Below are 70506 nucleotides of genomic sequence, written 5' to 3' on the forward strand. Positions count from 1 at the left end.
GCCAAGTGGACATGCAGAGAGAGGATGGGGGCTTGCTGTGGAGAGCAACAGGAAGCCATGACAGCTTTGAGGGTTGGTTGATGAGATCTCATTTGCACTTTTAAAAATCTCCTGGCTGCTCATGGAGTAATAGAGGCTCCAGGGGTTCTATTCTATTCTATTCTAATCATTGAGGTTCAGGGTGGACTTTGGGTGGGGGTGGGGTCCAGTAAGGAGCTCTTGCAGCAGTATGCAAGAGATCATAGTGACTTGGACTAGGGCAATAACAGTGACTGATTGGAGGGTGTGTCAAAAAGAACTCCCATTTAATTTCTAAATTTAAAAAATTATAAATTACTTATGCATTATGAATAATGAAAAGGTAAGTGTATACTTTTTTTTGAGTCAGGGTCTCACTCTGTTGCCCAGGCTGGGGTGCAGTGGTATGATCATGGGATCATGGCTTACTACAGCCTCTAATTCCTGGGCTTAATCGATCCTCCCTCCTAAACCTCTCGAGTCACCGGGATTACAAGTGTGAGCCACCATGCCTGGCTCAGTGTATACTTTCTCCTTCACTCTTACCTTCCATTCTCACTCACTAATGTCACCAGTGTTGACAACCTGAACAAGTGCAGCCTTTCACATCTTTCCTTCACGTGCATCTTAACAGAAAGAGGTTTTCTTTTGAATGGGATAATATTACTTGATACTCTGCAATCTACTTTTCCCACTAAACAGAACATCACAGATGTCCTTTGCAAGTCAGTTGCTCTAACTCGTTTTTAACAGTTGCATAATATTCTACAGCAGAGTTGTAGGACAATTAATTCAATCATTGATTGGCACTGATATTCATATGGGTTCCAGTTTTCTGCCACCACAAACAATGCCGAAATTAGGATTATCCTTATATATAGGTGATTTCCCCTTATAGTTTGGAGTCCCAGAAGGAGGATTTATAGGTCAAAAGGCATGTACATGTTTAATAAATAGTGCCGGGTTACCTGCCCCAAAAGTAATAGATTGTGCCAGATTGCTTGCTCAGTAGCAAAGGAGAGTACACATTTTCTCAAAATTTTAGCAGACCTGGACATTTTACTTTTTTAAAATTGCTTGCCAATCTTATGAATTTAAATAATGAAAACTTATTTTGCTTTAATTTGCATTTTCCCAATGACTAATGAGGGTAATCATTTTATTGACCATTTAGATTTCCTCTCTGAATGGCCTGTTCGTTCTCTTTTTCCATCTTTCTTTTAGGCTTTTGTCTTTTATTTACAATATAGAAATTATTTGTATATACAGCATATTTTGCAAATATTTTCCTAATAAATCATTTGTATTTTTCTTTTGTTTGTGCTATCTTTTGCCATAGAAGTTCTGAAAATCAAATTTAGTATATTTATCTTTTCCTTTGTTAGTCCCAATAAATTTATTCATGTTATTATCCAAATCTATTAAGTTTTTGTAATAAAATACCATCCAATATTTTCAATGTTTTATTCTTATTTTAAAATATTAAACCATTTGGAACACAATTTTTATATTTAGGGGAGGTAAGGATCCTATTTGTTTCTTCTAGATGAATAACCAGTTATGACAGCACAATTTATTGAAATAACTTTATTGAGATGTAATTCACATACCATACAATTCACCATTTAAAGTGTACAATTCAATGCATTTTAATATATTCACAGATTTGCAAATCTCCACAATTTTAGAACATTTTTATAACCTCAAAAAGAAACTCTGCACGCCTTAGCTATCACACCCCTACTATCCCCAGTCCCTAGTACTCTCCCCAGTCCCTAGCACTATCCCCAGTCCCTAGCAACGACTTATCTACTTTCTCTCTCTACAGACTTGCCCATTCTGACATTAAATATAAATGAAATCATACAATACACAGTATTTTGTGACTGGCTGCTTTCACTTAGCATTATGTTTTCAAGGTTCATCCATCCTGTGGCATGTATCAGTACTTTATTCCTTTTTATAGCTGAATAATATCTATTTGTCAGTTCATGAACATTTGGGTTTTTTCCCACCATTTGGCCATGATGAATAATGCTGATATAAACATCAGTATACAAATTTTTGTGTGGACCTATGTTTTCAATTATCTTGGGTGTATACCTAGGAGAGGAATTTCTGGTTATAGGTGACTCTGTGTTTAACTTTTTGAGGAGCTGCCAGGCTGTTTTCCAAAGTGGCTGCACCATTTTACATTTCCGCCATCAGTGTGAAGGCTCCAATTTCTTCACATTCTTGCCAACATTCATTATCTAAAGTTTTTAATTCCAGCTTCCTAGTGGGTGTGAATTGGTATCTCCCTGTGGTTTTGATGTGCATTTTCCCTATGTTGAGCATCTTTTCAGATTCTATTGGTTTGCTTGTACATCTCCTGTGGAGAAGTGTCTATTCAGATGGCAGTACCACTTACTAATTTTTCTCTGATGAATTAAAATGCAACATTTATCATATATTAAATTCATTTCTGTACTTGAACCTGTTTATTGTCTCTTTGTTCCTGTGATCTATTTCTCACTTCCTGACTTACACCATACTATTTGATTATGGTAGCTTCATAGTATGTTTTATTATCTAGTAATGCCAGTTGTCTCCAATTAGTCTTTCTTTTCATATGTTTTCTTAACTAGCCACATATATTTATTTTTTAATTGCACTTCAAGTTAAATGTTTTTCAGTTCTAAAATTTTTAAATTTGGGATTCTAATAGAAATTGCACTAAATTGATATATTAATTTTGAAAGGATTTGCTTTTATAATGTCTTCTCTTTTAGAAATATGGTTGTCTTTTTATATATCCAGATCTTGTTATATGTCCTTCAATATGCTTTCATGAGTTCCTTTAAAGAAGACCCTTATCTTTGTGATGATTGTTGTTTTTAAATTATTCCTAAATATTTGCTTTGTCACTATTGCAAATGCTCTATTTCATTGCCATTTCTAACACATCATTGCATTTAGAAAAAAACTGCAGCTTTCTATCTATTTATCTTGTATTTAGCTACCTTCTCATTTATCTAATAATTTTAGTAACTTTCAAACTAAATTTTATTGGATTTTTGGTTAATAATTGCATAATTTGTAAATAAACATATTTTTGTCCTTTCAAAAAACAGCTGTTTATTTTGAGCAGTTCATTTTCTTGTCTTATTGAGTTAAAGTCTCAAAAAATGTTGAATAATAATGATAATAATGGACATTCTGTCTTAGTTCCAGTTTACGGAAATAGCTTCAGAATGTCACGTTTGTTTATCTTCTATTGGGTTTTGGTAAACAGTCTTAACAAATTGAACTAGTTTTCTTCTATTTCTATTTTGCTTCATATTTTATTAGTAATATATGCTAAATTTTATCAAATGATTTTGGACATATATTACTATAATCACATTTTGTTCCTTTATTTGTTGATGTAGTGACTCATACTGATAGAGTTCCTGATGCTGAATCATGTTTGTGGTGTTAAAATAAATCCTCCTTTGTCATGGTGTATTATTCTTTTGATACTTTTTTCATGTCAAGATACCTAATATCTTATTTCAGATTTTGCACTCTTATTCAAGCTGTTCTATGAATTTTTTTTCTTTTAAAATTCAATCTTTATAAGGTCTGGGAATCAGAAAATGCTGGCTCATAAAACAAACTAGGAAGATTTCCAAGTTTTTCTCTTGTCTGGAATAGTTTAAATAACATTAAAATCATCTGTTTTTCAGGTTATATAAAACTCATTTTAATGTAATCTGTGCCTTGTGGGGTTTTATTTTAATTGTGATAAAATACACATAACATAAAATTCACCATCCTTACCATTTTTAAGTGTACAGTTTAGCAGTGTTAAGCACATTCACATTTTTGGGTAACCAATCTCCAGAACTCTTTATCTCGCAAATCTGAAAATGCTATCCCCATTAAATTCCCCATTCTCCCCTCTGCTGAACCCCTGCCAACCACCATTCTACTTTTTGTCTCTATGAATTTGACTACTCTAGGTACCTCATATAAATGAAGTCAAACAATATTTGTCTTTTTGTGGACTGGCTTATTTCACTTGGTATAACGTTCTCAAGGTTCATCCATGTTGTAGCATGTGTCAGAAATTCCTTCCTTTGAAAGGATGAACAATATTCTTCTGTGTGTATCTATCACATTTTGTTTATCTGTTCACCCATTGGGGAACACTTGGGTTGCTTCCACCTTTTGATTATTGTGAATAATGCTGCTATGGACATGGATGTACAAATATCTCTTTGAGAATCTGTTTTCAATTCTTTTGGGTATATTTCCAGAAGTAGAATTGTTGGAGCATATGGTGCCTTGTGATATTTTAATAGCATAGTTTTAATATCTTTTTAAATGTATTCTGTTTATTGGCCTATTTGAGATTTCAACACCTTCTATGCTCAGTTTTGATAATTTTCTACTTTGCTTGAAGTCATCCATTTCTTCCAGGTTTTCACATTTATTTTCACAGGCTTACTCATATTATTGTTATAATTCTTTAACCTTCTCTGTACCTGTGATATATCTCTTTTCTTATATCTAATATCATATATTTGTGCTTTATTTTCTTAACTAGGTTTTCATGGAATTTTTTTTTCCATTTTGTTAGTCTTTTCAAATAATCAAGTGTTGGTTCTAATTTTCCCTTTTAATTACCTTTTCTATTACTTGTTTATTTTCTATTTCATTATTTTCTGACTTCATTAATTTTCTACTTTTTTGGTTCAGTTTGTTCTTTTCTAATTTCTTAGATTAAATATCTAGTTCATTTGCTTCCAGTCATTTTTAAAAATATTTCAAGCATATGAGGCTATATTTCTTCCTCTGAGCACAGCCGTGTTCCATAAGTTCTGTCTGATATGCTGTATTCTCTATTTTCATTACTAGATTGGTAATTTCTATTTTGATCTTATTTTGATCCAGTACTAACTTAATAGGATGTTTCTTAATTTTCAAGCAGTTTATGCTTTTAGCTTTGAAGTTGGCTTCGTTTGACATTAATATTGCTGTTTCTACTCCCTCTCTGCTTGCATTTTCTTGGTCTATCTTTGCCCATTGCTTTATTTTCAGTCTCTTTGTCACCTTGTTTTGGGAGTATTTCTTGTAAACAGCATTTGGCTGTATTTTATTTATAACTTACTCAGACAATCTGTTTTTTGATAGGGAAATTCACTCTCTTCATGTTTAGTGTAACATACTGATATACTGACCTCCACTGCCATTGGGAAAAGCTGGCTTTTGCACCAGGGACAGCGCCCCTATTATTGTTCTGATCCATTCTTGCTCACACAGCCTTTCCCTTCATGCCAATCATGCAGCTAAGACAGGTTGGAACATAAAGGCAAAAAAATGCTGAATACCAGATCTCACGATTTTACGATAATTAGCCCCAAATTCTGATGTTCCAATTCTCCTCTCCAGGACCTTCCTCTCCAAATAGTTGTGAGACCTAGGAATGCTTACCCGTGTGACCCAAGTGCCTTCTGGACACCACTAGATTTTGAGTTCTGGATACTCATTTTCTCTCTAGCAATCCCAGGGTTGGGAGATGGGGGATGATGGATTATGAGAAGAGATGCCGTCTGTATAATTAGAGCTGCTGCCTGATACTCTTGCCATCTTGCCCGAACTGCTGTTAATGCCACCAAGTTGCTGATTCCAGCTGCTCTTTTCCTCTTGGCCCAGCAAGGTGACATCTCAGCTTCTAATGACCAGCTGTTTCAGAGGGCCTCCCATAGCCAAGCTGCAGGGCTCCTAGTGACTCAGTTTCTCATTTGCACCACTGCCCTCTTCTTCTCAGAGTGCTGATCAGGGGTGAGTTAGGCCCCACCTTGCACCATACTTGGAACTATTATTCCCTTAAACTCCTGGCCTTGCTTCTCAGTCTAGTCCACCCTTGAGGATCTCCTCTCATTGTCTCTCTGCCAGCATGGCCCCCATTGAGGATCTCAGTCCTCATGATAGATCTGTCCCTGTCTCAATCCCAGCTGTGGACTGAATTCAGTGTCTTTCACCAAAAGCTGGGGCCCCTTATAAATGCAGAGATAGGGCGGGGCATCTGCTTCATTATCCGTGATCACCTCATGATGTTTACACTCTCTGAATTTTCTCTTTCTCTCTATGAAAACCAGGAGGCTGGTCTTTTAAGAGCTCACATAGGCCCTTGCTGCACGTGATGGTGGGAACAGGGAGTCTGGGTGCTTACACCTCAGGCTGACTTCTCTGAGTGTGAACTCTGGCCAAGCAGAGACACCCAATTGCAGGGCCCTGCTAGTCTGTATGGTGCCTTTGTGCAAAGTAGCAAAAGGTGCCTTCTTTGGGTGGGTGCAGTCCGTGCCAGCTACATGGCTTGGAGGGTGAAGGGGTACAGAATTTCAGGCCCTACCAGATGCCTTGGTACGTGGAACAGCCAGCACCCATCTAGGCAGTCACTCCTGGGGAATTGAGAGCAGCTGATTTGGGAGATCATTCTGAAGAGTCTCTCTGAGTGCTCCTCCCTTCTTCACCAAATTAAATAGAATTCGTGCAGTCATTTTACAAACTTTCCCAGACACTATGTCGGTCTGTTTGAGAGGATGGAAGAGAGCTGGAGGAATCAGGATGAGCTCCCTCCCTTCTCTCTACCCCTCAATCAGAATGTGCTTTGATAAGTGGGGGCTTGGGGACAGTATAAGGGTGACTAACTGCGCCTCCCTTACCAATTAAATTTTTAAAAAGCTGCTATGGAAGGAGCGAATATTAGTTTCCTGATTTATAAAGCCAAATGGATTAAGCTCATTCATTGCCCGAGGAAACAAAAAGGAAATCTTCAATACCTCTGTGCACATTGAGAATAGGAACAATGCCGGTCTTTAGAAAGCAGAAACCTAATTTGGGGGAATCAATTACCCTCTGTGTCCCTGCCTCTGTGGGCTCTCTCACTGGCTCTCTCAATAGATTTCCTGGGAGGTAAAATGTGGAGAAGTTCATCAACCATAGGCACACCCTGGGCACAGCCTTGAGACAGGAGGTGAAGAATTAGGTCTAGGGTGGGTGGAGTTGGGGGTTCCTGGGTGCAAGGGTGGGGTGGGGAGGGTTTGGGGATAAAAGTTGAGAGTGGGGGCGGTATTGAGAGGGATAGTGAGAGGGCAAAGTGGGGGGTGGTGGTGGGAAACTGGGGTTTATAACTGAGGGAGAGCAAAGCCCAGCCTGAACAGGTGACAGGGTGGAGAACACTGTGGCCCAGCCTGGGTTCAGAGTCACCACCGCCTCCTGATCCTCTCGAATCTCTCCTCTGTGATCTGCACTTTCCCCTGTGGGGCTGAGCATGCCGCGGGGAATGGCTGGGCAATAATGAAAAAAGAAAGGGGATGGGGCGCCTGCCACGGTAGCCGCGGAGTCACATTCACAAAGTCACACACACAAGCACTCTCGCGATCTCCTACACATTCCTGTGCCGGGTCCCAGTCCGGGCCCACAGTCCCCAGACCCAGAGTCACGCCCAGCCTGGCGCACTCGTTCAGAATCACAGGCACGGAGCCCACACTCCCACCCGCACACACACACCCGCAATCGTCCTACCCCCACCCTCGTCTTGAGCTCACACAGTGGCTCACCACCCCACACAGCCCTCACTCTGGCATGCGAACACACACACACACACACATACAGTTCCTCACACGCACACACTCTGGCTGTGCTTTTGTGTTTTGTCAGAATTAATGAGAAAAGTTCCCGTGCCCTGCGGGTAATTAGTGTCCTTGGAGTTAAATAAGCTAATGGCGGGCACCTCTGGCCCAAGCAATTATGTTTGTGTATTGAATAATTGATTCAAAGGGGGGGGGAAGGGCCGCTAATCAGATCTGAGCATAATGAATTGATTTAATTAACAGGGGAATCTGAGGGGCCCTGGGAAATGCAGCCTTCACTTGGCTGAGGCGAGCGCGGCCCGCACCGAGGAAGGACGCGCGCGCGGCTCAGGCTCCGGCTGCGGCCCGGCCCGGGCAGCGGCTGCTCGCTAGGCTCCCGCGATCCCGGCCTGGCCGTCTCGCCCCCTCGCCGGCCCCCCTGTCCCTCCTCCTGCGCTCCCTGCCCGCGGGGCTGCGCTCCGGACTCCGGTCGGTCTGCCCCCGTTGGCAGCCGCGGCTCTCGCGACTTGGCACCAGCGCTGGGCCGGCGGGAGCAGCGCAGGCGGCCAGCGGCGGGAGTCGGAGCCGCTAGCCCCTCAGGTGTCCTCGGCGCTAGTCCGGCTGGAGCCTCCGGGACCATGGTGTTGGACCAGGAGGACGGTAGGTGCCCGGCGCGCGGGGCTAGGGGCGCGGGGCGGAGACTGCGGCGCTGGCCCTGCGGAGTCCACCCCGCTAGCGGTGGCAGCGCCCTCAGCACCCGGGGCCGCCTCCGGCTAATGGGTGCCTTCCCGGAAGCGCGGCTGCTGGATGTGTGCGCAGGTGCCGGGGTCGGCCGTGACAGGCTCGGCGGTGCCAGGCTCAGCGACCGAGCTTCGTCGGCGGGATTAGGAAGTCTCCCGGTCCCAACGAGGCCGCCAGCCCTGCGCGCTCCGGCCAGGAACTTTCTCACGGACTCTTGCCGCCTTGCGGGCATCCGGAGCGCCTCTGCAACCCGCACCGCGGGCTTCCAGGCAGTGCCCACTGCCAACCAGTCTCCCAGCCTCTCTGGGTGTCTGCACGTTCCCCTTCCGCTCCCTACTGCGGAACGGATCCCCGCGGGAGGGTGGGGGTGCCCACAGATCCTGCAGGTGCAGGGGTGAGGGTGCTGTCAAACCAGCAGTGTCCCTGCGGTCTGGCACTCCATAGCTTCGGCATGGGTGACATTGCCTCTGCCCCTGGCAGGGCTGGGGAGGGAGCTGCCATCAGTTCACCCAGCCTGGCATGTTGGGAAGTGCCACGCTGGCTGGGGTAGGTGGGTGGGCCATCTAGTCCAAAATATCAGGTCCAAATAAAGGCGGTTTTACCTTTAAGTTAGCGAAGTTTAGGGTCCTTCAGGTTCCTTCAGCTGCCAGGTCCTTGGTGGTAATTTGGTATTAGTAGGCTTGTAGTCCTTTTCTTAAAGAGCCCCACGCCCAAACTGCAGTAAGCTTCGGACCTCACAAAATTTCCATCCATCCCTGGGTCCAACTCCTACACTTTCCACTGCCAGTCTCTTGGAAGAACTCACAGCTCTGGCTGACCCAGAGACCATCCGCCACCGAGGCTGGGACAATCCCTTAGTGCCTGAAGGATGAAGTGCTGGGGCAGGAAGCTGGGAGGTTTGGGATTGAGAGGCAACTTCTGGGCTGCAGGGAAAGGGTCTTGCTGCCTGGCCTTCCTCTCTAGTCCGTCTAGTCCCTTGACCCACCCTACCATCACTCACTATAGTGATCAATTGTCCTTGTTTGCTCAGAGCGATCTCAATTTTAGTACTGAACATTCTGCATCCTAGGAAACCCTTGAGTCACGAGGCAAACTTGGACAGTTGGTCAGTGCACACCCACAACCTTTTCAGGGCTGCGGTGCAGGGCTAGGGGAGATTTCTTTGCTATGGTGCAGATTTGGCTTGGGCCTCCATAAGGCCTAACAATTTATAACTGCAGCTTACAAGGAGATCTGTCCAGGCTCTCCAGAAACCAAAAGAGGAAAAGTTTGCCGACTGTGCACTTCTTCACTCCAGCGGGTTGCAAATTCCTGAGCATTGGCTGCTTTTGTGTAAGTAGGGGGAAGGGCGAGGCATCTGAACGTGGCCAGCAGGCATCTTGATTGCACTATGAAGTCTGTAGGTTTACTCTGTCCTGTCAACTGTGGTGGCCACAGAGAAGGGGTCCTCATCACCCCAATACCTCTCTGAGCATCACCTGTGTGGCTAGCCTGTAACTCCATCTTGGAGGCATCTGCATTGTGTTGGGAGCAGGCCCTCTGGCTGAGGCACATCTGACAGTCTCCACCAAAGAGTTCTGGAATATCTAGTCTGCCTGGGCCCTCAAGCCCTGCGTCCCACTCCTAATGCAGGAACTCTTCCTCAGGACTTTCCTGCCAGGTGGAGGGGCAAATTGCTGGGACCTGCCCAGATATTTGTAAGACAGCCAGTAGCACCCGCTTTCTCCTCAAACTAACCTTGGGGATTGATAGCTGTCCTCTCCCTGCCATCCCCAGAGGCATTTCAAGGGCATTTTGGAGCACTCTTGGCTTGTTGAAGTGAGAGTACATGCTCATCACCTGTGGAATGTGTTGGGTGAAAACTACCTCCTGCAGCCCCAGGGGATCTGAGGATTCCACTCTGGTGGTGTGGGCGTGTCCCTGGACCTAGAAGCAGCTTGGGTGGGGCGAGCATGGGGGTGGGGCGAGTGTGGGGGTGGGAGTTACTTGCTTGCCCGTGAGCCGAAAGAGGACATCAGATGGGATGAGTGATGTTCCTATCTGCCTCTGTCAACCCAGCAACCCCCTTCCTGGCTGGAAGGTCAAGCCACCCAAACCCTCCAAGACTTGCTGTGAAGGTTCCTCTCCAGATCAGTTTAGGAGTACCATGCTCACAACTGGGGGTGCAGAAAGAGCCACCTGTGGGCACACACAGCACCAGTCCCCTGCTGGCATGCCCTACCTGCTTCTGCAGCCCATTGCTGAGCACCCCAGGCCAGCTCTGGTCCCTGGGTTTGGGGCACAGGGCCCTGACTCCCCAAAGAGATGCCAGCCATGTGGCTGCCAATTAGGTACCTTGGAGGCTGAGGTGAGCTGGTATTCAGACAAACTCATGGACAAGAGAGTAGAAGGGTGGCCACAGCTAACCCAGTTCTGGTTTGTGGGTCAGGGCCAGTCCCTGAAAGTGAGGAGAAGCCGCCCCTGGAGGTCAGTAGTAAGGCTGCATGCAGCCCCGATGGAGTGAATGCCTCCAGTAGCACCGAGGTTTCTACGGCAAGAAGCTGCTGCTTGCCAGCCTGTAAGGCCCTGTGCGTGCTACACTGTCTAGCCCCCAGCTCTGGCGGGTGTGAGGGGCTGGCACCAAATATGCCAGTGGCAGCAGTGCCAAAGCCTCTCTCAGACCCTGAGGGCATGGGTCTGGCGGCAGTGGCAGGGGAGAGATCAAGCTCGCAGTCCTGAGGCATGCTGAGTCTGAGCAAAATGATATATTTAACATCAAATATACTCAAGGACTATTAGGATTAAGTATTCAAGATGAGGGGGAAAGTGAAACCCTCTGAGCTGCAGATGAGGCATCTCATTAGAAGCAGTGCTTTTCTGTTTTCTCAAAGCCTGACTTCCATGCCTAGCAGAGAGGAAGATGGCTGCAGCCCCCTGCCCCCAACCCCTGTCAAGCACTGGGGCCTCCCAGGGTTTAAGGGGTAAGACCTAGCCTCCAGGTCTCCTTCAAACCGGATAATCTCCCCCAAACCCCTGCATTGTCTGGAGTGCCACAGTTTACAAAGCATATTAACATGCATTAGCTCACCTGATCCCCACAACAACCGTAGATGCAGGAAGGTAGGTCTCCCACTTCACAACCAGGAAAACTGAGGCCCAGATAAAGAAAGAGACTTGCTAAGGTCCACTGTTGGTAATTGGCAGAGATGAGATAAAATCCCAACTGGCGGTCCTTCAGCCCCTTTCCCTTTCCCTGGGTCTAGTCCTCAGAAGTGATTGCCAGGACCAAGCCTCCAACACATCTGTCTGGACCCCTCCTTGAACTGGAGAAAAATCATTATTTCTATCCCACGCGGGAACTCTGTACTGTCTAGGCAAAGAAAAAAGACTTGGGATTTAAAAGTAGGTAGCCTTCTGGCCAGGCACAGCAGCTCACGCCTGTAATCCCAGCACTGTGGGAGGCCGAGGTGGGTGGATCATGAGGTCAGGAGTTCGAGACCAGCGTGGCCAACATGGTGAAACCCCGTCTCTACTAAAAAAATACAAAAATTAGCTGGGCGTGGTGGTGTGTGCCTGTAATCCCAGCTGCTTGGTAGACTGAGGCAGAAGAATCACTGGAACCTGGGAGGCGGAGGTTGCAGTCAGCCAAGATCACACCACTGCACTCCAGCCTGGTCAACAGAACGAGACTCCATCTTAAAAAAAAAAAAAGAAGAAGAAGAAAAAAGAAAGAAAAGAAAAAAGTAGGTGAGTAGGTTGCTTTCCTAGGGTAGGCAGCCAGAACATCAGCCCCAGGATTCTGGGGAGAAGCAGGGTCCAGGACAAGGGATAGACACTGTCTCTTTTCCTGCCTTATGACTTACAGAGCAAGAATTGTCAATTTCATAATAGTAGCAGGAATCTTTGTTTTGTTCAGTGCTGTATCCCCAGTGCCTTAGAACTGTGCTTGGCACATAATATACGCTCAGTAAATATTTGTAGAATGAGAAAGGCTTTCAAGGCCAGGCCTGGGCTTACTTCGAGAGAAATTGGGATAAGCTCTCCTACTCCATGGAGTTAGGATGCTTTTGGGGATGCTGCTGGGGTCAGGAGTAGTGCTGTAAGACTCAGGGTAGGATTGTTTGTGCCCTGAAGAGGGTTAACTTTGCCAGACAATCCGGGAAGCAACCAGAAACTCCGGGCAGAGCTGATAGGAAGGGAAAGGATGTGATCAGAGAAATATTGCTCGAAGAGGAGACAAAAATCAAGGCTGAGGGTCTGGGAGTAATACATGGGGTGCATCCTCCTGACAAACATTGAAGACCACGACCCTGGGATCCGAGGAGAGACGCTCACCGAGCTGGGACCTAGAGGCCTCCAGGTGGCGCTGCGGAGCCGGGCAGCCGTGCGTCTCCACTCCCCCATTAACCCGGGAGGGAGGGGGCCTCGGGAAATGTGTGCATTTATTCAGTAGCAGGAGTGCAAACCTCATACATTGAGGGAGAAAGGCAGCGGGAGACGGCCGCGAGATTCCCCCATCTCTTTGAATATAATTTTAGATTGAGATTCAGATTAAATCCGAGGGGAAAACACTTTATGAGGCTGAAAGCTGTGTCGTTGCCACAGCCAGGGTTATGAGCTATCAAATGCAATTACATTAAGACAGATTATACTGGGCAAATTGAGCCATTTAGAAGGTGAGAATCAAAGAAACGGCTCTGATCCTCTTTTCCCCCTTCTCTCTCCCTCTCCCTCTCTCTCTCTCTAAATTGCAGTTCGTAGTTCCTTGCAATTCTGAGGCACAAAAGTAGGTGAGACTGCTTTTGTATCTGCGAAGTGCTTCACTCCTGAATGTAATTCTAGCTGAGTGCAATCTAGGTTAAGAGCCGGACAAGCGGGTAATTAGAGCCCGCTAGCTGCCCGAGGACCGGCCGCCCCGCCGAAGCGCGCCCCGAGTCGGCGCCCTTCTCCCGGCCGAGCCTAGCTGCGGCTGGACACGGAGCGCCCGAGATGATGGTGCTGGACAAGGAGGACGGTAGGTGGCGGGCCGGGGTCTCGACGCCCCTCACCCCCTCGCCCCCTTGCCCCCCGCTGCGGCGCGCAGGCACACACACGCGGGAACACGGGCGCACACCTGCTGGGCTGTGCGGGGATTGCGGGGCGGGCGGCACGCTTGGGACCAGGGCTGGGGCAGGGGGAAGCACCGGGGGACAGCCGGGCGGAACTTGCCGGGGGAGAAGGTGGGCGAGCCCCGGGCTGCATGCGCCCCGGGCCGCACGCCCCGCGGACCCCGGCCGTGAGCCAAGGAGCTGTGCACCGGCCGTGTGCTGCGCCGCGGGGCCTCGTGGAGGCTCCGGCTCCCCTGCGATCTCCGCGCCGCGGAGGTTCGCTTTGAGCATTTCGTCTCTGCGGCTGCTGCTCACACCGCAGCCATCACCCTCGCCCCCGCCGCCGCGTAACCCGAGAGGCACTGAGCGCTGAGCAAATCAGCGGCTTCGGGGAGAATCGTACTCCAGAGCTCGGGGCAAGCGGGAGCGCGGGAGGACGGCGCGAGAGCCGGGGTGCCCGGCAGGCGAGGGGAAGGCGGTTTGGACCCTCGGGGCACATCTCCATGAGCGTGACTCGATGAGAAAGAGAGCCACCTCTTGTGCTGGCCCGCTATCTCCCTGTCTCTTTGAGCGCGGAGGCGGGAGTTTGGCCCAGAGGAAGAAAGTGTCCCGCCGCCGGCCAGTAGCACTCATGCGGGGGCGGCTGCGAGAATGGCACGGACTTTCAGTGGTCGAGCCTCAATGCACCCTAGAAAACTGCAGGGCACGGGAAAGGTCGGAACAGAGGAGCCCATAGCTGCTGGAAGCCACTAGCAGGTGGGCCCATAGACCCCAAAGCCTTCCTGGCAGGGAGTGCCCTGCAGTTAAGTGTCCTAGAAGGTTGGGGATCCCAGCCCCCTTGAGGGGAAAGCCAAGTGGGTGCCCTAAGATGAGTCCCCAGGGTCAGGAGAGAGGCGGTACCCTGGCTGTCCCAGGACCTCCGGCCCTGTAGGTGAGGCCTGTGTGTTGGTGGTGTAGGGGCATTTGTGATTGTTGGTGTCCTCGCTGCCGCCGGCGTTCTGCCATTGGTGAGGTACCAAAAGGGTAGGTTTGCTTTGAGTCAGCGGGAATCCTCTTAAAGTGACTGTAGTGGCCATCCTCTGACCTTCCACTCAGGAGTCTCTGCTGGGCACGTGCCCGCTGGACCCGTGCCCTCTGCCCCCGGGGCAGCGTTGTTATTGATGTGACCAGTTGGTGAAAACGCAAAGCTAAGTGACTTGCTCAGGGTCACACAGGATGCTCGCATTGCTGCTGCCAGGTGCTGATGCCCCCAGGCTGCCTACTGTCTTCTGAGACATCCAGCAGGGAGGTGGAACTTGAAGTATCTGGCCTGGGGGTGGCATCTAGGAGGCTCTGTGGCTCTCAGCATGGGTGTAGGAAGAGAGAGGATGGGGGAAACCTCAGTGCTTCTGGGCTAGCTGGGGTGGGACATCATCTTCAGTATGTCTTCTCTATTCACAAGGACCCCTTCCTTGGAGCCCCATGTAGGCCATCGGAGAACTTCATATAGAATGAAAAGGCGAAGAAGGGGTCTGGGGTCAGGCCAGACAGGGAGGGAGGAGACCTTGATTTAGTGCCTTTCATCACGAACTCCTCATGTTACTTTGGAACAGTCATGCTTCACTTTCCCTCTTGGTAAAAATGAAAGGCTTGGAGAAGCCAGAGCAGAGGGCACTTCCTTGGTACCTGGGGATACTGTCACTATGGGGAGCATGTAGGGTTCATCTTGAGCAGAGGTTATTTGGCATGCTTGGCTCCCCAGGCCCAAGCCAGGAATCCGGAAGACTCAGGCTCTGTACATGGGAGGCCTCAGGCCGGGGAGATTGGTCTCATGCCAACAAGATGACACCCCCTACCTGCACCCAGGATCTTGCTCTGCCCAAGCACCTCATGATGCCTCTGGCTCTGAGATAATACAAAGGGTTTCAGATGAGCCTTGAGTGGGAGTGGATTTCTGGAGGTCATTTTAGCCAGCTCTCTGCCTCCAAATTGCGGTGTACCTCAAGCACCCTGGGCAGATGTTTCTTCTGGTTTCTGTTAGAGCTGTGAAACAGAGCTCCAGATGCCCCCTCCATCCCCAGCCTAGACTGTCCAGTCTAAACAATATGGTGCCCACTACCATGGAGCTGCTGGGCTCTGGGGTCTCTTACAGCACAAGCACAGCCACTGGGGTCCTAAGCAGCCACCTATTCTTGTCCTGCCCAGCCTATAGCTGTCTTTCAAAAGCAACCTTTCTGCTCATGCATCTGCACTCCACTCCCTGTTAAGAGGAGTCTGGCCTCCCCTAGTTCCAGGAAACCTTGAAGATGGCACCTTCAATTGGAGGAGGGAGAAAGGTTCTGGATCCACTCATCTGCTCCTCCAAACCAACCACCTAACTCCTTCCTGAACACTTCTGCCCTCTCAGCAGGTGGCTACCTGAACTGGGTGGCAGCATTCCCCCACCCCCCAGGTCCCCCAAAGGGTGCGTTCCCTGCATACAGCACCTTTTGTCTGGCTGCAGCAGGGACTCAGGGCTGCTATTAACCACCCCCAACGCCTTTTCTCCACCTGACAGCATCTTGTCGGGAGAGGCTGGGGCTCCTCTGGTTGAAGTCGGGTCTGCCAGCTGCCGAGGACCAAAGCTCCCGCTCTGCTGGGCTGCAGGGCTTTCATGTTGCACTTCTGAAAGATAATAAAATATCAATCGTTTTGCCGTAGCAACGGGTTTAAGAGACTTTCTGAAGTATTGAATCGTCAGAAAAAAATTTTTTTTTTTGCTTTTAAGCACAGTGCATTATTAATAAAGTAATCCATTAGGTCGAGCAGTGAAGGGTCACCACAGAGACGGAAAGATCTGTTTTGCAAACGGTTAAACTTCGAGTTTTAAGATTAATTGCTTTCATTTGGATGCTTGCTCTTGGCCTAGCCATCTCCACTTTACTGGAACTCAGGGTCCGGGCTTTCTAAATGCTGCTGGGTCTGCCTGTCAGCGAAAGGCAGCTGAGCTCCAACTTTCCCGGAGAAACAGCCCTTCTTCCCCTGGCACCTGCGGCTTGGGCTGGCACCAGGCAGTGGGCTTTTGGGGGAGGGTTAAAGTCCCAGGGGAGCAAAGAGAGCTACAGCTCTGAACCCTACCCAAGTCAAATGAGCCCTTGGGCTGTTTGAGAAGAGGCCTTTGAGTAGGAGCAGACGGCAGAGAGTCTGAGAGGGCCCAAGAACAGTGAGAGCTTTGGTCTGTGTGGGACTGGGCAGGAGAGGATGCTGGGGCATCCAGCTGGGGATGCTGGGATACTCCCAGGTGCACACAGGAGAAGGGCAGGGCTGGGTATAAACGGTCTTTGCAAAGGCCCAGCAGGAAGGTGGGGATGACCACAGGAAGCAGCAGGCGGGTTGTGGAACTAAACACCAGACGTGATTCCTAGAGCATTTTTAATAAGTAAAAATGCCAAAGAGAGTGAAGCTGGACTGAGGAGGACCAGACAGCGGAGTCTTCAATTGTGAATGACCGCTAGGAGCACAGCCTCCACAGCTGACTCAGTTGATCCACCAGAACCGGCACATGGCTATGCTTGGGTACGAACCAGCCCTTGCTGGGCCACCAGTAGGATTTCCTAGGATAGACCCTCATGTTCTAGGCCACAGAGAGTCCTGGGGCCTCTCCTGGCAGAGTGTACTCACCACTGTCCCAGCCCTGGAGAGGCAGGCAGGCCCTGATGCTGTTCCATGCTAGAGACCCCAGCCCATCAGCAGGAAGGCAGAGCCAAGTGGACACTGCTGCCTGCTGAGGCCTGGTAAAGGCCTTGTGAGTCTGGCAGGGTGGGGACCAAATCATGTACTTGCCCAGTGCCTAGAAGCAGGGGAGTGGGAGGGTTACCATCTGCATCTACCATAACCAGCCCCAGTGGCAGCCCTCCTTTCTGCTGGGAATGAGGCATCACATCCTGAGCTGTACATACAGCTGCTTCCCCTTCCTGCCCAAACTTAGCCAGGCAGAGTGTCTGTAAAGATGGGTAACCCCCTCACACACACACACACACACACCCCCGAGCCTTGGGTGAAGAAGCAGGTGCTTCTCTCTGTTCCCTGCTCTTCCATTCATTTGCTCACACAGAGCAGCACTAAGAGGGGGACAGGGAAACAACATAAATTGGTCTGTCGTCCAGAATCCATGTCTCGCTAATGTACCCAGATTAACTCAACTGTAAATTGTCTCCTTGGATGGTGGTGTCTTGCTAAAAGTTTCCCATATGATTCATGATTTGGATTGCTTTTAACAGCTATTGGCTAAGCAAGCCGGTGACTGTACAAGGTGATGCAATTGGCATTAGTGAGGGGAGGCACGGGAGCGTGTAATGCAGTCAATACTGCATTAACTACTGATGCCCAATTACAGGGAGCAGGAGAGAGCCTTTCAGGAGCATTAGGACTGGGGGAAGCTGAGATCACTGGCTGCTGCTCGCCTAAAAGCTTCACCCTTTGGATGCCGGGGCTCAGTGCTGGCATGGCCACTCACTTGGCCTCTGTGGTTGTGGGAACTGCCTTTTTCTCTTGCTGTCTGTTTCTGAACATGTCCCACAAATATGCCTTTAGCACATGAAAATGGACGTTTCCCTAGAGCTGGGACCCGCCTCTCCCTCCCGAGAATTGATTCCTTACTCCACCCTGTGTCACCCTGTGTCCCAGAGTCAGACCAGGTGGCTGCCCTATGAGCTTCCATTTAAGGAACTTCACAGCAGGCCCTATTTGTGGGCAGCACCAAGAGGAGGTCTATTTTGGTCTCTCACCCTTGGAACAGATGGATGATTGCCAGTGAGCACTGGCAGTTGACTCCCTGTGGTCATGGGCAAAGGAAACACGAGGTTCAGCCATGGCCCAGGGCGAGGCTGCCACAGTTGGGAGGTGGCCGTGGCTAGACAGGTTGTGCTGTCTGAGCAGAAGGCAGAGCTGTGATGGTGCAGCTAGGGAAGGCTGGGGGCCAGTGACTTGAGCCATGTTGGGGTCTAGAGCAGATGCAGGTCCAGGGAGTTAGGAGATCCCTCCAGAGCTGTGCCCCCATGTAGCAGGGAGGCCAAGGCTGTTGCTGGATCCATCTCCAGGGTCTAGAGGGCCTCCCAGAAAGCCCTGTTCAGGGACGCTGAGAAGACTAGAAGATGTTGGGGCAGAAGGTAGAGGAAAGGACATGGGTGTCCCAGTGTGCCAGGTACTGTTTGACTTGCTGCCACCTTTGTCATTGCACTAAGCTATGCAGGTCCAGTATGTCTACTGTGATTTTGTGTTACACGCCCACCCAGTGTAGAGGTTGCTTGCCTCTAAACCTTTGCCTCTCTACCTTCTCATCTCTACAGTGAGAACAGCCATACCTAATTGGCAGGATTATACTCAGGATTAAGTGAGATACTGTCCATGTACACATTTGATGAGCCAGAAAGCCTCATGGCTGTGTAGAGCAACATTGCTCCGTGTTCAGTTACAGTATGATCTGAAATAACTCTGTGTCCAGTCCAGTGCTTTGTTCACTGGTAAGCACTGGGTCTGTACCCTCACTCTGCCAGTTTATTTATCATGGCCCTTAATCATTGCTGCCTGGGAGGAAGGCTGACCTCACTACTTGCCCATGTCCAGATCCCCACGGCAGGTGGCACCTTGGGAAGAGGTCTCTAAAACCACTCTTTGCAAATTCCTCCATTTATAGGTGGAAGTCGAGGTTCAAATAGGGCAAAAGGGCTGCCTAGGGTTCCATGAGGAATTGGAGCCTAGAGCATCAGCATCTTTTTGCCATGCCTTCTGCCCTAGCCCCGAGGCGTGATGAGGCTGGGTAGTAGAAAACTCTGATTACAGCAAACATCAACTGGACTGGGACTACGGACCACGTGCTTGGGTGTCCCAGTTTTACCCCTTGCCAGCCTACTGACAGCCCAGAAGATGCAGTTCTATCCTCAGATGTAGGTGAAAGGTGCTGATGGACACTCACATCTGTCCTGGTCCTTTTGAAGTGGAGAAGCCCCAGAGGTTCCTATGGCATGTATCCCATCTTGCTTCCCTGTCCTGTCTGGAGTTGGAGGACATTGAGACATGCAAGATGTCCTCCCATTCCCAGGCTTAGCTCTTTGTGGTGCTGCTAGAGTGAGTTTTCCTGGCAAGCCCATATTTGGGATTGGACTACACCAGTGGAGTCAACTTGTCCTGGCTTGCAAGATATTCTGTGCATCTCTTCCCAACTCTGAGTTCAGAGACACTGCATTGGTAGCTTGAAATTAGCCACAGTTTGTACCATGGACATAAGCAAACACTACAAATCAGGGCGTTTTCCCAAAGACTTGGTTGTTAAGCATGCATCAGCACATCACCGGATTGCATTCATCTGGGACTCTGGACCTACCTTTTTGTCCTCTGCTACCGCCATTCTCATCTCACCTACTATCTTTCTCCTGGTGCTCATTACAACCAGTCTGACCAAACCTCTGCTACCCTGGCATCCTGCCTGAGGCCTACTGCTGCTTTGACCATCACACTAAACTATGCAGGTTTAGTATATCTACTCTGGTTTTGGGTTCCATGAAGACTCAGCATTTGCCTCTATTCCCTTGCTCCTATGTCCTCCTTGCCTGGCATGCCCTTTCTCCTTTAGTTGGCTGAGGTTTCTCCCAGACCATTCCAGACCATGCTCAGAGACACATCCACCAAACCTAGCAACAATTTGTTCACCACTGGTGGGTATGTGTTCATTTCGTGTTCTGTCTAAGGCAGGAGTCCACAGTAGCTGATACAATTAGGGGAAAAGTAAAAGCAGGTGGTGTGAGAGGAGTGAGTAGGTTGGTCCAGATTGCAGGGGCAGCTGCCCAGTATGAAGGCCCATGGGCTCAGATCACTAGCTCCTCCCTCCTGTCCCTTCCCCTGGAGGTCAACTGGGCTTTCTTGAGTGGCCTCCTGTCTTCAGGTGTAGTCTGCTAGCATGATTCAGAAAACCTGGGTTTTGTCCCAGCTGACTGCTGTGTGACTTCAGGCAATGCACTGGGCCTCAATTTTCTCATCCCTACAAAGGGTGAAACACCTAACTGGCACTTTATGTCCAAGCACACACTTGGTAAACCAGAAAGTTTCATGCTTGTGTGAATTGACATTGCTCTCTGCACAGTTACAGTATGATCTTTTGGCTTTGGCCTCTCAGCCTTTAGGAGTCATAAAACACAATAGCTATCATTATACTGAACCCTTACTAAAAAGTGCAGCATTGTGCCGTCTATATGTATCAAGTAGTTATTGCTGCGTAATCAGTTACCCTAAAATGTAGAGCCTCAACACAATAAGCATTTATTTAACTTGAAAATCTGTGGGTCAGTGATTTAAGCAGGGCTTGGCTGAGCAGTTTTTCTGGTTTCAGCTGGGCTCACTCACACCTGGAGGATGGAGGATGGCTGATCAGTTGGATGCTGGGCGTGAAAAGACTGCGAGGCCCTCATTAGCCAGTAGGCTTGTCCGACTTGTTCTTATGGCAGAGACCGGTCCAGAAGGTGTGGAAGCACACAAGGCTTCTCTTTTTTGAGAGAGTCTCGCTCTATTGTTCAGACTGGAGCGCAGTGGCACAATCACAGCTTCCTGCAGCCTTGACCTTTTGGGCTGAAGTGATCCTCCTCCTTCAGCCTCCCAAGTAGCTGAGACTACATCACCATGCCTAGCTAATTTTCGTACTTTTTGTAGAGATGAGATTTCACTATGTTGCCCAGTCTGGTCTTGAACTCCTGGGATCAATCGATCCACCTGCCTCAGCCTCCCAAAGTGCTGGGATTACAAACATGTGCCACCACGCACCACCGCACCCGGCCTACACAAGGCTTCTGAGGCCAAGGTTTGGCACTGGGATGTTGTCACTTCTGCTGCATTCTATTGGCCAAAATAAATCACAAGGCCAGCCCAAGTTCAAAGGGTGGAGAAGCAGATTCTGCTCTTGAAGGTAGGAGGTGAAAGTCATATAACAAATGGTGTGGCTATGGGGAAGGGTAGCGAATTGGGGTCATTTTTGTAATCAGTCCACCAAGCATCTTCCATATATAATCTCATTTAATACCCCTAAGAACCTTAGGAAGAAGCTACTATTACCCTCATTTTACAGATGAGAAAATTATTGTACAAAGAGATTGAGTAATTGGTTCCACTACAGCTCAAGAGTGCTAGAGCTGGGCTGTGAACCCAAGCAGGTTGACTGCAGAGTCAGTGCACTCACTCTCTGTGCTCTGTCTGCTCCCTTTTCCAGCTGTCAGACATGAGGATGCAGAGAAAGACTCTCAGAGTTCAAGGAAAGGTGAGGAACCTTCGAGATGACTTGGGGTGGAAGGAAGCTTGCTGTGGGCAGTTTGAGGGGGGCTGCCATGGGAGCCCAGCTCCATTCCTCCCAGAGCCACCCTGGCAGGGGAGGGACCATAATGAGGTCAGTCCCCATTGCCTCTTTCAGATTTTCCTCTCTGTCCTGCAAAGCCACTAGACAGCTTGAAAGGATGTGATGCTCTGTGTTCCCAGAGCTGACTTAGACCTGGGCATATATGCAGATGCAGCGAGGTGAGAATCAATTCATTGGTTGGCCCCTAGCCTCAAAATGGGGTGGTAAGTGGGCTGGTGAGAGGCCTGTGTACATTCATAAACCAGCTGATTGAAAAGCAATATTTCAGATAAATACAAGCCAGCGATCTATCAGTGGTTGTAATAAAACCCAGGCTTCAGGCTGTGATTTTATTTTGAAATAATAAGAATTGCTTGATTCTTTTTACTTGAGTTACCATGGTAATTCCGGCGTGGAGCAGTGTTATATTGATTTAGAAAGTGGACAGTAATATTTCTTTTGTGTTATTCTGTTTCTAGGCCTTGATTTCTAATTTCCACTTGGAGATTACTTTTATAAATTTCTTAAGTCCTTCCACTTTTTTTTTCCTCTCACAGTATAATTTTCCTCTCATACGCTGCTATGTTCTGAGCTTATTGGTTTGCTCTTATTTTAAATTAAACTTGCTGGTTTCAAATATTGAAATGACATCTTTGTCTGTGTCTGTACTTTGGTTTAGCAAAATATTACAGTCTGACGCTTTCTGCTTAATAATTTAAGGGAGGCATTCTGTCGGCCCTCACTGGGTGCTGATAACTTATGACTCAACCAACGCAGGCCTTAAACTCCTGACATTTTAATATTGTGTGGCGGGAGTGGCTGCCCTTCTTCTCTGAGTCTCAGTGGGGAAAAATTCGTGTGGTACCCCAGAAAGGAGTTTTAATAAATCGACTTTGCTGGTTGGCATGATGACTTGATGGAGAGCAGGAGGGAGACCCACTCTTGCCAGACAAGTGGGAGCAGCGCTGGCCTGGGCTCCTACAGTCCTGCTCCATCCTGCGTGTCCTCTCCCCTCAATCTTTAAAAACCCTAATCCCTGATGACAGTATCCAGGAAGGACTGAGTGGGGCTACCTGTGGGTGCCATCAGAATGTTCAAACTCTCTGATTCTCAGTTTTCCTTTTGTAAAACAAGTGGAATTAGCATGGGCTTTGAGTTACACAGGTTCAAATCCTGTCTCTGCTGCTAAGTCATTCTGATGAGTAAATTCTACTAATAATTTCAAGTAGTAAAATGGGTATGAACACGGTTACCTTTTAAGTCTGTTGGGACTTGATCAGGCAAAGCTTCTGACAGTCTTGCAGATGATTGGTGTCATTTCCCTGTCCTCCCTGGGGTACTGGTGAGAGCAGGGGAGACAGGGGAAGTGGATGTGCTTTGGAAAACTTGCCCTGCTCCAGACAGGCCTGGAGTTCCCAGCCCTGGGAGGATTACTCTTTGGAAAGGACTCACGGCTGTGGCTCCTTGAGGACGTGAAGCAGCTTCTCCCACTTTCCTCCTCTGCCCAGCTGAGGGCAGGGGGCCTGGGTAGGGCAGCTGGAGACAGGGCTCTGTCCTCTGGGCTCCTCTCCTCAAAACACTCCACCTCAAGGCCTGTGCTGTAGGAGGAAGTTCACAACAACATGGGTTGTCAGGCAGAGAGCTGTCTGCAGGGCCCCCTCTCAATGGCCTGAGGAGAGGGCCCTTCTCTACAGAGCATGTATGCCAGTGTGACAGTGTATTAATTATCTACAGCTGTGTAACACATTACTTCCAAAATTAGCAGCTAGAAACAATACCCACTTATTCTCTCATTGCTGTGGGACAGGAATCTTTACGGGGTCCTCTGCTCTGGGGTTTCTCTCAGACTGTGATCAAGGTGTCACCTGGGGCTGTGGGTTCATCTCAAGATTCATGTGGGGTTGTTTCAAGCTCAGTAATTTAGTTGCTGGCAGAATGCATTCCTCACGGGCTGCTAGACTGAGAGCCTCCATGCCTTGCTGGCTGCGGGGGCCATGCCGTATGGGCCTCTCCAACATGGCTGCCAGCTTCCTGAAAACCATTGAAAGACAGTGTCTGCTCACAAGAAGAAAGTCTGTCTACGACTCACAGATGTGACGTTTCATCACCTTTGCTGTGTTTCCTTTCTCGGGAGCAAGCCACTAGGTCCAGCCCACACTCAAGGAAGTGGGGCAGATGACATAAGGGTGTGAGTGCCAGGGGGCAGGATCACTGGGGACCATCTTAGAAGGTGGCCTGCCATGAGAGGCCAGCCTCTGGAATAGCAACTGCCTCCAGAGAGAATGCCTCACCAGCTCCATTCCCAGGAGGCCTCCTGGGTCACCTCATGCCAGGGAAGGGCACAGATGTCTCAGAGTCTATCATTTCATCATCACAACACCCTTGGGAGGCTAAGAGGACAAATACTAGCTCCATTTTGCAGAGGACTAGGTTGTGTCCAGAGAGGAAAAGATGCTTGCCTGGGATACCCCAGCAAGCTGGCATGTGGAAGAGTTCAGGCGAGAACCAGGCCCTGCCTGCCATGAGCCTGGGGAGGTGGCGGTAAAGACACTCGCAGGCCCTCCCTAGCTCTAGCTGTGGGAGGGATGGTGCTGAATATGTGCGGACACACACACGCACTCTCACACACACATCACACACACTCGTTCCCACATACATGCACGCACACTACATGCCCACTACACACCCCCATACACACCACACACACCTATACACACACATATGTTCACATACACACATTCACACACACATGCACACCCACCCACACAGACACATGCACTGTCTCTCACACTCACACACCACACACACACACACACACACCCCTGGACCAGCGCTGGGGGCTGCTGGATTTTGTTCTCACAGGTGGTCAGTTTTCCAAGGCTGGGACGGCCCTACAAAGCCGCCCCAGTGGGGTCTATCACCCCAGGGTCTCCCTTCTCAGTCCGCCGGGATGATACCCGCAGAGGAGGTGAGGGTGGTTCCTTCCTGAGCCAGCCTCCCCGCTGCTGTTGGATTGAGGGCCCCACCTCTTTCCTGGCTGTTACAGGGGCGATGGAGGCGGCGTTTTGAGGCAGCCTGGGCAGAGGTAGTGTCGGCAGTTCCTCACGTGGGAGCAGGGTGGAGGAGGCTCTCCTGCGGGCTGAAGTACTCCCGTAAGCAGGTTGGTGGGCACGGGGCTGGGAGCCAGAACTGCTGCATCCACATCCCAGCTCTGCCACCACCTCACAGTGTGTCCTTGGGCTGGTCCCTTCCCCTTTCTGGGTCTTGGTTTCTCCATTTGCATTCCCAGAGTGCCTGCCGGCTACATACCCTGTGGCGTCGTATATGGAGACATGACTATTGGGGAATGGGTGTGGCAGGGCCAGGCCAGCAGAAAGGAACTCCCAGTGAGGTCTCTTTCTCTTTCGTTGGTCTCCTAGGGTCGGGACACACAGTTTCCCAGGTGAGAGCATCTGTAGCTCTCAGCCCTCCACACTTAGTCTTGTCACACTCAATCCAGGTGGAAAGCCCTGTCCCCTGCTGTTTGCAGGTAGAGTCTCAATTAGGAGGCAGAGGGGACCCCTGGAGTAGGTTCAGAGACTCATGGCCAGTGAATGGAAGTCATAGCCTTGGACTGAGAGTACCCCAGTCAATTACATCCTTTTATGGCTGGGGAAACTAAGGCACTAAGAAGCGTCTGCTTCCTTTCTCAGCTGAGTGTCTCTGAGATACTTTCTGAGTAGAAATATCTGTGCCCAGCAGACGCTGCATCCGATTGGCATGGGGCCTTGAGGCTGCACCCCAGCTCTGTCAGTCAGAGGCCATCTCTTCCAGGCAGCCGCTCTCCCCCAGCCAGAAGCTGTTTCCCATCCATGAGGCATCTTCTTGGCAGGGGCCAGGGCTCTGGGGAGCAGTGGGCAGTGGGCAGGGCTCCCTCAGGCACCTGGTTCCAAGCTGGCACTCCACCCAAATGCAGAGTTCAATGCTTTGACCTGCCTTTGTGCCCTGAGGATGTTTTCATGCTATTCTTTGATCCTCAGAGTGCTTATCAGATCACTGCTAAAATATGCCTTTGACAAGAGCATAAGATCTCATTAGTATTATTGAGATATTATTCTCCAAAAAAAGATCCACGAAAAAATTAAAATTGGTTGAAATAATTAACACAAAGTAAAACTGGCAACAACTAAGACTGCACCTGGTAAAGTATGTTACTGACTAAAAATTGACAGAAGAATCAAATCTTCCTGAGAAGTTTAGAGCTGGTGAAGCTGGCTCGGGAAGCATTTTCTGGTAGAAATAATTGCCAGAAAAGAATCCCAACAGCGGCAAAAACTCGAATTTGTGAGATCTGATGTGAGCCAAAAGCTGATCATAAGCCAATAGTCGCCTTTAACAATTTAAAAATAATTGATCCCAATGAAAACAATCTCCACAAAATTCAAAAAAAATGGGGAAGGGTGAAGAAATGGTTTAACACGAATGAATAGAAAAGTGATCAAGGAATTAATTGACTTAATGAAGCTCATTAAGAGTTACTTTATTGATGAAAAATTCTCAGTGTTGGTATAATTCTTATCAAAATGTAGATGTTAAGGGCTAGCCCCTACTAGTAGATGCTTAGTAAATATTTGTTGAGCGGATAATGAATGAATGAGTTTATTGGTGAAGGAGGTCAGGAGAGGATCAGAGAGAATCAAAAGGATTCCTTTGTCCCAGAAAGAGGACAAGGAACCCCAGGTTCAAGACTGCAGAGGCCATTGTGACTGGAGCTTGGGGCATCATCAGTGAGGCTGCAGGGTGGTCAGGGCTGGCAGCGCCACATTGTGCAGAGCCTTGCAGGCCGTGGGTAGCAGTTCCAGTTTCCCTACATCCTCAGGGGGCGCATGTGCAGGTTTGTTACATGTTACATGGGTATATTGCATGGTGGTGAGGTTCAGGGTATGACAGATCCTGTCACCCATCAGTGTCTGCTGTTCCCATCTTTATGTCCATGTGTACAACAGGACACCTTTGAATGGCTTGAGGTAGAAGCAAGATTCTTGCTCAAATTTACATTTCATTAAGACCATTTGGATTACTCTGTGGAGAGCAAATGGGAGGGGATAAAACTAGAGGCAGAGAAAGCAGCACATAATGGGGAGGGAGGGGTTCTTTTTCAGCTGTACAGACGGACCTCTCCCCATCCCTCCAGCTTCAGATGGCCCCACACTCCTGCCTGCCTCCCTTCAGTTTCCTCCAGAGCTTGCAGACTGGGTGTGTGCAGGGTGAGGCAGGTGGGGGTCTGGATTGGTCAGAGGAGGCAGTTGAGGTTTAGGAGAGGAACTGTGCTGAAGCTGTGGCCTTAGGAATGGGAGCTCATCTGAGGTCTTCTGGTGGTCAAGATCCTGGCTGGAGCTGCTCAGCTCCCTGTAGCGGGGCTTGAACTTGTGGCCAGAGCTGGAGTTGAGCTCCAGGGAAGGTAGACCAGAGGCCCTGGCTGCAAGCCTGTCCTTGCCCAGCTTTGTCCCTGAGGCCCTTGCTTGCCCAGCCCAGCTTTGGCTTGAAGGCTTCCCCAACCCTTCACTTCCTCCTCTGCTGCTGTCATGACTGGACCATGATTCTGGCTTTCTAGGCTCTAAGAGAAGGAGTCAAAGACTGTGGGCCTGAGGCAGGTGGGAGGACACCAGGACTGGGAGGTAGCAAGTCCAGACCTATCCAGCCACCCGACGGTCAGTCCCTGACTCCTCTGGCCTCCTATGATCTGTCTGTAAAGTGTTTCTTGGCCCTCCCACTCTGGGCCAATGTTCTTTCTCCCGACTGGCTTTCATAAAAGCTGCTGATTCTGGGAAAGAGGCATGGCTCAGGGTCTCCCTACCCTTACCTGTTTCTACTCTAGTCCACCCCCAATTATATTCAACTAGGATCAGTCCAGAGAAGAGCAGAACTTGTTTGAGGCCTCAGAGCACCTCCGTGTGGTCTGGGAACTATGCCTAAGGTCTTGCCTCTGCAATGAGCCGTCCCTCAGGGGAGAGGTCTGTATAGTGGTCTGTCTGTAGACTCAGGTGTCTATAGTGGTGCATATAGTGGTACCATTCCTGCCTGGCTGCCCAGGGTCTGGAGACCCAGCAGCCCACTCCATGCTGTCTCAAGGGCACACACTCTTCTCCCTGTGGTCCATACTACTGGGAATCCTGCCCTCCCTTCCATGGTAAAGGCTTTGGACTCACTCTCCCAAGGAGAGAGAACCCCCAAGAGCACCAGGTCAGACACATGCAGATGTGAAATCTTTAGAATTCTTTGAAAGCGACAGCAGCGGCATGAGGACCTGACCACTTGCTGCAGGATTAGCTGTCTTTTGACTTGGTAGGTAACAAGCATGAACTGTGGATTTCAGTCCTGCTCTGCGGTCCTCTGACTGTGGGCTCTCCGGCAAGTCTTGCTCTACCACCCACTGCTACTGGATGTTATTGGGCAAACCACTTCACTTTTCTGAGCCCTGGTCATATAAGTTAAGACCCAGAACATCCTCCCTGTCCCCTGCACAGAACTCAAATGAGAGAAAATGTTTTCTTTTTTTTTTTTTTTTTTTTTTTTTTTTTGAGACGGAGTCTCGCTCTGTCGCCCAGGCTGGAATGCAGTGGCCGGATCTCAGCTCACTGCAAGCTCCACCTCCCGGGTTCGGGCCATTCTCCTGTCTCAGCCTCCTGAGTAGCTGGGACTACAGGCGCCCGCCACCTCGCCCGGCTAGTTTTTTTGTATTTTTTAGTAGAGACGGGGTTTCACCATGTTAGCCAGGATGGTCTCGATCTCCTGACCTAGTGATCCGCCCGTCTCGGCCTCCCAAAGTGCTGGGATTACAGGCTTGAGCCACCGCGCCCGGCCGAGAAAATGTTTTCATGTGTTTTGGCCCACCTGAGGAAGTGTTGGTGAGAACATAGTGGCTGCATAAACGGAAGGGCACTTGCAACATGCGCTCCTGCCACCCCTTACCTTGAGAGGGCTTCTCATCCCTGGGCCTCAAAGAACTTTGGGAGAGAAATTTAGAGAAGTTCAAGGGTAGTTTCCCTGAGGAGCAGCTTCCCAAGACAGCATTTCATGCTGAATCCGTGTAGACTCAGGGAACTAGCCTCATGACTAGAAAATGAGCATGTGTCCACTTGCTTCAAGGCCCAGAGAGTCCTTTCAAGTGACCAGAGCTGTCCTGTCTCCTCCATAGGGCTCTCTCCACTGCGGGAGAATTGGAGGCTGGTCTGCCTCTGCAGAGACGAGGCCTGAGCCGCTGTGACTACTCTCAGTCTATCCCCGTTCATTCCCAACTTGGGGGCAGGCAAATGCCCATGCCCCCGTGCAGCCCCAGCTCCCCCTGCTGACCAGCATGCTTCATCTTTTTGGGTCATCCTCTCAGATTAGCTACAAAGGGTACTGTCCCTAGTCTGGGCATGGTGCTCTCCCCTTCCAAAGGCAGCCTCGTTGCTTTCCTTCCTAGCCTCGTGGCCTGGATCTAAGCTGGCACATCCCTGTGCCAGGTGGGGCTCACAGGCCCTGGGAGAGGGCAGCATCCCTTACCCAACCCTGCCTGGGGGCCTGGAAGTCCTCACTATGATGCTATTCATTATGCATGTACCATTATGCACATACTGTTATGTACTTGTGGTGTCCAAAGTCGGACAAGCTCAAGGTCCTGAAGGAGGGACCCCTCTGCCATGGGCATGCTCAGTTTGCAGGTAGGGCATAGTCCTTGAAGGATGCAGAAATTTCAACAGAGACCTGAGAAGACAAAATGATAATGCAGTTGTGGAAGCAGATGGGCCAAGGAGAGTGATGGATCCAGTAAGGTTTCAGTTTCTTGGGGAGCAGGGCTGGAAAAGTGGATAGAGTCAGATTTCTGGATGTGGGGGTCTGGGGAAGGAGGTAAGGGGGTGCTATGGAGCCCTTTCATCACTTTCATCCCAGCAGGGGCATGGAGTGACCAGGGCCTGCCCCCTGTGAGGCTGGCTGTGGGGCCTCCCAGGTCCCCCCACCTGGCAGTTTCTAGCTGCCACAGGTTATTGCCCCCCTTTGCTGACCCCAGAACTGAATATTTTATGAACTGGTTTCTCCTGTTCTCAAAGGAATATTTATATTGTTTTTGTTTGTCTCATTTTATAATAGCTTTATTGATTTATCATTTGCATACCACAAAATTAACCTTTTTAAAATACATACTTTAGTGGTTTTTAGTATATTCACAGAGTTTTGCAATCATCACCATTATCTAATTCAAGAACATTTTTATCACCTCAAAAAGAACCTTCACCCCATTAGCAGTCACTCCCCATTCCTCCCTCCCTGGCAACCACTAAACTACTTTCTGTTTGTATAGCATTGCCTATTCTGGACATTTCATATAAATGGAATCATGCAATATGTGGTTATTGTATCTGCCTTCTTTCTTGGCATAATGTTTGCAAGGTTCCTTCACGTTGTAGCATATGTCAGTACTTCATTTCTTTTTGTGGCCAAATCGTATTCCATTGTATGTATATACCATGTTTTATTTATTCGTTTGTCAATTGATGGACATTTGGGTTGTTTCTGTTTTTTGGCTGTTCTGAGTAATGCTGCTAGGAACGTTCATGTACAAGTTTTTGTTAAGACCTATATTTTCATTTTTCTTGGGGATATACTTAAGAGGGGAATTGCTGGGTGATACAATTTCAATGTTTGTCCCCTCCAAATCTCATGTGGAAATGAGATTCTCAGTGTTGCAGGTGGGGACTGGTGGGAGGTGATTGGATCACGGGGATGGCTTCCTCATGAATGGCTTAGCACTATCCACTTGGTGATGAGTGAGTTCTTGCTCAGTTCACTCAAAATCTTGTTGTTTAAAAGAGTGTGGCACCTCCCCCATCTCCCTTGCTCCCAGTCTTGCCATGTGACTTGCTTTCTCCCCTTCCTCTTCTGTCATGATTGGAAGCTTCCTGAGGCCTCACCAGGAGCAGATGCTGGAGCCATGCTTGTACAACCTACAGAACTGTGAGCCAATTAAACTTCTTTTCTTTACAAATTACCCAGCCTCAGCTATGTTTATAGCAACGCAAGAACAGACTAACACACTGGGTCATATGAAAACTCTGCGTTTGGGGATATTTGTTTTTAAATTCAAATGAATAGTACATGAGTATTTAGGAGAGAAGCCATCCTTAGTTGTCTGGGCTTCTGGAAGGGAGGCACCCTTAGCTTGGTACCGAGGTTCATTGGCACTTTGGATACGTCTTTTGCCTGCTGGCTTCAGTTTTCCGATCTATGAAGTGGCTTTAGTACTGATCTCTGCTCACCTCAAGGGCTTCTGTAAATAATTACTACTTGCGAGCCGGGCGCAGTGGCTCATGCCTGTAATCCCAGCACTTTGGGAGGCCGAGGCAGGTGGATCACAGGGTCAGGAGATCAAGACCATCCTGGCTAACACGGTGAAACCCCATCTCTACTGAAAATACAAAAAATTAGCCAGGCATGGTGGCACATGCCTATAGTCCCAGCTCTTCGGGACGCTGAGGCAGGAGAATGGCATGAACCCGAGAGGCAGAGCTTGCAGTGAGCTGAGATTCCGCCGCTGCACTCCAGCATGGGTGACAGAGCAAGACTCTGTCTCAAAAATAATAATAATAAAAAAATTACTACTTGCATAGCATGTCATGGATAGCAAAGGACTTCTGCTTACTTCAGGTACTTTCATTCTTCAGCCCTGCAAGTTGAATGTTATTGCTCTAGTTTTGCTGATGAGGAAGCCGAAACTCAGAGAGGCTAAATGACTTGACTGAGTTCACAATGTGGGTCGATGGCAGAGCCTGAACTTGAACCCAGACTTACCAGAGTCCAAGTCCCTGGCCTGAACCCTTGCCTCAGATGTGTCTCTAAGCAAAGCAGGGCCCAGACATGGCCAGTTGTAGGCTCTGAAGCAGAGCATGCTATAGGAGAGAAAAGGATGCTACAAAAGTCCATTTTTAGCTGTGTGACTTTAGTTAAGTTGTTCCACCTCTCTGAGCCTCAGTTTCCCCATCCACAAAATGGAAGCAATAATTATAACTTACAGCACTGCAACAAGGACTTGGGAAGATGCTGTACATGAAGTGCTGGGCATGATGCCAGGCACATAGAAAGTAGCTGGTAGAAGTTTATAGGGCACACGAGGAGGAGTGAAGAGGATGCAGGGTACTGTGGGACTGTTGGGGAGAAGTGGCTGGCTTCTGGGCTGGTCAGAGCAAGCTTTAAGGAGGAGACCTCACTCGGGCTGGCCAGGAAGGTGAGCAGAAGGTGGAGAGTCCCCTGGGAAGGCCCAGTGTTTTCTGACCTGGTGCTGCTGAAAACCACGAGGGGTTCCCAGGGTTCTCAAGAGATTTCCCATGTTGGGAGTTTGTGGACAAGCTCTGCTGGTGCCCCCAGCCCTTACCCCCAGGCCAGCCTGCAGATGCCTGAGAGGGGGGCTTGCGTGACTGCCTCAGTTAGCCCGAGCGGTAATAAAACACTTTAAATTTATTGTGACATTTGGATTTAATTAAAAAGTACACACTTAGGGAAGTAGAACATAATGGGGAGAGAGGCAGTGTGGCTTTTCCCCTCCTTTCTTCCCCAAACTAATTAGCATTGTATTTTAAATTGTTTATGTGCCGCTAATCATCGTAATAAATCATTTATACTGAAAAAGACACACTCGGCTGTGCCCGCCTTGCGGGTTCTGCTCACAGGGCTCTATCGCGAACAAATTGATCTGGAAGTGAATTTATTAACCACTAGGGAAGAAATCATTAGTGCTTTCTCTAAACATTCCCCAGGTACGCTTTATTGCCACAGTTTATGCTGTAACTAAGAGGAGCATTATCAGGTCCATGTTGTAATTTCCTTGCAAAGCCAGCAGCCCACTCCCAAGCTGGGGGCTGGGAGGGGCTGGGAGGGGCTGGGGAGTCCCTGCCTCCTCTCCTATATGTGATCTGGTGACCGCAGCCTCCTTTCCTGGTGCTCCTTATTCCAGAAAGGGCTCCCTATAAAGCCCCTGCAGGCCCGAGGCCTTGGTGGCTGCATTCTGTTGTCTCTTACCCACAGGGGTGGTTCACACTCATTCATGTTTATGTGTCAGGAGTATGGCTTAAAGTTGGGAGCTAGCCAGGGGTTCGGAAAACTCTGGGGCTGGGGCTGAGGGAATCAGTGATCTCAAAGAGTCTTGTCATAGACCAGCTTCCCCACCCAGAGATGGTGAATGCACGCACTGTGAGCTAATGATAGGCTGGGAGGCACAAATGGGGCTCAACAGGGACCCAGGCAGGAGTGGGAGGCTGCAGCCGAAGCTGCCGGGAACATCCTCTATGGGCTCATGCCTCCAAAGGCCTTCCTACTGCAGGCCTGGGGCCTTCTCAAGGGTTTGGCTAGAGCAGTCTGTTCTGGCTTGGTGAGGCCCACTGCCCTGTGCCTCCTTGTCCACCTCACCTGGGTGCAGGGCCCAGGCAGTACTTGTACTCCAGACGTGGTCTGACGGATGACAGACAGCACAGCTGTCAGCTCCCTGGCTGCAGACTCTGTGCTGTGGACAATGCGGCCTGCGGCCACACCAGCTTGCCCAGCGGCTGGCCCACCCTGCTGACTCTCACACAGGATGCCACTTTCCCTTTGACTTGGGGGCTTCAGACCACTCTCACTTTACAGGGGCTGCACTGCAAGACACACAGCAGGCTTTCTCCCACCAGGTTTCCAGAAGAGACATTCGCTTCTGAACAAGGATCTTCTGCCTGGGAGCCCATGGCTGGTCTAGGATACAGATCCCAACCTGTCTGATTCCAAAGCTCATATTCTAAATGGCTTCATCCACGGTTGCTCCCTGAGCCTCCTCAGTCATGCGGGAGGCTGAAGGGAGATCTGGCCCACGTGGGCCTTGCTTTCAGCGTCTCTCTCTTATCCAGGTCTGCAAAGAAGTGCTGAAGCAACCCCCAGGGCTTCAACAGGAAGCCCTGGGGCAATGCCTCAGGCAGGCATCCCAGAGGCAGTGCTGTCTCAGCCACAGCCAAAGGGGTTCCCATCCCTGCTGCTCCTGGGGGTGGGGCCTGGAGTCTCCCTCCTAACCCCCAGCCCTTCCTCCCCTCACCCAGCCCAGTGGCTGGCAGATGGGCTCTGGCAGCTTCAAGAAGGAAGCAGGACCCAGCAGCTGCCTAGGCTCAGCTTGCTGGGAGGGTCCCCTCTTTGTGCCTGGAGAACGCATTTAAAAGTTTGAATTCAAAATTGATTTTGAAGGGCCCTAATCTCCCATCCCCTGGTGCTCGCGGTGTGTCTGCAGCTCCTGCCAGACTCTCGTTTTCTGGTTCAGCGCGCTGGTGCTCACGTCCCTGATGCTGTGAAATTGAGACTCGTCTGAGAGTCCATGTCCTCCTCCTCTGTGGAGATTGCAGGCCTCCTGGGAGCCCTGTTTCATTAGATGGGTGACGCGGGCTTTGAGGGTGCCCAGGGAGCAGCTGAGTTGCTGTCAGGAGAACACAGATTCCAGATGCTTCTCCACCGGTCCCCACAGCTGTGCAGTTTCAAGCGGCATTCTGTTAAGGAACCTAGGGGCTGGCTCTAGCAGCCCAGGATGGGATGGGGGTTGGTGGAGGCTACAGATCGAGAAAGGCTTGGGCCTGGGGCTTTTCTGTAGCAAACTCCAAGGGCCGCTTTCTCCCACTGGCCCCTGGAGACTCAGACTATGCTGACAGGGAAGAGTAGTCATTTTTGTAAGCCAAGAAGACCCTCAGGTAGGGAGTTGGGAAGGCTAGGTCTGTGCCAGGGGTGGAATTACAGAGACACCTGGTACTCCTGAGGGTTGAGATGGGTATTTATGTGTAAAGGGAGGCTCGCAGTGGAGGCAGGGGCTGGAGGATGTGTTTTTGCTCCTCTTTTATCTAAAAGATAAAGGGTTTATATTTGCATGAGAGCTGTCGTGCCTCAGCTGGAGCCCTGGGATGGCTTCTCAAAAGCCTGGATTGTGGCAGCCATGACCCAGGAGCTGCTGTGGTTGAATCTGCTTTGTTCGTTAGGGCCACATAGCTACAGGTACCTAGGGGGTGTGGCACAGGGGCAGCAACAAGCCTGATTAAGGCTCCATCTCTGGCGGCCCTGCCTATCTGAATTGGCCCACTCTGGCCAGCAGACTCTTGCCAGTAATATCTGGATAGAATCCAGTCTCTTCATGCATGAATTGAACTGATGGCTAAACAATGACTGCTGTGGGGCTCAACACTGGGAACACAATAGTGGACAAGACATGTAGGGCCCCAAGAACAGCCTTCATGGGGCTTTTGTTCTTAGGAGAGTACCTAATCAGAGTTGTTTTTTTTTTTTTTTTTTTTTTTTTGGAAACTCACAGAAAAGTTAAAACAATGACAAATTGTGATGAAAAACTCAGAAGGAAATTACTGAAGTGTGGGGAGCTCATTTAAATAAGGAAATAAGGAGGTCAAGAAAGGCTTCTCTGAGGAGATAACATTTAAGCTGAAGCTTGAAGATGAGAAGGAGCCAAGTATATGCAGAGGCAGAGGCAGGGAAGGGTGTTCTGGGACGGTAATAGCATGTGCAAAGGCCCTGAGGCAGGAAGGAGTTTGGAGTGTGGCTGGAGCACAGTGTGCGAGGGGAAGGCAGACACCAGACCACATGAGGATGTTACAGGCTGGATGAAGAATCTGGATGTTATTCTCAGGCCATTGGATGTTATGAAAGGGTTCCAAGTTGAGCAGTGACCTGCCCTGGTTTATCTGGAAGATCCCTCCAGCTGCCGTGTGAAGAATGGGCTATGGGTACCAGACATCATGCTATGCTCATAGTGCGTCGAGAGACTGTGATGGCTGTGGAAATGGAGGATGCAGGTGGGATGAGGAGCAAGAGTTGGCAGGGAAAAGGGTGAGGAGGATGGAAGTCTGAGGACGACACTGAGTTTCTGGCCAGAGCACTGGGTGGATGATGGTGTGGGAGGGAGGAAGTCTGGGCGAGGGTACAGGGGCGAGGTTTGGGGAAGAAATCAGGAATCCTGCTTTGGACCTGTTGCTTTTGAGCTATGTCTGAGACTCTAAAGACAACCAAAGAATGGAAAGAAAATGCCAATACCCATCCTGGAGAAGGTGAACACATTACAGATAATGATGCAATTAACGTAAGCCTCATTCCAAGTGACAAACTCCAGTGAGCACGTGCAGCTTCTGATGTTTCTAAATTTCCCCCACTAAAGAACCATAGAAAATTATGTGAGGCTGTGAGAGCAGACTGCATCACACCTGCTCCAGAATCACATCCAGGCCTTCCTGCAAGCTCTCTATGATGTGAATATTTGTGCCTCCCCAAAATTCTTATGTTGAAGTCCCAACACCCAATGTGATAGAGTTAGGAGATGGGGCCTTTGGGGGTGATTAGGTCATGAGGGCAGAACCCTCAAGAATGGGATTAGTGCCTTCTTAAAAGGGACCCCAGAGAACTCCCTTGCCCCTTCTGCCATGTGAGGATGCAGCAAGAAGATGGCCATCTAATGATCCAAGAAGCGACTCTCGCTAGACATGGAATCTGTTGGTGCCTTGCTCTGGACTTCCCAGCCTCCAGAACTGTGAGAAATGAATTTCAATTGTTTATATGCCACCCAGTCTGTGGTATTCTGTTATGGCAGCCTGAACAGACTAAGACAGTCCCTTAGACTATTGCTATTGCCCCAAACCAGACTCAGCTTCCCTCAACAAGGAAGATCTGTGGGGGATGTGTGGAAACTCGTCAGGCCCTTTATGTCATGGTGGGTTCAGGCTTTAGATGCAGTATTCCTAAGGATAGATTATTCTTTGCCAAAACGCACTGCAAAAATGTAGCATATGAAGCTTCCCACTTTGTACTCCTGCACAGGAAATGGCCCCTCTGGGGGGCTCTGGGGATCAGCGACCCAACCTTTCCCTGACAAGGGGTGTTTTGTATTCCTGCAAGGAGTGTTTCAGAGCCGTCTTCTTTTGGTAGGGTCCAGATTGGGTCCAAGTGAAAGTTCACTTTCCCCATTGCTTGAGGAAAAGATGATGTGATGCTGCCTCTGGCCCTGGGACACAGCAGGCAGGGCATGGATGCCTCCTGGCCAGCAGCCTGGATCTGCAGCCTCGCTTGGCCGCTGGTGGCTTTACCCTTGGGCAAGTTGATGATTTCTCTGCACTCAGGGTCATGACAAGCATATGTTCCTGGTACAGAGCAGGCACTCAGTAAGGGGTAATGTGGTTTGAACTGTCATCCGGTTGAACATGACTACGGTGGCTGCAGATGCTAGGGGTGCGAATGGACACTGCTTCCCTTAGGGCTTCCCTCCTGTGATGGGCTCTAGCGTGCAGGAGGAGCTTGGCACTTAGAGCAGGCAAGCATTGCTGGACTTCACCCTGAACCAGTCCCCTCTCCAGGACCTCTTCTGCTCCAAATGTCTCACCCTGAGCTGGGCCTGTCTCCAGGACCTCTCTGCTCCCCGCCCTACCCATCCCCTCATTCACACACAAGGCCCTGGCTGTTGGTTGAGGCTCCTGCTATCATTATAGCCCTGGATCTGGAGCCCCCAGCCCAGCCTCCTCCTGAGGACATGTGCCATCTCAAGGCTTCTTTGTCCTTCTCAAAGCTGCAAAGCAGACATCTTGGCTCTAGTTCTACATGGCCCACTGCTCCCTTCCCAGCCCTGTGCCCAGACAGTGCCCTGCATGGACAGTCATCCCTCTTGGTTTTAGCCCAGGACCTGATCTAACCATGGCCCCAGTCCCGACCCCAGCACCATCTGGCATCCAGGCTGCACTAGAGAATCCAGGATGTGCAGGGAGGCCCTGGGCGTGTGCTGGATGGGAACTTGAACTCTGGAGTCTGACAGGCCAGGATTCCAATCTCTGCCCTGCAGTCTTCTAGCTGCATGACCTTGCATGACCTGAAACTTCCCAGGCCACTGTCTTCTCATCTGTGAAATGGGGGTAATCATTTAGTGCATCAGAGTTAATATGAAGATTCACTGAGACAACACTATAAGATGGTTAGCCCAGCACCTGGCACAGTGACTGCTGAGTAAATGGTGGGGTTTATGAAAGGCATACAGAGCTCTGATGAGGGCATCTCCATCTCAGCTCCTTTTTAAAATTGGGTATCACATATATGCAGTTAAATGCACAAGGCTCAAATATTCAGCTCAGTGAATTTTTATACAGGTATGTACCCATATGAACACTCAGATCAAGACATGGGACATTTTCAGTACCTCGGGCTCCTCGTCCTTCTCTCAGTTGATAATATGTCCCCCACCTCACCCCAAGTAACCATTATTCTGACATCAGATCAGTCTTGCCTGTTTGGGAACTACATATAAATGGAATTATACAGTATGTACCTTTTTGAGTCTAGCTTCTTTCATTCAATATTATGTTGTCTGATTGACCCAGGTAGTGTGTATTGGTAATTCATTCTTTTTAATTGCTACATACTATTCCATTGTACGAATATACCATAATTTATTTTGTTTTACTGTTGATGGACATTTGTGTTGTTTTCAGTGTAGGACTATTAAGAAGAAAACATCAATGAACATTTTTGTGCATCTGTTTTGATGGGCATAAGCTCTCATTTCTGTTGGGCATATACCTAGGAATATAATTGTTGGGTCATGAGATACACCTAAATTTTCTCAGCTAATTGCTTTATGCTACTATGCCAAACATTGTTATAAGTACTTCATGTTCATTATCCAATTTAATCCTCAATCCTTTAAAGTGGGCTGTCCTCATTTAGCAGGTGAGTAAATTGAGGCGGAGCTGGGAAGTGCCAAAGCCAGAATTCTAGCCGAGGGTGTGTGTCTGCAAGGCCCACAGTCTCAGGGCCTACACTATCCTGCCTCCTCTCACAGTCTCCCTTGAGGGGTAAGCAGCACCAGAGTCAAAGGTGCCAGTCCCTCCACTGAGCTGACCGCCACCCCATGGGCTGAACCCAGCCTCTCAGCCTTCCTCTCCCTGCCCTAGTGGGGAGCTGCAGGCCACAGGAGCCCCTGCCTCTCTCCCTCATCCTCATAGTGAACACGCTGCCTGCAAGTGGGTGTGCAGAGGGGCGGTAACGAGCGTGCTCTGGGTGGCTGTAGCCGCGCGTTTCAACAGTTGTTCTCATTGGCTTTTGATTCCAAATGAGTAGGAAATGCTATTAGTTCAGGCCTCGCCTGCCGCATGGCAAGGCCCTGGAATAGGAGTGCAGTGAGACGAGAAATTGTGGAGATAAAACTGGTGTGAAATGGAGGCCTTCTCACAAGGCTGGATGTGTCCGTGCGAAATGAAGTTACTTCTGAGAAAACGAGATTTAAAGAGATTCTGCAGAATTAGATTACACTTTCAAATTTCCTTATTAAAGAGGATTGATGCCTAGGAGGGGCTGCTGGTAGGCTTGGTTTGGGATCCTACTCTGCAGTTCCCAGGCCTGGGTGTGGGCCCAGGCGGGCAAAGCACCTTACAGGTGATAGGGACTCAGACCCCCAGGACCCAGAGAGTGAGTCTCCCCACCTCCAGAAGCTGAAGTAGGCATGAGGATTGTGGGACTGAACTTCTGGGTAATGTCTGATGTTGCACGTGGGTCCATGAGGGTAACAATAAGGGTTCATGCTCTTCCAATTCCTTCCATCTTCAGGTCTCTTACTTGTGGGTTTTGTTGAAATCAGAGCTTGATTCTAAGGGCTGTTCCACTTTTTGACACTGTAGTCTTTTAAGAGACTAAACGTGCATGCAGCTGCTTGTGCATATGTGCGCATCTGTGCATAAGTGTATATTTACATGAGTGCACCCAAAAGCGTGCTAATACATACACATGCATGTGTGTGCTTAGACGCATGGGTATGTATTTTCATGCAACTTACTGAGCACCTACTGTATGCCAGCACTGTGCTGGGAACTGAAATAAAACTGTTGTGGGGAGAATAAAACAGATACAGTCCCTCCTCACATGGACCTAGTGTATGTGTGTGATCACGTGGACATGGGGAAGTATTTGTGTGCTGCTGTGCATGTGTCCTGCAGCTGTGTGGTGAGCATCTGCATGCTTTTCATGTGTCTCCTAATCTCTGTGAAGTCTCCTGCTTGGGTCTCAGACCCCCTCAGCATGCGGCCCTGCAGCACAGCCCCCCTCCGGCATGCGGCCCTGCAGCACAGCACCCTCAGCATGCGGCCCTGCAACACAGCACCCTCTGCATGCGGCCCTGCAGCACAGCGCCCCCCCTGGCAAGCGGCCCTGCAGCACAGCACAGGAGTCAAGTACTTGGGCCCTAGTGATAGACTGCCAGGGTTCACAGGCCAGCTCTTTCTCCTACTAACTGTGATCAGTTAGCAAGCTTTCTTGTGCCCCAGTTTTCCCATTGTGAAATGGGGGTCATAATGGTTGTGGGTACAGCTCTTGGAGGCAGAGCACTGGGAGGTGCTCAGTCACTGTCTTCTCCCTGCAGATTGCCCAGTGCAGGCTCCCTGCTGGCCCCAGAGGAGGGCTCGGGTACCCATGGTGAGAAAGGGAAGCCCCAAAGCTGCAGTAGCAGCTGTGTTGTGCTGTGTGAGCTCTGGAGAGGGCCTGCAGCTCAGTCTCCCCAGCCCAGGCCAGAGAATGCCTGGGTGCTGGTTTGGAACCAGTATTGAGGCTTGTTGAGAGATTATGAGAAATACCAAGGGCCATGCACAGTGATTCACACCTGTAACCCCAGCACTTTGGGAAGTTGAGGTGGGAGAATTGCTTGAGCCCAGGAGTTCGAGACCAGCCTGGGCAACATAGTTGAGACCTTGTCTCTAAAAATAAAATAAAATTAAAAAAATTCCTCCCCCAAAAATTTAGCCTGGCTTGGTGATATGTGCCTGTGGTCCCACCGACACAGGAGGCTGAGGTAGGAGGATCTCTTGAGCCGGGAGGTTGAGGCTACAATGAGCTGTGACCACATCACTACACTCCAGCATAGAGATAGAGGAAGACCCTGTCTCAAAAAATAAAAAAGGCTACACCTGCCTCCAGGGCTCTTTCCAGAGCAGCCAGAGGGTCCTGCCCTGGAACTGTCACCCTCTGCATGGCCACAGCAACTGCTTCCCACACGGCTGGTCACTGGAACAGCCTGTTGGACAGATACGGTGGCTTCCTTCTACACATACTTGCACTGACCACTAGACTGGCCTTTGGGTGGAGCTGGACTATGGCCAGTGCCAGGGTGACTTTAACCACAGTAGAACAATCAAATCAGTTTGTTGCTCCTCAAAATAAGTGTCTCTCACTATCCTGTCCCATACATTGAGGAGGGCGACACTAATCAGAGTTCACATTTTACTGTGGCCTTAGGCCTTAGCACATCACATAAATTAACTCCGTTCTTCCTCATGATGACTCTGAAATGAGTACTCTTTTCATACCCATTTTACAAAAAAGAAAATTGAGAAAATGTGAATTAAGGTCACACAGTCAAAAGTGTCAGACAAACCCACATTGGGAGATATTCCATGAAATGACTGGCCTGTACTCTTCAAAAATGCCATTGTCTTGAAACACAAAAGGAAGGTTTAGGAATTCTTCCAGATGTAAGTAGACTAAACTTGACAACTGAATGCGATGCAGGGCCCAGGATTTTTCCATAAAAGATATTTTTGAAGAAATTGGTAAAACCTGAATGAGGTCTATAGATTAGATAATAATATTATGCCAATGATAATTTTCTGGTTTCAATTATTGCACTGTGGTTATATAAGAGAATGTCCTTGTTTTCAGTAAAGCATTCGCAAACCAGAAGTATTAGGGGATATAGAGGCTTCCTGTTTGAAACCAACTCTCAAATGATTTAGGGAAAAATTATAGGTAAGTTGGTAGGAGTAGGTAGAAAGATGGTGGATAAATCAAATGTGGTAAAATGTTATATGCAGGGAATCTGGGTGAAGGGTTTACAGGTTATTTTTTCTACTATTTTCTAATATTTCTAATATTTTCTAATATTTTTCTACTATTCTTGCGAGTGTCAAAATTATGTCAAGAGAGAAAATGTTAAAAGAAAAAGAAAGCAAGTGCTGAGCAGGGATGGTATCCTGGGGTGAGTGTTAATACTATCAGTTCCTGTTCACTGTGCCCTGGGCACCAGACTCTGTGCTATGGCCTCATGTGCATAACCTCATTCTATCCTCACCACATTCTGAGCGGAAAGAGACCATTGTGGCCCCCAGTACACACATGCCAGTCAGAAAGGTGGGAGGATTTAATCCAGGTCCCCCAGCTCCTTGGAGCAGTTCCCAGACTTGAAACTAGGCTCTCTGATTTCAAGGTCTGAACTCTTAGCCTCAGTCCTGCTCTTGACTCTGACCTTTTGGGGAGAGTGGGCATGGGCAGGACAAAGGCATTTCTGCCTGGAGTAGTACAGAGTGAAGGCCCTGGGACACAAGCAAAGAAGATCTATTTGCTGGAGGGAGAGGAGCTGTGTTCCAGGATCCTGCAGGAAGCAGAGCCAGCAGTGCCAAGCAGGACACACTGGCGTGTGGGAGGGGCTGCAGATGCCCAGTGGAGTTGCCAGGGTTGCCAGGATGTGGCTACAGTGGCTCCAAGCAGGAGAGCCACAGGAAAGAGCCTGGAGTGACCTGGGACTGGGTGAGGTCGATGTTCTGGGCTGGAAGACTGGCATTGGAGGAGCTCACTGGGGTAGGTGTCCCCCTAGGGTGCCGTCCAAACCAGAGGCACTGGTAGTACTGGAACCTGTGGGCTTGGCAGTTTCAGAAAGTCCACGTGCTGGAGCTGAGGGACAACTGGGCTGGGACAGGTGGGCAGGAGTTGCTGGGGACTTGGGTCTGGCCTAGTGGACTATTCTGGGGTCCATGTGAAGATGAGGGCATTTCACCTCCCTGCTGGAGGAAGAGAGTGGGAGGGGCAGGATGACCTCTGGCAGTCCCTCCCTGTCACCTGGACTGTCTGGCTTTCCCCCAGATTAAAGAGCGGAGGGTGAGTGTCTGGCAGCCAGATGAGTCAGACTGGGAGGCTTCTCTCTGAGCCTGGCTGCCTCCTTCCACCAGCAGCCCTGCCTCCACCCCCTGCTAGAGGTAGGGGTTGGAGTTCAGCCTGTTTCCCCTCCAATGTCGTTCCCCCCATGTCCTAAGACTTAGGGGTGACCCTGGGTTGAGTGGACTCGTTTATTCTGTTGGGCGCATGCATCTGAGTGTGTGCCCAGGCGTGCGTGTCGGCGCAAACATCATCCGTTGTAAAGTATCAGTGTTTTCATGGGTGAGTAGTAATTACTGGGTAATGCTTTAAAACCTTTCCTGAAGGAGCGCAAAGCCATTTTTTTCTAAAGTCAGGAGTACATTAAAAGGATTACCATGTAGATTTGATTTTTAGATAACACTAAAATGGATCCCAAATGGACTTCAGCAAAGGGATGCTATCTCCTTAATGGAAAGTGCATGGCCCGAGGCTCAGGTCCCAGAGCCAGGCTGGGGAAGGAGGGAGGGAAGAGGTGTCTGCAGAGGGGCAAGCTGGCGGATTGGGTGGGGGGCTAGGTGGGAATGGGGGAGGCAGAGCAGGAGGGAGGGCCCTGACCCTGTGGGGAGCTGATCCCTCCATCTGGGGAACAGGAGACTGCAGAGCCCCTCCTGAAAGCCCTTCCACCTTTCCAGCAGTGTTTTCAAGCCTCCTGGATCAGCCTGGTGAGAGCAGACACAGCATGGATGCCCCATGAGGAAGGAAGGCTGTCTCCGCTGTTTTGTTTGACCCCCCAGAGCTCTTCCACTCTCCTGTGAGAAGCAAGGGATTGCTTCACTTTTTCTTACAGGCAGACGAAGGAAGTTAGGCCCAGAGAGACCGGGGGATATGCTCTGGACCCCATAGCCAGAGGACTGCAGACCTGGAGTCTGGTCCCAGGCCCATCCCATGGTGCTGTCCTGGCTCAGGCTTCCCCCAGGATGCCAGCCTTTCTTGCCAGGAGGTCTCTAGACCCAAGGGTCTCTAGATGCTCTGGGGCCTCCTCGGTACACTTTGGCAGAAGCTGTGTGGCTTCTATAAGAGTTTTCCAGAGCCAGGAATCAGTTCAGCATCCCGGAAGAGGGGTGTCCAGATCTTAAGGTAACCTGCCTGTGCAGAGGCCAGCCTGGGCACAGGCAGCAGGGAGGGGGACTTGTGGCAGCTGGTAGCTGCACCCCTCATGGCTTCCACAGGGCCCTGTAGGTGCCAGATCCCTCCAGTGGAGAGACTGTCGACTAGTGCTGGAGTTCTCAGCCCTGCAGGAGCCAGGACAAACATGCTAGGGTCCGAGCTTGGAAGACCAGCCTGTCCAAGAGCCAGGGTAGATGGAAGAGAGAGTGGGACAGCTGCTTCAAGTGCTGGGCTCTCTCACTGTCTCCCTTCATGCTAGGCTATAATTTAGTGGGCTAGGGTCTCCCCTGAGTACAGAGGTTCCAGCCATTCACCCATGTTCTGGTAATAACCCAAATATAGAGTCCTGGGAGGGGCTCAGGACGCTGGGAAGGGAGCCAGGCCTGCCATGAGCCTGGCTGAGCAAAAGGAATGTGAGCCTTGTAGGGGCTGTAGTGGGGGCCTGGCCCAAGATCTTCCCAGTCGGTTTTTGAATGCATAGCTCTGTTGGCTGCACGCTCCCTGCACAGGGCCTAGGGACAAAGGTCCTGCCCATGGAGCCCTACCCTGGTCCAGGTCCTACCCTGGGAGGCCCTCATTTCCCCATCCAGCTATTTTAACTCCTCCCCCATGTCCCCACACCTCCCTGTAGGCCAGGACTTGGAAGGAGCCTTGTAGACCCCTTCAGTTCTCAGGGGTACCTGCTCCCCAGCTGCCCTCCTTCGGCTCTTTCAGAGCTCTGTGCCAGCTGGGCCCTGCTGGAAGAGACACAAGCAGGCCCGAGGACAGAGTCATCCTGTGCCCCATCCCTCTCTCAGACCAATTAACCTTTAGAACTGCATTAAGGAAATTAGGCAGCAAACTCCCCAGCTAACAGACAGGCCCTGCGGGGACTGGATGGAGGAGGAGGAGGGAGCCCACTGGCCCTGCGCACTGCAGCCTGTGGGTGAGTGCCTGCTCCCCAGCCTCACCTATCCAGGAGAAGTCTGAGGAGCCAGCTGGGCTGACAGTGAGCACAGGAGAGGGGAAGGAGCCCTGGGGCCAGCTTGACGGTGGCTGACTCAATGCCCTGTAACTGTCTGAGCCTTAGGTTCCCCATCTGTAGAATGAGAACATTTAACTGGAAGAACTCTGAGGGCTCTTCTGACCTTACATCTGTGGATTCTGAGACCAAGGCCTCTTGTGGCTGGTCCTCCCCTGATGCCCAAGGAGGGGGGAAGCAAAAGGAAGGGAAGCAGCCTAACCATTCAGACTCTGGGTTGGGGGCAGTGAGGAGGGCTGGGAATGGGAGGGACACCAGGGGATGGGAGGAAGGCCAGAGCCCTGCAGAGAGCAGGAACCCTTTGGAGAGGACAGGGCCAGTAGGAGGACTGACTCCAGGGGAGTGTTGGAAAGCCGGGGAGGTGAGGAGGGCTGGGCCCTTATCCAGCCTGCACCTTGGTCAGGAACAGAGCATGCACACCCTCCCTGTCTTCACAAGGATTCTCAGGCAACTCCCACAGGCCTGTAAAGTCACAGAGCAGGGCTTCTGAGGTCCTCTCCACTTCCCTCCCAGCCTCACAGGTCCACATGGATGTCCAGGCTACTGGACGACATCTGTCCCCATCTCCTCCTCAACTGTCCCTGTGGTCCCAGGAGAAGGGAATAGGAATCCATGCCTCTGTCACTTCATGCCCACACCTGCACATCGTGCCTGTGTGTGAGGGGTGTGCGTGAGCACACATGCTCACCTGCTGCGATGGGAGGCTCTGCTCTGTGGTGAACATCATGTTGGGCCCTTTGTACTTGGTGCCTGTGTGTATGTTGGGAAGCCAGTATGGGTGCTGGGAGGTGAGGATGGCTGAGAGATCCTAATCCTGGCAGAATGACGAAGGATCCAGAGGCTCAGAGCCTGCCCTCCCCCAGGCCAGGGCAGGTGAGGTATGAAGCATTCCCAAGGAGAGCCCCAGCCAGGCCCTGCCAGCTGCCCCCTCTTACCTGCCAGGAGCCCCAGAGCCTCCGCTCCCTCCTGGGAGTGTCCCAAGAGTGTCTCACTTCCTTCTTGATGCCTTCACAGCTCTACATGGATAGACCAAGAGGCTGTAGCATTTCAGCTGGAGAAACATGAGTCGGCAAAAAGATCTGGGGGTTCTAGAGGATCTCCTGGGCCTGAGGAGACTACATTTCTTAGGCTTATTGCTGAAAGAGCCAATGCGATGGTGGCTTCACATGGCGAGCTTCAGGCTTCTCTGGGCGAGACCGCACAGGGGCCAGAGGCCAGGGTGGGGAAGAACAGCTCAGGGAGGCTAGGCCTGGGGTCTGTGCATGCCTTGGAGCAGAGCAGCCTCTGGAGGGACCTTCACAGGACCAGGGAAACAGGCTGTGCCACGCAGCCCAAAGGGCAGGACCCAGAGCCAGGGAAAGAGGTTACTGGGGAGAAAGCGAGGGCTCCTGGGAGCCCCAAACCTAGAGGGGGCAGCAGAGAGAAGCAGTGAGCTCCCCATTCTTGGGGGATATTCCTTGAGGCCCAGAGCTACGGGGCCCATCCTGCGTTCCTGTCTGTCTGTCCGTCTGCAGGCGTGCCGATGCTCTCCGTTCAGCCCAAAGGGAAGCAGAAGGGTTGCGCGGGCTGTAACCGCAAGATCAAGGACCGCTATCTGCTGAAGGCATTGGACAAGTACTGGCACGAAGACTGCCTCAAGTGTGCCTGCTGTGACTGTCGCCTGGGCGAGGTGGGCTCCACCCTCTACACCAAGGCCAACCTCATCCTGTGCCGACGCGACTACCTGAGGTGGGCTGCCGACCCCTGGCCTCGCAAGCCCTTGTCCTGCTCAGAAAGCCCCCCATCCTCAGCCCTAGTGTTACTGTGCCCCGGCCCTAGACCCAGTACCCTGTGTGCCCCCCGATTCTTGACTGTCCTGCCCCTGCCCTGCTTGCCCCAGATACCTGAGGGAAGGCCCAGGTCTTTATGCCCTTGGACTCAGTGCTCAGCACAGGTTCAGGGCAGGCATTTGTAACCTGGGGCTCCTAAGTTAAGCTTTCCGAGGGCCCCAGCTTTGCTCCCCCCCACCACCCCCCACCCCCTGCCTTGGCCAGGTGCTTCTGACCCACCTGATCTGGAATCTGGGAGGGGATACTTCAGAGGGGCTTTGAGAACAGGTGTGGAAGCTTTGACTTCCCCGGGCCCCTCCTCCCTAATGCAGTCTTCTTCCCTCTCCCAGTGCCCAACTTTCCTTTCCAGGTGGTCCTTGGGAGCAGGCGTCCATTTGCCCAGGGAAACTGGCAGGCAGCCATATCCTAGGAGCAGGGCCACTGATGCTGGAGCTTCAAGACCTGGGTTGGAACTAGCTCTGAGCCTGTGGCTCCTAATCTTCTCCTAGCCTCAGTTTATTTCCCCGTGAAGGGTGAAAGAACAATGCTTCCCTGCCTTGCATTCCTCTGAGCTCTAACTCACCCTCCCAACAACCTGGATCCTATTCCCTGGGGCTGCCTCCCCCAGTTAACCCTCCCTGAGGCCATTTACGACATCAGCAAGGCTGGAAGGAGGCCACAAAGCAGGGCCTTGGCTGAGACCCAACACCTGCATTTGGCTCTGTCGCAGGCTGCTGGATGGTGGCCGGGCTTGTGGGGAAGGAGGGCTCATTGCATTCATTAACAGGTCAGGGCAAAGGCTTCATGGGGTTCCCTCTGCCTAGGTCTGGGCATGTTGCAAGGGGGAGGTTATCAGTGGAAGCTCCCCCACTTCCCCAAAGATTCTTTGACTGACCTGCCTGCACCTTCTCTCTTAACACCTGCATTTAAAAGTGATGTCATAAAACAGAATCTGTGACTCAATGCTCCTTGCCAGGGCTGGAGGGGAGAGGCTGAGGCCAGGAGCAGGGGTTAAGGAAGAATGTTCAGACTAGGCATGGTGGCTCATGCCTATAATTCCAGCACTTTGGGAGGCCAAGGCAGGCAGATCGCTCCAGTTCAGGAGTTCGAGACCAACCCTGGACAACATGGTAAAACCCTGTTTCTACAAAAAAACAAAAACAAAAAAACAAAAAAACAAAAAAAAAAGAGCCAGGTGTAGTGGCTGCACGCCTGTCGTCCCAGCTACTCAGGAGGCTGAAGTGGAAGGATTGCTTGAGCCCAGGAGTTTGAGGCTGCAGTGAGCTGTGATCGCGCCGCTGCACTCCAGCTTAGGTGACAGCTCTTGCTGACCCTGTCTCAAAAAAGAAAAGAATGTTCCTGGGGATTCACCCCTTGAGGACCTAGAAGGGGCCTCCATGTCTGGAGGTTTAGGGCATCACCTGGGGGCTGAGCCTACCGGGTTAGGACAACATGGCAGACCAGCTGATGGGTCCACTTGACTTGGAGAGAGAGGCCCACAGTGCAGAATGGGCTTATCAGGAAAAAGCACCCACAAGCATACAGGGCCCTGCCAGCTACTAGGGATGGAAGGTAATTTTTTTTTTCCTCTGGCAGAGGCAAGGAATGACTGTAGGACCAGCTAGACCAGTGGGCTGGGATGGGAGCGTGGCTTCCTTGAGCTGCTCAGGCCGGGAGAATGGCTGTCCAGAGCCTGCGCCCTCTGCAGCAACTGTTCCTGGGCTGATGGCAAGAAAAGCCCCTCTTGGCAGGCAGATGCTGTGGCCCAGCCTTTGTCTGCCTTAATCTGAGCCACCAGGCAGCTCAAGCTGATGAATAATGGAGCCAAGCTCATCTGCAGGCGCCTCAGCTTGAGCTGGACAAATTGGGGATTAGAGGGGCCCCCCTCTTCTCAGCCTCCTTGCCTCACTTGGGGCTTGTTCTGTCTGTGTGTAGGAAAGAAGCAAGGAGGAGCTGGGATGGCTCAGACCTTTGGGACATCCAGCCGAGGGCTGGCCTGCATGGGGAGGGAGTAAACTCCCTGTCCCTAGAGCTTTACAGCCAGCAGATGAGAGGAGGGATGCCTGCCTCAAAGAGGCATTTGTGCCAGATGTCCTTGGTGCTTCCTTTGGGCATCAGTTCTGTTTTACAGCATCTTTGAATAGCATCATCCATCCCTATTTTACAGAAGGATAAACTGAGGTTCAGAGAAAGGAGAAAAAAAGGGACTTAGGCAAGTGAAACAGTGAATTTGTCATGGAAAAAGGATTTAATAAAACACTTTAATTTTGCCAAGGCACAGTGGCTCACGCCTGTAGTCCCAGCACTTTGGGAGGCTGAGGCAGGAGGATCATTTGAGGCCAGGAGTTCGAGAACAGCCTGGCCAACATAGTTAGACCCCATCTGTATTTTTAAAAAATAGAATAATAAACACTGTAATGTCAAAGGTGGGAAAAGCACGTCACACAGTAGTTTAGAGCATGCCTTCTGGACCAACGCCCTGTGACTGTCCAAGTTGTTTCTCTGTGACTCATTTTTTAAATCTTTAAAATGGGGAATAACAATAGTACCACCTCCTAGGTTTGCTGTGAGGATTAAGAGTTAATCTTTGTAAAGTTCTTAGAATAGTGGCTGACACACAGTGAACCCTACCTAGGTGGTTGCTTAGTGAATCGTGACTGAGAATTTACAACAGGTTTCACAACTACCCCGTGAGGGGTATGTTTCAGACTTTGTTTTATAGATGACTTAAATGAGGCTCAGAGAGACTCACTGACTTGCCTGAGGGCACACAACCCAAGATTCACATTCTGCCCCTGAAATTCAGGCTTGTGTGGTTCTGGATCCCTTGCTCAGGGCCCAGCCTAGGATTCTCTTGGTGGCTCCGGGGCTTGAGGACCCTTGTGGGAGCCTGGGAGGGGGCCTTGGGATAGGCAGTGACAGCCAACTCCTGACCCCCTACACACCCTCCCTGGAAGGGGATGTGCCGATTTCTTGGCAGCCTGATGTCAGGGCGGAATCTAAATGCTGCCCTCAGTGCTCTCATCCTATTGCATGAGCCCACCTGCCAAGCCCACAAGTTGGAGGATGGGAAGGACCCTGGATGGAGGCAACTCCTTTCCCCCTGCCCACCCAGCTCCCCAGAATGCTGCTGAGTCCTCTGCACCCTTCCCTCGGCAGGCTCTTTGGTACTACAGGGAACTGTGCTGCTTGCAGCAAGCTGATCCCAGCCTTCGAGATGGTGATGCGGGCCCGGGATAACGTGTATCACCTCGACTGCTTCGCCTGCCAGCTCTGCAACCAGAGGTCAGTGCTGGACTGGCAGACCCAACACACTCCCCAGATGCCAGTCTGAGGCCTGCTGGGATGGGCCAGGAGCACGGTGGAGGCGTGCAAGCAAATGCAGGTCGCATGTGTGTATGTGGTGGTGTGTGCAGGTTATGAGCGTGCATGTGCTTTATGTGTTTTGTGTGTGTGTAAGCTTGGTAGCCAAATGTGTGCACTTTAATACTGGGTGTGCACATCTGTGTGGCACATTTCTGTGTGAATATAATGAAGGTGTGCATGAGTTTACTGTGTATGCATAGCGAGTGTGCATGTGCATGCATGTGTATTTGTAAATGTCATGTGCAAGTGGGCACATGTGCATGATGGAATTGATATGCATTTGTACATGTGTTTTTAAATGGGGGTGTATGTGTATGTGCAATGTGTGTGCATGATGAGGTGAGTATGCATGTGCATACATGTTTTATTTTATTTTTTGAGATACAGTCTCACTCTGTTGCCCATGCTGGGGTGCAGTGGCGTGATCTCACAATCTTGGCTTACGGCAACCTCTGCCTCCCGGGTTCAAGTGATTCTCCTGCCTCAACCTCCCAAGTAGCTGGGACTACAGGCGTGTGCCATGACACCTGGCTAATTTTTTTTTTCTTTTTTTTTCTTTTTTTGTATTTTTAGTAGAAATGGGGTTTTACCATGTTGGCCAGGCTGGTCTTGAACTCCTGATCTCAGGTTATCCGCCCACCTCTGCCTCCCAGATTGCTGGGATTACAGGTGTGAGCCACCGCGCCCAGTCTGTATATGTGTTTGAAATGTGCACGTGCATGGGATGACGTATCCTCCCACCCCCGTACCCAGTGTGTAGTATGTGTATGTGTGTGCATCTACGTTCCAGTGAGAAGGGGTTCCCAAATCTAGAGGGCAAAGTCCCCTTAGGGAGTGGCCACTCTCTCCTCACCCAACCCTTGTGATTCTGGTTCCAGCCCAGCCTCTTTTCTGGTCTCTTGGCCCCAACTCTGTGCCCTAGCCCTGTGGGAGTCCCTGGGGACCTAAGGAGCCAGAGCCCTTTAGTTCTGGCTGGGGCCTAGCACCAGAAGGCAGGCGCTTTTCTCAGGAGCCCCCAGGTCAGGTAGGAACGCATACAAGTGCTCCCTGAAGTGAGGTTCAGAGGGACCTACAGGGCACGCTGGTCTGGCTGGGGGCTCTGGCCAGACCTGGTGCTAGGAGGGCTCAGTGAACTTACAGCGCCACCTGGTGGTGTGACTGGAATCTGCTGGAACTAGGCCAGTGATCCCTGGGGTCTCACTAAAGGCTTCACCCACCCTGGGGACATCTTTAGGGAAAGGACTGGAATCTTCCATTACTTGGGGAGGACTAGGAGACAAACGAAGGATCTTCCCTGGGTAGGAAAGGAGATACTGGAACAGGGTCATCTCCTAGAAGGATGCTTTAGGTAACCTACCGATTTTGTTTAGAGGAAGAATGAATGCCCTGTACTGAGCCATCCTCTTAAATTGGGGAGAGGGATAGAGGGATGGAAGAAACAACCATTTTATCCCTCCCTCCTTACCCATCTCTGCCTTTTTTTTTTTTTTTTTTTTTTTTTTTTTTGAGACTGAGTCTTACTCTGTTGCCCAGGTTGGAGTGCAGTGGTGTGATCTTGGCTCACTGCAACCTCTGCCTCCCAGGTTCAAGCAATTCTTTGCCTCAGCCTCCCAAGTAGCTGGGATTAGAGATGCCCACCACCATGACCAGCTACAGTTTTTTTGTGTTTTTGGTAGAGATGGGGTTTCACCACCTTGGCCAGGCTGGTCTTGAACTCCTGACCTTGTGATCCACCCACCTCAGCCTCCCAAAGTGTTGGGATTACAGGCATGAGCCACTGTGCCCGGCTCCATTTCTGCTTTTCTCCATCTGTCTCCCTCTTTGGTCTTTTTCTGTTTGTCCTTTCCCTTTCTCCCTCTCTGGGACTGGGGTAGGCTGTTCCTGCACCTCTCCACCAACCCCCCTAATCCTACACTCACCTCCACAGGGACCTGACTGTGGAAGCCTGTGGCCCAACTGTCTCTCTGTCCTACCACTCCAGGCTACGGGGCCTGGCCAAGGTTGGGGCTGGCCTGGGGGAATTGCCCAGGTGTGCTGTGGGGACTTTAGGCAGTCCCCTCTGGAAGGTTCGAGGAACAAACTTCCCCCACCACCTCCCACATAGCCCACCTCCTAGGCCAGGCCGGGTTCTGTCTGCAGCACCCCCTTACCCACTGGAACCTTCCCATGGCTTCTCTCTCTCGCTTGGATTTTCTAGATTTTGTGTGGGAGACAAATTCTTCCTGAAGAACAACATGATCTTGTGTCAGATGGACTATGAGGAGGGGCAGCTCAATGGCACCTTTGAATCCCAAGTTCAGTAACACCCGGCGCCTGGCCTCCAGGCCCGTCTGTCCCATCTGCCCGCCTGCCCACCCGCCTGGCCGGCCAGCCAGCCACTCTGCCAGTGCAGGCTGGCCAGCCAGCCACTCTGCCAGTGCAGGCTGGCCAGCCACTCTCCTGCCACCTTAGAACTTCTCCATCCTCGATGGGAGGGACGGCCCTTCCTCCTCCACCACCGCCCGTCTGTGTATGACCCCTCCTGGGGCCAGGCCGGGCCTGTACAGTCTGTCTTCTGTATATAAATGGGAACATTTATTTTATGAGAAATGTAATGCGATTTTATTACTGGCGTGGATTAAACTTATGAATGTTTCCGGGAGGTTACTCTGCGTTGTTCACATGACTGACACAGACCTGGGGCCCCTCCCCTCTGCCTCTCAAGGGCAGAGCACAGAGCAGGGTGGGGGTCTCCGGCACGTGCTGTAGCCGGGCAGGGGAGCAACAGGCTGGCTTTAGGGGAAGAAGCTGGGAGGAACGAGACAACTCAGAGACCCTAGCTCCAGCCGGAGGTGAGACCTGAGGCATCTTCCCTCTGGGAGAGCACACACTCTGGCCCTGAGTAGGTCCCCAAGAAAAGGGGCCTTCCCTACCCTGTGTTCCATCCCCTCTGTTGAGACCCCCGACTGAGGGCACAGATGGAGACCCAGCTCTGACCTTTTCCCCAGTAGGACCACAAATCTTGTGTCCTCTGCCATGGGAGCACCATGCTGAAACCTCTCTTCCCTTTTAGGGTGACGGACAGTACTTGTTGTCTCTGCGAGCAGCTGGGGCCCAGCTTTCTGCTCTTCTGAGTGAGCAAGAAAAATCCTGTTTCCTTTCGACTCAGCCCATGCAGTCTGGAGGCATCCATTTATTCAGTCAGCAAACCTCAACAAACTCCATGTCTCAATCCCATGCTGCAACCGGGGGTGTCCTGGAGCAAATCAGATGTGAGAATGAATCATAGATCAGACACTGTCCCCGCCCTTGGGGAGCTTGCTGTGGGGGTGGAAAGTGGAAGCCATGTTGCGGGGAAAGCCAGGAAAACAAAGCACATCATTGTGAGGACAGAATGCTGTGCGGAGACCTGGGACAGGCCAGTTCCCTCTGCGGGACACAAGGCCACTTGTGATGACTTAAGAGAGTCATGGATGGACAAGTCAATGCACATATGGTCAGACAGACATGTGCTGCAGGCAGGAAGGATGGACACACAAGTAGACAAGTGTGTAGGCAGAGACAGGCAGGAGAGGTGGAGGTGGGCAAGCCCCATCACTCACCTCCAGCCACAGCTGCAGCAGACAGGCAGGCATCAGGGCGTTTCCCACCTCCCCCGCTGAGCTAGATTCACTCAAGGCAGCAGGGGTGCTGTCTTGGTCTTGGCTGCAGCCACAGTGCCAAGCACAGAGTCTGGAACCGTAAAGGTACCTTCTCACCGGGCAATATTAAAAAGAGAGGCTTCTTGAGTCCCCAGCCTAGACAGAAATAGCTGCACAGACAGGCTCCCTCACTATCAGGCCGCTCCCTTCTCCTTCCCAGGGGCTATTTTCACCCTAGCCATAGCCCAGAGCCCAGGGCACATGGAGCCAGACTATTGCCTCAAGCCCTGCCTGCTCCTGGGCAGGGAATGGGCTGGGCTGGGCTGGGCTAGGCTGGGCTAGGCTAGGCTGGATTCCCACCTCACCCTCCCCAGGCCTACTCCTCCACTTGAAAGTGAAAAGATGGCGGGGCCCTCCTGCGGGCTTGCAGGAGGCTACCTCTCCAAGTTGTGGTTTTGTGGTCACTGGCCCAGTTTGTGAAAAGGGATTGCTAGAGTCGAGGATCCTGGGGCAGGAGTTCTCAACTTTGGGGGCATCCGGTTTCTGTGAAGGAGCTGCACCCTGTATGTGCGAGAAGAGAGGCGAAGGCTGGTGGATCTGGCTGCAGTGGGTGTTTGTGTGAGCCATGGGTTCAAGGGGACGGTGAAACTGGGAGTTGTCTGTATGTGAGCACATGGGATTGTGAAGGAGTTTGAGTGAGGAGAGACACAGAGGGCTGGAGTTTATAATGAGGACTTTTCTTGCTCAACATGAAAAAGCAAATGATTTTCCTGCATTGTAGCAGAGTCCGCAGTGCCAGATTCTCCCTGGACCCTTAGGTCTAGGATGGCTGTGCCCAACCCAAGGGCCCCAACTCTTACTTCGAGTTTGCTGGAGATAAAGTTATAACACAAGTTAATTACATGGTTATCGAGAGATAACGGAGCCAGTTGAATGCAGTTTCTGGGCAATTACAATTGTTTCCAACAGAGTTACCATATTGCAGCCATGAAATAACATGTCATTTTGCAGTAATTATGTAATTAACTTGTCTCACCACTCTAGGTTGCACAACAGTTAATTCACTCACAATGAGATAGAGTCAAACTCAGGCAGGCAGGGTTTGCAAGTCCCCAAGAACAGAGCTGGCCTTCTAAGAAGACCCCAGCCCCATCCTGCCCACCCCAGACCTTGTCAACGGACTTCCCCAGCTCAACATGGTATGGAATTTGCCAAGTCTGGCATCATGGACCCAGTTATTGCTCTCTCACCGTCTCATCTGGGAAATGGGGATGATCTGATTCCCAGCTCAGCCACGGGCCCCAGATCTACACTGTGAAGTGCTGTGGTTACATGAGCTACAGTCAGCATTGTGGACATCATGAGATCCTCAGTAGGAGACCCTCACCCAGAAAGTCCAGTATCAGTCCACAGATATCCTGAAGAAGAGGCCACATGGGCCTCATCTTAGCAAGTGTGAAACTGATAAGAGGGTAGGGATGAAGCAGAGAGAGACCAAGCTCGTTCTGTAACAGAGCAACTGGGATAGCGGGAATGGCCACCAAGGTCTGGGGATTATGCACCTGGAGAGAATTCGCAACACCCAGGAACACCCAGGGGTGACGCAGGAGAAGCCTGAATTCCTCCCCCATCACTGCAAAGGAGAAACTTGGTTAAGTGTAGGGCATGAATTGTGTGGACTTGGCTCTCCTTAGGGGTTGCACCCACCACAGATGATTGGTGCAGGGAGGGAGAGCTGAGTGTGAACTGTTAGAGGCTGCAGCAGCTCTCATCTCAGCCTGGGGCATGTGGGCGGTGGGGAATGTGGGCCACCATTGAACCACAGCTGTGCACAAATCTCCCTTTCCTCCAGCCAGATCTTGGGATCTCATCCCCTCTCCCTGCCTTCCTTGGTGGCCTGGGGAAGAGATACCCTAACAGGGGGCCTGAGCCCATGAAATATGGCACCTGCTTATGCTCCCACTCCTTGGCCTGAAGCTGGACTGCGCAGCCCATGTTTGGAAAGAAGTTTGATTCCAATCTTAACACTGCTGCAGAGCCCATTATGAAATCTCCTATGAATCCTGTCTCCTCCTGGGCCTGCTCCCAGAAACCTTCCCCCACATCATGAGACATGCGGAGGCCACAGGCACAATCCACATGACATTCCTGCCTGGGAGATCTCATCTCTACAAGGAGACAATTGCTCTTTTCCCTTAAAGCTGTCAGAGACCATTCATGACCAGGATTTTTATTCTAGGGCAGCGTGCTTCTCCTTCATGACTCAAGACTTCCAGTGGGTGCTGCCTAGACCCCAGCTGTCTGAGCTTATGTGCTCTGAGCCCAGGACAAACAGCCAGGTCCTCGGACTATCCCCCGGCACTGGGTTTTGCAGAGCTTATTGCCTTTGCCAAGAAAGCCTGGGCCCCTCAGAGGTTCCAGAGCCCATTGGCTGCCTGTGGCACCTGGGCTGGGGTCTGTGCCTCCGTGGTCCCCATGCCTTCTCCATGACACCACATTCCAGAGAGGAGCTGGTTCAGGGGCTCCTGCCTGGGGCTTTCTTTGCAGACTCTTACCTCCTGGATCTGCTCTGGAAGCATAGTGAAGCCTGTTGGGGTGGGGGTAAGGGATAGCTCTGGGGTTTCCTGAAGTTCCAGCAAGTCCAGTTTTGTCTTCCAGAGCTCAAAGATGCTAGGGAACTGAGGCAGTTCTTGGGTCACATTTGTTGTTCTAATGGGTCTGCCTGCTGCACTGGGTGAACTGAAGGGCTCTCCTGACAAGGGGCCAGAGAGCTCCTCATGATTACCTGGGCCCCTTTTCTCCGGCTGCCACCCTGATCCCTGAGCCCCCGGCCCATCTGCCAGGTACTAGGTGGGATCAGGGATCAGCGACAGAGCACTGAGACACAGAGGGACAGAGGAAGAGATGAGAACGAATAGGTTGTGGTGCAGTGGAGGGAGAGAAAGAGAGATGGAAACAGAGGGGGAGATGGAAAGAAATGAGGCAGAGGGCAGGAGAGGAGACAGAGGGGGAGGGAATGGGAAAAGCATCCCAGAAGAAGTTTCTAACTTTAGGGAAGGTGTGAGGTGACAGCAGTGCGGAGGAAAGGGCAGCGTGGCATGATGGTTACATGCATAGGCCCAGGAGCCAGATTATGTGAGTGCAGATCCTAGCTCTCCACTTGGCAGCTGCACAGCCCGGGGCAGCTTGCTTAGCTTTCATCTTAGAGATTAGGCCTTTCCTCATCTGTAAAGGGGACTGATGATAGTGCCTGCACCTCAGGTTGCTCCCAGTGGTAGATGAGCCATCACATGGGAGGTGCTCACAGCTGCAGCAGCTCCTGGTAAACACCAGAACATGTAACTGCTGCTGGGAACCTTCCTTTATACAACCAGCACTAGGTCTGCTGGTTTGAGGCCTGGCTCACCGCAGCAGAGTCCTGCGTCACAGGTGACTCCTGGGCATCTGAGAGCTCTCAGGAGAGGGGCACTGCGTGCTGGCACCAATGGGGGAAATCCAGCCCAGACAAGGCAGGCTTTCATAAAAACATGCCCAACCCGCTTAAGCCTCTCAGCAACTCTATCTTACAGTTGAATCATCCCCATTTTACAGTTGAAGAATCTAAGGCTCAAAGAACCATTCTAGTTAAATAATATTCAATAGCATCTGGACTTGAATTGAGGCCTGGTCTGACTCGAGTCCATGTGAAACTGCCACCTAGAGGCCGCTCTGGGCAGTGGAAGGATCTGGGAGTCCGGAAGTAGATTTTATCCTCACTAAACCGCCAGATCCTCTCCCAATCTGCATTCCCTTTTCTCTCTACAACTCACGCCCTAGTGAGGGCTTGGTGCACAGAGGGGAAGGGTCCTCGGACACTTATGTTCCTCACTGCACATCCTGCATGAGCATGTCACTGGGCCTGGCCTGTGCTGGCCACTGGGTGGGATGAACAATTCCAGATGCTGAGCAGAGGCAGTGCAAGCAGCCTGTCCCATGCCTGAACTGAAGGTTTATCAGTGGGACAGGCCCCAGTGCGTCATTACTCTGTCAGTCTGTCACAGATATGAGTCAGGTGCCTGCTATACACCAGGCACGGTGCTGGAGGGAGGCTATGGGATGGAAACACAAGTGAACAAGGTCATTCTCTGTGTGGTTTAAAGTCTAGTGAGGGAGACAGACAATAAACAAATAAAAAGATCAATAACAGGCTAAAGACAGTGCCGGGCAGCAGGGAGAAGCTGGAGGGAAGCCTACTCAGAGAGAGTGGGCAGGGATGAGAGTTTCTTGCCCACCACCCTTAGAGACCATCTTATCGGATGGGCTCACTTTGGGGAAACGGGGGCCCAGAGATGAAGTGATGGCCAGGGGCACACTGGAACCAGCCTGGGTTGGGAGCCTGGCGTTCCTGGCCCTCAGCCTGGCCCAGGGCTCTGTCTCCTACATCCTGTGACTTGCGTTCCAGACAAGGATCCTCATCGGGCACACAATGGGTGGAGGAAAGGAAACCGCTCAGCCCTGACACCTGCTCAGTGCTTCTCTTCCTTGTTTTCCAGTTAATAAGAAACATTACTCCTTAAAATGTCAAGAAATTGGGTTTGGGTTCTTGGCTTCGACCACCAGTCTCCCTGCCCCATAATTCCACGAACTTAGGACACATTGGTTAGATCCATGGCTTCTGGGGATTCTAGAGGGATTGTTCCGGACACTTGGAGTGACTGCCCTGTATAGCATATGCATTAAGAAGGCAGGATTCTCTGCAGACTCAGCACAGTAGTGTTCTGGGGAAAAAACAATTCACTGTAAAAGCAGGAAAGTGCAATGCCCTAAGGGCTGCAGGACACTGGGAACTGGCAGGACCAGCTCTCCTGTTCCTTTTCTCCAGCCCTTGCCTCTTTCAGCCCTGCTGGTTAGTTCTGATGGGGGAGGAGCTGAGGCTCAGCTTTGGGGCCTCTGTTGGACCTTCCTGGCTCCTGGGGTCCAGAGGTGGGCCGAGGCAGGTGGGTTTCTCTTAGCTGTGCATCACAGGCCGAGGTGTGGTAGCTCCTGTCTGCTGCCAATGACATGCCCATTAGGCACCCCCTGAGGGAAGGGTTGTTTTGTCTGGGTCCTGGAGACGCCCCTCCCTGCTTCACCTGGGCTTTCCGGGCTATCGGTTCCTGAAATCAGTCAAGGTGACGGTAGGGCGCCTTGCTCCTGGTCCAGGCACAACAGGCCACCATCCATTCCTCTCTCACAGTGAAGGAGTGAGGGTGACTTTGCACAAAGTAGGGTTGGGGTGGGCACTGGTTCCATGGGACCCCATTCTCTGAGTTCCCGTGGGCTGCTGCCCCTCAGCCGGGGGCTCTGCTGGCCCAAGCCCGTCCTTCACCCTTTCCTGCACCTGCCTTCTTATTTAGGGCCTTTCTGGAAGCTAATCCCCATGCTTATTAGATGACCCCTCCTCCTGTCCCTCTGCTTTCATTAGAGACAAGAGAGCTAATTACTGGCCCCTCTGAGGCCCCCCTACAGGCCATTTTAGAGCTGAGGCGGCCCTTAAAATGATTTAAAAATCCCATTTCCCTGCAATGCAATAGACTACCCTTCCCTCCTCATTAAGGCTAATTACAAAACATTGCCCACCTGAGAGGGGCCTGCTCTTGTCCTCCCACCCATGCCCACCTCCAGCGGTGGCTCCCCAAAGAAGCCTCCCCAGGCTGGGAAGGGAGGCAAGGGAAGCATCAGAGGCTTTTCTCCCTCCAGGCAGACGTCCCAGAAAATTCTGGAAGACTGAGCCTGAAACAGCCCGAGGCAGGACGGGTGCAGGTTGTGGGGGTTAGATGGAGAAATGTTGAGAAGGGGAAAGAGAAGACCAGGTTTGAATGGTGGGCGCCACCCCTTCTGGGGCTGTCAGGCTGCAGACCTGCAGAACTTCCCCACCAAGTCCAAGACGTGAGCATGTCCTATGTGAAGGAGAACCAGGCCGGGTCTCAAGACTCTCTGGAGCTCTTTGTGGTCCTGGAGTTTCCAAGATGGAGCCCCTTGGGCTCGTCAGCAGATACAGAGTGGAAGAGGCGGTGGAAAGCACCCCCGACAAATATGGCATGGCCTTTCCCTGGAAAGCCAGCACTCACTAACTCCAGAAGCAGCTCAGCTCTTCAAAGGGGGGCCTCCGCCCAGGTGCCTCTGACTCCAGAAAATGATGCTGACATTATCCTTTATTGTGACATTTGTCTTGTTCCCCTCTGCCCCCTGCCTGGGATCAGCAAAGTGGAAAAACCAAATGAAAAACTCAGGCTATTAAAAAAGGAGCACTTTAAAAATTTCAGCATATAATGTGTGTGTGTCACATATATATTATATAAAGGTTTGTTTCATTTCAAACACATAACTTTATTTTGCAGTTTAGATATTTTTATTTTAAATCCCATATGGGGTTGGATGCCCTCATCTTTTTTCTTTAGCCTAGGGCCTCTAACCTAGGCTCTGGACTCCATCTAGCTCTGCTCTCTCTGTACGCAGTGTGGGGCTGTGCAACGTAATCTCTGAGGTTCATCCCTCTCCCACATTCTGGGAAATGGTGAGTCCCATTCCATGGGACATTTGGTATGGACTGTTTCTGCATGCTTTCTTCCCAACCCCGCCTTTGGTAGGGGGCTGTAGATTGGTGGTGTGCAGTAGATGGACCACAATGTTTAGCTCATAACCAAGCTTTGTCGAAGGGGGAATATAAAGCAAAGAAGTTGCATGATCTATTTTGTTGGGGACCCCAAGGTGTTCCCAATGTGAGCCCAGGGCTAAGAAGGAATAGACTGCCTTCCACCACTGAGTTTGTCTCTGGTGACCCTCAACACCAGCAATGCTTTGAAAAATAGGACACCATATTCCTCACTCCCCTTCAGACACTCTCCTAGTCTTGTACGCCTTTCAAGTTTTGCTTTCTGATTTTTGCAGATAAACATTTAGGCCAGGATAAAGACTTCATATAAAGGAAGGGGCACAGGTTCCAGAGTCCCAAGATAGACGCAGATTCTGGGCTCCTGATCCCATCTGGGTGAGGACCAGATCCCCATTATACTTCTGGTTGTCTTTATTCCCTGTTAGAATGCACACTTCTACCTTTCCCTACCACTGACCAGTAGCCCTTTGTCCAGCAAAATAATGCCCTTGGGCCTGAAGAGACCTTAGAGGCACAATATCAAGGGCCCCTTGCTTTTAGTGGGCAATCTACGTTTTTATATTAGCGGTCACAGGTTTCTACCCTCTAGGAACTTACCCGCCCGAGTGGGGCCAAAGACAACAACCCATTATAGAAATGTTTCTGCTTATTAAAGCCCTATAACCCCCATTGCTATATTTTGTCTCCCAGCCTCCCTGGGAGTACACAGGTTAATAGTCCCAGCTTACAGGGAAGGATATAAAATAAACTGTAATGTAGTTAGATCATGCAGAGGACAGAAGAGGAATCAGCTCTCTTCCTCTTGGGACAGGGTGCCTGCTCTGTACCTTAGGTGTAGACCACTAATAGAAGCAATACATGGTGAGAGTGGATGAATAGATATTGTGTTGTGAGAATTCTGAAGAGGAGATGGCCCATGTGGCAGAAAATATCTGAGAAGAGGCAAGTACTGAGCCGCTTCTTACAGAAAGGCTAGCTAGAAATATGAGGAAAGACCTTACAGGTACAGAGGGAAGCCTGTAATCTTGACTTGTCAAAACAGAAGAAGGGACACTGGGAAGTGGAATGTGTCTCGAATGGAAGTGGGGGACAGGAAATTGGAAGCTGAGCAGAAGAGTTTAAGCCTTTATGTACTGGGCAATAGAGAGTTTGAGTTGTGAGTCAGGCGTAGCACACATGTCCACTGTTTTCTAAGTTGTGAATCTTATGGACACTTGCAAAATGTATTTTCCTGTAGGTACCATAGGTAACCTTGTTGGGTATCACTTATTAAAGCCCTACCTCTGTAAGGGCACAGTGACCTGCTATGAAGCGGGAGTATCAAGGAAGAATGTTTTTGGTGGCTCAGGCTGGGGCCCAGGGAGCAGAACTGGCTTATTTGAGCTGGGACTAGGATTTATCTGTGTGGAAATACGGAGAAAGGACACTTCAGGCTGAGACAAAAGCAAATGTAAGGCCTAGCAGTGCTAGGGAGGCTCAGGGAGGAGCATACAGTTAGACGTGCCGGGAGGCGAGGGGGCTTATTGGAAGTAGTGAAGTGGTCTACGGGTAAAGGGAGTACAGTTGATGGAGATATTGGATGGTCTGTGTCCTGGGGCACGGGGTATAGAACTGGGGTTAAGGAGCACTGTTTATTGGGGAGGACTTTGAGGCCCAATAGACCAGAAAGCTTCGGAAGGTGTCAGAGTCTAGCACAATGGTGTGATGTTTTGAAATGCACCTCTGCCAAGGGGTAATAATGCTCTTTGCAAGTGGAGGTGACCACTCTCTTGGCTAAAAATTGAGCATGATATGGCCTGGGGCAAAGCCCTGTGGCTGGCTGGTCATGCGGTACTTCCTATCAGACTACCATTATTTGGTGCTGTTTGGGGGTTGATTCTTCAAACAGCTGAGTAGTATCATGTCAGATGCCGTTTTCCATCACAGGTGTGGATGAGGTTAGGAAGGAACTTACCAAGAATCCAGACACTGAAAAGCATGCCTGAGAGCAGTCTAGTGACCTAGGCAGAAAAAAAAGTGATGTTGATTTAATTCATCCATCAACCTATACACCCATCCATCCATCCTTCTTGCCATTCTTCCTTCCATCCAGATTTCTGTCTATCCAAGGTATGTCGAGTGTGTAATGCAGTATCAGGCAAGCAAGGTGAAAAGACAAATGAAGCAAAGCCCCTGCCCTCAAGAAATCTCACAGAAAGGAGGGGAGTCAGGAGCCAGCCTGTTAAAAAGTCATAACTCAGTGTGATTGGCATCATGTCAGAGCTCTGAACAGAGGCTTCAGAAAGAAGGAAGAGAAGGTGACTAACTTTTCCTGGGAGAAGGGAAAGTATCAGAGGAAGGGACACTTGAACTATCAAACATGGGATGATGCATATGCCCGGCAGCCGGTAAAGGCACAGAAGTGGGAGACAGTGGGGCTTAGTTGGAGGGTGACCCAGCACTCAATGTACCTGCAACGCAGAACGCAGAGGCCTTGGAGGAAAGCAGCACGCCTGTTGGCAGGGACTCTCATGCCAGGCCAGGGAGATGGACCTTTACCCTCGAGGCAACCAGGAAATGTCAAAACTTTGTAAGTGGAACAAAGGCACAATCAGGCCTGAACTTTTTGGGAAATCACTCTGCAGTGATATAAAGAGTGAATCATGGCAGGAAATAGTGGCTTACGCCTGTAATCCCAACACTTTGAGAGTCTATGGTGGGAGGATTGCTTGAGTCCAGGAGTTCAAACCTGAGCAACATAGCAAGAGTCTGTCTCTACAAAAATAATTTTAAAAATTAGCCGGGTATGATGGTGTGCACCTAGCTACTTGGGAGGCTAAGGTAGGAGGTCTTGAGCCCAGGAGGTCAAGTCTGCAGGGAGCCATGATCACACCACTGCACTCCAGCCTGGGAGCAGACACCAGGAAAGGAGACAGAGCAGACAGCAGGGGTGAGGACACCTGCAGCTTCTTCTATTGCACAGATGAAGAATGAGTTTTTCATGACTTGCTCTTCATGAGCCTTTGCTGGACTTTTTTGTTTTTCTCTCCATTGAATAAGTACTAGAACTCTCTTGGGGATAGAGAAGGTAAGGGCTTCCATCCAGTCATTGCGTCCTAGGCCTGCTTTGAGTTTTATCCACTCTTTGCTCCCAAGGCATCTTCAAGCACAGAGAATAAAATGGTCAAAGGAAAGGTGTTCACACTGGGCAAATAATTTCTTATGAGATGAAGTGAACTGTGGTTACCTCCTCAGCCCCCCACCACCAGGGTATTTAGGGCTCATTGAGAAACAACTTGAGAATAATGCCAACATCCCAAATGGCTCATATGGGGCATTTTCTGTTAGTGGAAGTTCTTTCTACAATAAAAACAGGTTCAGAAATGAGGCAAACACTTACTTTAGTATAATAATTCCAGGTAATAATTATTGGAGAGAAATTAAAATCAGGTAACCAGGAGGAATATGTATTCCTCTGGTAATAATCAGCTTTGAATTTTGTGAATTTTGTGAATGTCTGTTAGGTAAATCCAGGAGGAAGCAATGCATCCATGTCTGGTTTAGAGGTCGAGCTAGAGCCAAAGCATGAGCATCTTCCTCACTCACAGGAACAAGGGAGCATCTACCTGAGACACCCTCGGTAGTGGATACTCAGGGGACTTTGAAGCTCCACTCCACAGATGATTAGTCTAAAACAAAGGTGTGTACCTGGAACCTATTAATGGTCTAGGGTGTGTAGGTATCCAAATTGTTCTTATCAGACTAAGGACTCGTATCCCATGACAGGATGAGAAGTTTCCTGTCTTTGTATATGTGAATAAGGAAACAGGTGGTTCTGTTTGTCACTGCTAGCCATCTTATGACCATGAAGGAAACCAGTCTTAGGATGAAGATGGCACCAAGGAAGGCAGAATGGAGGAATGGAAAAATCTATGTCCTCAATGGCTTCATTAAGCTGCTGGTGGTATACACTTGGGGCCCACCCTACCTCCAGATGACTCTATTGTTTAAGTCCCTTTGAATCAGGGGTTTCTGTTACTTGCAGCTCAGAGCATCTTTACTAATACACCCTACAAAGGACTCCAAAGGTAAAGTTGCATAAGCCTTGTTGCGGTACGAGGGAACTTTTTGGCTGTATAAACTCATGCCCTGGTCTTTCCAACTTCCTGTATGGATTTTACGGGTGCCTAGTTGAAGCCTTCATTAGAACTGCTTATGCCTCCATCCACTGGAGTTGAGCATATATTAGACCTGGGGAAAATAGGTATGGTGGCACTCAGAGAAAGGGGCAGGACCTTTTCCTTCGACTTCTGATGGGGGCCTGGTCCTGCCTTTGAGAGTTTAATAGCCAATATTCTGATTTTCCTCTCAAGAGAATATTAGCAGATCATGTACTTGTCTCACCTGAGGGCCAGAAGGGAGGGCCTTGTGCTGCAGATTAGTAGTGGCTGTCCTCTCCACACCAAGCACTGTTTTCCTTCCCACCCACCCTTGTATTCTCATCCCCTACTCTCCCTATTGTTGAAGAGAGGGGCTGTGAATATGGAAGTGGTAACTGGGACCAGAGCCTAGCTGAGGCCCCAAGGCAGTGCTCCAACTGGCAGGCAGGCAAAAACTGGAAGCCCTCTTTCTCTAGGGCTGAAGTACCAGCCAGAAGAGGCTCTTAAAAGCAGGTCCTGAAGGTAGCATGTGCAGTACAGCCTGCTCTGGCCTAGCTGGGACCGCAAGAACCATCAAAGCTGTCCTCCCTTCCCTCCCCTGCCTTGGATGACACATGAAAGGGACTCTGATGCCCTATGCTGGTGGTTTTGATGTCCAGCCTTGCCCATTGAAAAGCCCTTTTCCTGGCAATATTCTCTGTCTCTCCTCTGTGACTCTTTCCCCGTGTCCTCCTTGTCATTCTCTCTCTCCCTCCCCCTCCATTTTTCCCCCTGTCTCCCTCTGACCATCCCCATCTCCATCCAACTTTCCCTGCTCCTCGAGCTCTGTGTAGCTAAGTCATTTTTCCTGAAGTAAAATCTGAGTTATCCTGTGTAAGACAGTTGGGTTCATTGAAGAGCCTGCCACAGGGCCTTTGCTAGAGCAAGCCTGAAGCTACTCACCCCACTCTCTTTTCTCAGAAAAGACATGAGTCCCCTTGTACTTGGATGCTTGCAGCTGGTCCTACCTCCAGAAAAAATGCAAGCATTTCTGTGATCTGGCAGGACTCCCGTAGACCCCAGAATATCCCCCAACCCGTCTCTCTGGAGCCCAAAATTCTACTATTATTAGTTATCCCATTGGGAGCCCCCTGACATTGTGCACCAGTGATTTCCTATGTGAGTCTCACCATTTTTCTCTGAAGGGTCCCAATGATCAGAGGTATCAGGGAGCCTTGGAGTGTGGTCTGCCATATTACAAGAGGATTTTTAAGATTCAGGTTTTGTCTTAAAAGTTTACATGCATCTCACTCATAACTGGGAGTTGAACAATGAGGATGAGGACACATGGACACAGAGAGGGGAACAACACACACCAAGGCCTACTGGGGGTTGGGGATTAAGTGGGGGAACTTAGCAGATGTGTCAATAGGTGCAGCAAACCACCATGGTACACATATGCCTATGTGACAAACCTGTATGTTCTGCACATGTATCCCATTTTTTTAGAAGAAATAAAGAAAATAAAAGTTCATATGCATCAATGTATTCCAGTTTATAATATATCCCTCAAGTCCCCAGTGCCCCCTTTCAGGTTACCAAATGTACCTCCATCCTGCCTGCCAGTTCATAATATATCTTTTCAGGCTGAGTATGGTGGCTCACACCTGTAATCCCAACACTTTGGGAGGCTGAAGCAGGAGGATCAGTTGAACTCAGGAGTTCAAGATCAGCCTGGGCAACACAGCGAGAATTTGTCTCTACGAAAAATCAAAAGAAGTAACCAAGTGTGTGGTTGTGGGCTCCTGTAGTCCCAGCTACTCTGGAGGTGGAGGCAAGACTATTGCTTGAGCCTGGGAGTTTAAAGCTGCAGTGAGCTATGATTCTGCCCCTGCATTCCAGCCTGGGCAACAGAGCCAGAGCCTCATAGATACATGACATCTAACAATATTTCCTTTAAGATTCAGGTTTTGATCTCTCTCTATATATAGAACTGTATATAGAGTGATCTCTCTCTCTATATATAGAGTGATCTCTCTCTCTCTCTCTCTCTATATATATATATATCTATATATATATATATATATAGAGAGAGAGAGAGAGAGAGAGACTGTATATACATATACTTATTTATTTATTTATTTAATTCATGGAAGGAGTACTAGCATTATTATTATTACCACTCTACAGTTAAGGAATTGATGGTCATAAAGATGTGACTTACCCAAGGTTGCTGAGCCTATGAGTGGTGACCCATGGATTGGGGACTCCTGCCCAGGTCCCACAAGCCCTGTCAGTGGTGGCATTCCCAGACGGACAGAAATTTGCTTGCTGGAGCCTGGGTTGTCTTGTCTGATGAAAAGATTCCTGTTGAGAGCCTTGAGAATATTGAGTTAGGAAGATCTAAGAGGCAGGGGGATGGGGTTTAAGCAATACTGACTCCCAGGATTTGGCCATGGAAGGACTGCAGGACTTCAGGCACTCTGACTGGGGTGGCCAGTAGGCCAGTAGGTGTCCCCTCCAGAGAATCAGGCTCTGAGAGGGATTACATTAGTCCTCTGAGCCAAGTATGACTGTTGGCTTCCTGGATCCCTGATCAGACACTCACCTGGCTCTTCCCTGGGGACAGAGGAGAACAGGGTATGGTCTGGCCCCCTGAGTGTGACTGGGTGAACTTGGGCAGTTCTCTTCCTGTCGCTGAGCCCCAGTCCTCTTTGCAAAATAAGAAACTGGAAGGAATGTGTCCCAAACACCCAAGGGGTGGCTTGCAGCCCCCAGGGCAGCCAGCAGGAGGTGCCAGTGTCCTGATGGGTCACCTTCATAGAAGGGAAGAGCCAGGTCTGTGCAGCCTCTCCGGCCTCTAACTTGAGGCCTCCCTCTCTTAGTAACTCCCAGAGGAGGGCTCCAGCTGTCAGCACACTGGGATTAAAGAAGGAATCTCTGGCAGACTCTGGAGGTGTAGGAAAACCTACTTGGGGAGGATCAGACCAAATTCTGCCAAAATTCTGAGGACTGGAGAAGGTGATTTGGGGGACTCCTTTTCAAAACAGTAAGTCTGAACCTCGGAGGGTAAGGGGGGCTATAGAGGAGTGCAACCCCTCACCAAGAACTTTATCACCAACCCAGACTGCATTAACAGAGTATGGTGTCTAGAACATGGAAAGGAACAGGCTCTCTTCTGGCCAGACCGCCTGTGGACTTTGGGCTTCAGGAAGAAGGTCCAAGGCAGCAAAGGCAAGGGAGACCCTGTCAGATGAGGAGCACCTACAGCACCTTAGCTTGTCTTCCCTGCAGCAGAGCAGTCTTAGAGTCATGGCTTTCCAGACTGTGGAGCAGAGAGGTCAAACGTGGGGGCACTGGTATCCAGCAACGCTGGGTTGGTGTCTGGCACTGTTACTTTCATCGGTGACCTTGCATAGGTTACTTCACATCTCTCTGCCTCAGAATCCCACCTACTGGCTGGGCACGGTGGCTCACGCCTGTAATCCCAGCACTTTGGGAGGCGGAGGTGGGTGGATCACGAGGTCAGGAGATAGAGACCATCCTGGCTAAGACAGTGAAACTCCGTCTCTACTAAAAAAAAAAAAAAAAAAAAAAAAATTAGCCAGGCGTGGTGGTGGGAGCCTGTAGTCCCAGCTACTTGGGAGGCTGAGGCAGGAGAATGGCATGAACCCGGGAGGCAGAGCTTGCAGTGAGCCGAGACTGTGCCACTGCACTCCAGCCTGGGCGACAGAGCGAGACTCTGTCTCAAAAAAAAAAAAAGAAAAAAAAAAATCCCACAGAGACATGAGGAAGACTAAATGAGGTAATACATGAAAGTACCTAGAACAGCATCTGGCACATAGTAGTTGCTCACTTCGTGTTAGATATTATTACGGTTGTTTCTATTATTAGCTGAATGGGTGTCATGAGCAGAGGGAGACTGTATGGGTGGGATATAGGGAGGAGCATATGGACTTCGTGTAAGTACGACCCTTCTCCATATGAAAGCTTTGATGGTAGTGAGCTTCCCGCCCCTGGAGGTGTTCAGAGGCTGAATGACTCCCCTCCCCAACTCTAAGGGCCACTTTCAGTTCTTAGACTTTTGGGGTCCCTTCTACAACTTTTCTTTAATTGACAGAAAAAAAAAAGTATGCATTTACCATGCACAGCATGATGTTTTGAAGTATATATACATTGTGGAGTGACTAAATCTGGCTAATTAACATATGGATTATCTCATATAGTGTCTTCCACAACTTCTGCACCTGGAGGAGATTCCCAGGACAGTCTGTCTGCTGGATTCTATTCCAGAGGAAAGGAAATGGGTGGTCCCAGCCAGTGCCTGCAGAGGAAGACTCAAGAACTCCTTCCTGACTCATCTCCCTGCTCACAAACGCTCTCAGAATTCCTCTTTTTGAGTACGAACAGCAGGATAAGGACAGGGATGAGGGCAGGAGGAGGCAGCTTAATAAAAAATCCCAATAAAGTTCTGCAGCCCCTGGCGGCCAGGGGCAGGTCCTGGGCATGAGCCTTCCTTAGACCTGCCCACAGGGGGGCCCTGACTAATATTCCTGCCTGCCCCTGGCTTCATTAATGATGCTGAAGAAGGGTCTATGAGGTCCAACGGGCCTCCCCAATGCTGCCTGACAATATTGCTATGCCGCCCACGCCAGCCCCATCCCAGCACACATACCCTCCCTCTTCTAGACCCTCTGCAGAGGAATGGGTTTGATTCAATCAGCCATTTGCCTGTGGGACCATCTGGTTCAACTTATGGGCAGATGCCAACTCCAGGGAGTCAAGCAACCCTGGCATGGAATTTGGAGCAAAGACTTATTAAAGAGCAGCAGAGAGGCTCTGGGATGGGGGCTCTGTTCCCCCAGAGCAACCAGACCCAGGGTAGGCTCCAGCTAGGAAAGGCAAGGGTGGGATAGATAGGGGCAGGAACCCAGGCAGAGCCCAACAGGAGTGCTCCCCAGCTGGCCAGAGCTCCTCCCCTGGCAGTTCAGGGCTGGCTGGCCTCCCTCCACCGGGAGCTCGAGGTGGGACAAGGTTGGGCCTTGTTCCCTCTGTGTTCTCGCTAATAGAAAGCACAATGCCTTAAGAAGTTTGGACTGAGAAAAGCTAAGTCTGAGTACTTTGAAGACAGCCAGACAAAGGGCTGGTGGAGACAGCACGGAGTGCCTCGGCCCTCAGCTGCCCACAAAAGGAAGGAAAAAGCAGTGCAGACGTTGCAGTTAGGCTTAAAAAACAAACCCGTGAAACAGAGACAGCCCCCCTACTTCCCCCTCGCTCCAGCATTAGCAGGAGGGGCTGAAAACATTTGTTCAGAGGGAGGGTGGGGGGAAAAAGCCCTAAGTGCTTCTGCTTCCTTTTTTTTGCCAAATCATGCAGAAGATGCTGGCAGCTGCAAAGATTCAATTATGCACAATGCGAAAAATCATTTACAAAAATAATGGCACTCGAAAAAAAATGGCCTCTCCAGAAATGGCGTGGAACAATAAATCCGTTAATTAGCTAATTAATATTCAATTGGGGTCAGTGGGCTTAATAGAACCTTTCTTGGAGACCCAAGAAATTCTAAACGGCCGCGAGGCGCCTGCCCACTGCCATTATCTCGGGCGAGCAGGCCCTTATCGGGCTGCCAGCTGTCCCCGAACAATGCGGGCCCTTATCAGCTGGGGCAGCAGCCCTGGCCGCTCGCTTGGGCTCCCTCCGCCCAGAGGAGCACGCAGCCTCTTGGTAATTGATATACGGCGCAGCTTTGTCTGAGGCTGTTTGCTCTGCTGGTATTTAAGGCAGCACGGGCCCCCTGATTGATTGCCATTGGCCAAGTTTCTGCTGTCAGTGAGGGACCAGCCAATGGCAGTGGCTAACACTCTTGATGGACCAGCCATCTGGGCCAGGCCAGAGGCCCAACTTGCACCAACAAGGCCAGCTTGGGTTTGGCCTGAGTTTTGTTGTCCTCCTAAAGTGGGAAACTGAGCCCTCAAAGATTTGGGCGTTTGGGTGGGCAGCTGGTATCCCCTGCCCTGCTTTGCTCTCAGTTCAGTCTTTCTCTCAGGAAAATGGGAGGTTGGCTCAGACCAGAGTAACTTAGGTTGTTACTCTAAGTGTGATCCATGGACTTGCAG

At 50.4% G+C, this 70506-nt stretch overlaps 1 protein-coding gene across 9 annotated transcripts; it reads left to right on the forward strand.

Moving 5' to 3' along the window:
* Positions 1-8130: 8130 nt before the first annotated feature.
* Positions 8131-52659, forward strand: LOC105488735 (LIM domain only 1). Of its 9 annotated transcripts, none has more exons than XM_071075138.1 (5): positions 8193-8279; positions 13094-13353; positions 46359-46572; positions 49812-49937; positions 52216-52659. In XM_071075138.1, the coding sequence occupies exons 2-5, from the start codon at positions 13329-13331 to the stop codon at positions 52319-52321; spliced, it is 471 nt and encodes a 156-aa protein (XP_070931239.1). In that variant the 5' UTR covers positions 8193-8279; positions 13094-13328; the 3' UTR covers positions 52322-52659. The 9 variants fall into 9 exon arrangements, 8 of the variants coding, with proteins under 8 accessions (XP_011751391.1, XP_070931239.1, XP_070931238.1 ...); XM_071075137.1 differs by lacking the exon at positions 8193-8279 and adding an exon at positions 8350-9692; XR_011610858.1 differs by lacking the exons at positions 8193-8279; positions 13094-13353 and adding an exon at positions 41653-42380 and having other exon boundaries at positions 52216-52410; positions 52441-52659.
* Positions 52660-70506: the final 17847 nt, after the last annotated feature.

Source organism: Macaca nemestrina, chromosome 12 (assembly GCF_043159975.1).
Source record: "Macaca nemestrina isolate mMacNem1 chromosome 12, mMacNem.hap1, whole genome shotgun sequence".
Lineage (NCBI taxonomy): Eukaryota > Metazoa > Chordata > Mammalia > Primates > Cercopithecidae > Macaca > Macaca nemestrina.

What these genes read in the sequence shown, in the direction of transcription:
- LOC105488735 (XM_011753085.3), top strand. Translation starts at nt 42,236, where the DNA reads ATGCCCAGTGGAGTTGCCAGGGTTGCCAGGATGTGGCTACAGTGGCTC. An exon ending in CATTGGAGGAGCTCACTGGG is followed by an intron (nt 42,381 to 46,358) that starts GTAGGTGTCCCC and finishes GTCCGTCTGCAG; the next exon opens with GCGTGCCGATGCTCTCCGTT. An exon ending in TGCCGACGCGACTACCTGAG is followed by an intron (nt 46,573 to 49,811) that starts GTGGGCTGCCGA and finishes TTCCCTCGGCAG; the next exon opens with GCTCTTTGGTACTACAGGGA.